Source organism: Oryza brachyantha, chromosome 1 (genome assembly GCF_000231095.2).
Source record: "Oryza brachyantha chromosome 1, ObraRS2, whole genome shotgun sequence".
Lineage (NCBI taxonomy): Eukaryota > Viridiplantae > Streptophyta > Magnoliopsida > Poales > Poaceae > Oryza > Oryza brachyantha.
Window position 1 is genome coordinate 13,160,524 of NC_023163.2, and position 72,089 is coordinate 13,232,612.

At 41.0% G+C, this 72,089-nt stretch overlaps 5 protein-coding genes across 6 annotated transcripts in view; 4 read left to right on the forward strand and 1 right to left on the reverse strand.

Moving 5' to 3' along the window:
* The window catches only part of LOC102721696 (pentatricopeptide repeat-containing protein At5g11310, mitochondrial-like), a 2,883-nt gene extending 2,107 nt beyond the window's left edge, over positions 1-776 (forward strand). Inside the window, exon 2 of one of the 2 annotated variants that reach the window (XM_040520164.1) lies at positions 28-776. The gene's annotated coding sequence lies outside the window, so the exon portion shown is untranslated. The remainder of the gene's footprint in view (positions 1-27) is intronic. The other variant, XM_015838109.2, reaches the window with a different exon arrangement.
* A 2,318-nt stretch (positions 777-3,094) lies between these two features.
* Positions 3,095-17,557, reverse strand: LOC102709527 (tetratricopeptide repeat protein 5-like). The gene is made up of 13 exons (XM_040519961.1): positions 17,294-17,557; positions 16,416-16,525; positions 16,218-16,328; positions 16,072-16,129; positions 14,803-14,892; positions 14,133-14,227; positions 13,319-13,372; positions 13,081-13,218; positions 12,004-12,061; positions 11,784-11,898; positions 5,214-5,283; positions 4,374-4,445; positions 3,095-3,588 (listed from the first exon to the last, which is right to left on the reverse strand). The coding sequence occupies exons 1-13, from the start codon at positions 17,520-17,522 to the stop codon at positions 3,472-3,474; spliced, it is 1,317 nt and encodes a 438-aa protein (XP_040375895.1). The 5' UTR covers positions 17,523-17,557; the 3' UTR covers positions 3,095-3,471.
* Positions 17,558-47,656: 30,099 nt separating this feature from the next.
* On the forward strand, positions 47,657-51,839 carry LOC102713498 (protein PGR-like). The gene is made up of 4 exons (XM_006644154.3): positions 47,657-48,085; positions 49,080-49,302; positions 49,956-50,204; positions 50,935-51,839. The coding sequence occupies exons 1-4, from the start codon at positions 47,814-47,816 to the stop codon at positions 51,064-51,066; spliced, it is 876 nt and encodes a 291-aa protein (XP_006644217.2). The 5' UTR covers positions 47,657-47,813; the 3' UTR covers positions 51,067-51,839.
* A 2,407-nt stretch (positions 51,840-54,246) lies between these two features.
* LOC102713219 (ell-associated factor Eaf) lies at positions 54,247-59,050 on the forward strand. Its single transcript, XM_006644153.3, has 4 exons — positions 54,247-54,489; positions 55,803-56,158; positions 57,649-57,691; positions 58,359-59,050. Exons 1-4 carry the CDS (start codon positions 54,369-54,371, stop codon positions 58,799-58,801), a joined length of 963 nt encoding a protein of 320 aa, XP_006644216.1. The 5' UTR covers positions 54,247-54,368; the 3' UTR covers positions 58,802-59,050.
* An 8,160-nt stretch (positions 59,051-67,210) lies between these two features.
* Positions 67,211-68,598, forward strand: LOC102722821. Its single transcript, XM_015833311.2, has 3 exons — positions 67,211-67,258; positions 67,350-67,464; positions 67,994-68,598. Exons 1-3 carry the CDS (start codon positions 67,211-67,213, stop codon positions 68,596-68,598), a joined length of 768 nt encoding a protein of 255 aa, XP_015688797.2.
* Positions 68,599-72,089: the final 3,491 nt, after the last annotated feature.

Below are 72,089 nucleotides of genomic sequence, written 5' to 3' on the forward strand. Positions count from 1 at the left end.
TTTTTGTATGAATCTTATTGATTGCAGTGCTCATCTGCAGATTTTTTGGATGGCTATTACACCTGTGTGTGCCTTATGCAGCGGTATACAGGATTGCTATTACAATAAGCAAAAAACGATGCCCCATTTGGAAGTCTAACCAGTGAACATAGAACTGGTACTCTGGTAGGATATTATTCAGCGGCAACCGTTGGGTTTGGCCATTCCTGCGGCTATCATGTACACAAAAATTTCCATTAAGAATTTTCCATCGCTTTGTTGGTTGAGGTACAGATTTCTTGCCACACCATAAATCTTCCTAAAAGAGGATTGTACTATTCTGTTTGGATACCAAGCATCAAGTCATCCCCGAAAAATATTTTTCCATCTACCTTAATTGCCCATTACAACGACCTCGTCAGCCGATTGATACAGGGATTTCCTGATGGCCAATTGTACAAAAGGAGTTATACATAGCGGACAGATGATTTCTTTTTTCCTGAAGATAGCTTTGCTGCATATGATGGGATCGGTGCAGGTTCCTAAACCCTTTTTTGTGGCTATGGAAAGCCCTTTGTCTTAGTAAGTGGAAGGTGTTCTTTGCTTATTTTGGCTGATGCTTAAGGACATGTTTAGTAGGGCTTCTGATTCTAGGATTCGGTGTTTTTGATTTTGATTCTCTATGTATCAGATTCAGGACATAATCAGAATCAGTTTGATTAGGTGTTTGGCTAGAAACAATAATCTTAATACTAATATGAGTTTTCGAGATAAATTGTCAATACTACCCTTGCATAGCAACAAAGTTGAATTTTTATATATTTCTTCATGTGTCCTAATGTAAACTCTAATAATTATTATAATTAGGCATTAATATTGTGTAATTTTTTGTACATTTAACTTGTGGAAATTAACAAGGATTTAGAGAAGGTCAAACCACATAAAAAATACATTGCATTTGCATGACATAACATATCCATTACATTGGTACACTTATAAATTGAGTTATTCCAAAAATAAATCATTATTGTATTCTTATAAAAATATGCCAACTACAGTGATATGAGAAATTTCATTTTGATTGTCATGATGCACTTGCTAAGTTATAACGAAATACATCCATGGACCTATCACTGGAGTGTGGAGTAGATGTATCAGATGCATTTTGTGAGAACATATTTTTGCATATCTTGCAGGTGGTCATAATTTGGATCACGATTACACCTATTAAAATACTTATCGAATGTATAATTCTTACGTATAAAGTTATGAAAATATATTGTTACAGCAACGATCATTTCTTGCTCGTCCATTGGATAAGTAGCTATCTTTAAAAGGATTCGTCATTTTATCTTCCACACATCAAAGGTTCGCTCAACGACACTACATGCACTTGAGTAACACTGATTGAAATATTCTTGCTAACCATTTGGGAAGGTCTTTTCTCCATTCAAGAGCATGATACCTTTGTCCCTTGTATGGTGACATGCACCCCATCCTATTTGGTTATCTAGTGTGTACGAGATAATATTTACTTGTGATAAATGAATTGAGTTATATATGTATGACTAAAAATAAAGCAAAGAGAAGTTTTCAAAATATTAGCAATTACATACCTTGTGGAGGATGTGGAAATATATCTTTAGCAACCTGTAATGCCTGATAAAGGACACTATTATCATGCATAGAAGTAGGTTGTCCAATATAAGCATATGTAAAATGCATGTCAAAGTTGACCACTGTCATCACACTCTAAGTGGGATTCTTGTCAAACCCAATGTATAGGGTCAATGTATCTAATGTATTCTTCACGTGGTAAGTTTACTGTAGTATGAGTCCCATCGATAGTACCAATATAATTTTTAAAATGTGGCCACATTCTTTTGTCTTTGTTTATTCGACTATGAGCTCTTTGGAAGTTGGGATCTTTTGGATATATGCAATCCTTGCACATACTAACCATACTAAAAAGGACCTACTTAAATTTTTTACTTATTGTTTCTCCAAGATGCTTAAACCTATTTTGAACCTTTCTGTTGGTTTCACCATCTCTAAGTATGATTAGGAAAATAGCAACCAACTATAGAATTTTCTGTTGGATTCACCATCTCTAAGTATGACTAGGAAAATAGCAACCGACTATAGAATTCATGTGATTGGTATATTTGAGTTCATATGTACTCACCAATAAGGCAACTTGTAAAATAGTTCATTACTCATATGGACATATGGTGACTCTTCCGGTGTCCTCAAAGTTTCTAGTTGTGATGTTCCTGTTTTATTTTTATCATAATAAAACATTGTCCAAGCAAGCAAAGGGTTAAAAATACGGTAGCTTGAAAAGCGATGGTGACGTATAACCTCCATGGAAAACTCATCTAGTTTTTTGAGCTGCATAGCTCCCTCCATAACAAAGATTTTATTTCTAGCCTTTTAACTTAGTCAAATAAAGATTTGTTTCTTTTTCTTTCTTACCTACCTCGAGGTCCACGACCAAGAATTTATTTCCTTCAATACACTTTATTTACCACTTCACGGTATAATTGTCCTATTAAGAGTATTTAGGTCTGCACTATCAGGCTTTATCGAGCTAAAATTTAAATTTTTAATCTTAAATTTAGAGTTAATTTTTGAGGTTTTTCACCTAAATTTATTTTTTAGCTTTTACTTTTAGATCATTAAGGCTACATACATAAAAGTTTTATTCATAATTTTTTTTACAAATATATCGTTTGCTTTTTTTATGAAAAAGCCAAAACAATCACCCCTCCCAAAAAAAACCACTCATCTTTATATGACCTATTTAAATTTTTTAGCCTTAACGTTAGAGGTTTGGAGGTTTTAGACGTATATAAAAATTTTATTAACATATTATCTTTTATTTGCAAATGTGACATTTCGTTTTTTTCCTTGAAAAGGCCTGCCTTAAAGAAGTTTTGTATCCCTTCAGTACGTGATACATACCTCTTATATACCACTTTCACAATGGAGTACTATGGTCCTTTAACCTCACTACTAAATTGTCAATTTTGTTTTACAGTTGGGAGTCTTTAGCACAAAGGGAGCTTATGGAGACCGGCAAGTAGGAATTGAGCTAAAAAAATGGTGATACGAGTCAAATTTCGTCCCAAATCAAAGATACCCTTCAGGCAATACACGAATCTGATTTTCTAAAACGCATTACAAATCCAATCCCATATGATTTACATTGTGTCCAAGTAATGAAAAATTTACATCGAATTACACACATAGTAAATCCCCCGTTAATGGATATCAAATCAAGCAAAAGGGAAATCAAATCATCCCTGGACCCCCAACCAAACCCAGCAGATAAAACTGGCTACAAGGTAGAACAAAGTAGCAAATTGTACAAAATTGCGATCGGATCATTTCCATAAAGTCTTCTCTTCCTCAGTCTCCACTCCCTTGACGGAATCTCTAAACACTAGTTTAGACACAAGTGTCCAATACACCAAATTAAAAAAATACAGGTCACGGTTTATTGTGCGCATGGATTGAAGCCTGTACAACATGATGAGGTGGTGGAGCCTTTTCATTTATAAGAATCTGTTCTGGAAAGTCCACACGGACTGATTTGAACTGATAGCGCTGTTTGACATCAAAGAAATCAACATATAAGGTAATTAATATCTGGCATCAGTTACCACAAATGAACATTCCATAGCACTCCCCCTGATCTTGAAAACGAATGGACATCAACAGTCTTCAAGACCGGAGGGAGTAATAACTAATACTCCGTAATGATTACTTGTAGCAACTCATGTAAATAATTAGACACTGATATATGGATCAAGAGTATTTGGTTATACAATAACACAAAAGGTAACTAATATCAATGTATTTGTGGTTATCTTTTTAGTTTCTTTTTTTCCTTGTAATTAGTTCTAAACTCTTTGTTGATGAAGATTAACCACAGGGGAGTCCCCTGCTGTGTTTGCATAAAAAGGGCAACACTTTAAATAAAAAAGTGTCTTTTAGCCTAAATCTCTACTAAAAAGAGGAGTTAATGATGACGATGCTGTATTTTGTAGTATTTTCAGAATAGTCATGTCATGCCATGCCATGTGATATTTGTAGATGCCAGTTAATATGATTTTATTTGGTTTTCAATTTGAAGATAATTAATTAAGCATTTTCTTTATGATTGTAGCATCTGATATACATCTATTTGAAAACTTAACAGCACGTGTGCACTGCACTAGTTAAAAAGGCAGTAGTGTGGATTTTGATAAAAGACCACACTCAAGGCAACAGGCCTGATTTTATGAACACCAGGTTTTTATAAATGAGACCATCATCCCTGCTTTCTGGCAATAGGCAAATGTTTACTTCTAGATATGAATCAAATATTTAAAAAAAATGAAATTCCGCACCTGTTCATTCCAAGATATATCCAGAATTCTGAAGTAAGGTTCCAACAATGCCACTCGATCACCTTCTTTAATCTAAGGCATACAAAGTTCACATTAGCATGGTACATTAAAAGTACTTACAGGAGGACAAATTTACAAGTTCACGAGTTGTTTCTAATACAGAAGGGAAACTTATTTTAAGGGTAAACAAAATAGACAGATGGGGAGTCAAGTGGCATTATTTTTACATAAATAATTTGGCAAGTAATTGAACCTCTTCCTACGCCAAATCAATTCAAGAATGCATGATATTTTACACTGATATGATTTGAACACTCAGATCTACTTTTTATATGGATTGTTAGTGAACAAATATTGAAATATTACATTATGAAGCTGTCATGAAAAATATAATGGTTATACAAGATTAACTTAAATTCCCTCTGGTATATTACTGTTTGGTTCTCTAAACAGCTTGCATTGTATTTCATTTCTGAACAGCAATAGTACTTCCAACAAACTACGGAAATTAGGAGTGGAAACAGGCCAATGCAAGCAAGTTGGGGAATGCTCAACTACGGTAGCAAACCAACTCAGGAGTGTGCTGGCATAACAATGAGCCAGTGATAGGTCCTAGTAGATGCATCCAATTGAAGCATATAAATAAGCCAAATGAAACTTCGCAACATTTTTTGAATGACCATAAAGAAATTGAATACTACGAAGCAATATAGCAACAGTGCAGCACAATCAGCCTACTCCACCCGGTACAACAAACCTCCCAAAACGTGCATGCAAAAATTACAAATCGCAAGTCTATTTTTAATAGCTTAAACATTCATCAGTATTACGAGATCTTACTGCTTCATTTCGTAGTCCATAGACTGAGAGTATAAAATAAGACTGATCCAAGTCGCAAGCTAAATAATACCTGAAATCATCCAATTCAAACATCAATACAAAGGTACACTAATAGGACCAATAAACCAAGATGCAAAGTGTGCCATCTGTAATGGAGCTAAGATGTATATTCAACCTGATTCATCTGAATGATAATGCAGCATATGATAACCACAAGTAACCAAACCTTGTAGCAGCAAGGCTCACAAATGTTACAAGATCTCAATTGTCCATTGGAAATTTTTCTAGATTCCGAGTTCAACAAGGAAGCTAATAGTTAACACACATTCTATTCATGAGTGGTGTATATGCTTATGTTTAACTAACAATACTATAAAACCTATTATAGTGGTTACAATCAAGGTTAAACAATCCAGTTATAACCGCCGGGACCCAAAATACTGTGCTTACACAAGGAAAATATAGGCCAATACTTCTGTAAATTCAAACTAAAATATTTAACTGAATTTTAGAGAGGCCATTCGATCATGACTAGTGTAATCTTACTGTAGACCTTCGCCGAAGGTCATAAGTTAAGTACAGCTTAAGGTTATTATTTCTGCAAGTAAAACGAATTCGATCAAATATTGATGTAGTGTAAAGCAATTTTTAGATTCAAGCTTGAGTTTGCTGTTTACCTCCAACAATTCTCAGTTACAAAACAATCCTGAAAGGAAACTAATGGAAACTGTTTCGGACAAGGCGTGGACAATTTGCTGCAATATTTCCCCTTTTTGTAACATCAATTTCAACAAGTCAATGTAATTAATAGTTTTTCTAACAAAATGTTGCAAAAGTACTCTATGTTATTTACAACAAAATCATAATGTTCCTGTTAGCAAGGTAATTAGGGATATATTTGGCAGGCCCTAGTGGGCCTCGGGTGTGCAGGCGCATGGATATGCCGCCGCCCCCTGATTAGGATAGAGCCTTCTGTATTTGGCAAGGATCCCATGATTGGTGTTGTTTCTATAAACCGATCTAGGGTTCCTTGCCTATATATACATGTAATCGTGCTATGCACCTCTATCAATCAATCCATTGTTGCCTTCTATCTCAACTTACATGGTATCAGAGCAGTTCGGCTCCTGCCTCTGCTCCTGCTTCCGCTAAACCCTAGCTGCGCCGCCGCTGCCTCCAGCCGCGCCACGCGCTACTCGGCTGTGCCGCGCGCTCCATCCAGCCGCGCTGCGCGCCACCCGGCTGCCCCGCACGCTGCCCCCAGCCGTGCCGCGCGCCGCCCCGCATCGAGCGCCCTCCCGGCTGCGCCGTGCGCCCACCCACCAGCCGCCATGACTGGAGGCACTCCTCCCCTGTCTCCTACCGCTGCTGCTGCTGCTGCCGCCGCTGCAGATGCTTCTGGCTCCACCTCGGGCAAACGGCCGGTTATCACAGATGCAAAGCTTGAGGTACGCATGCAAGCCACCAAGGCCAAGCATGCTGCCGCACTTGCCCGCGCGGAGGAAGCAGAAAAGGAGGCAGCTCTTGCTGCACAGGAGCGCGATGCCGCCGCCGACCGCGTTCGCGCCACACACGCTCAAGCGGCGCGAGAGCGCGCCGCCGCCGCCGAGGACGAACCCGACGCAGTTCCTGACGGGCAACCAGAGGACCACGACCCCTTCGACCACGACGGCAACGACCTTCACCACGCTATCCTGGCGCATGAAGCCGCCGCCATCGTCAACCTGCACGCACAAGCCATCAGCGTCCAGAACATCCGAAGCCTTGTCCACATCGTCGTCGACACCAACTCCGGCAACTACACCCGCTGGCACGATTAGATCCTTCTCGTCATCGGCAAATACTCGCTCGAGGACCATGTCCTCGCCGACCTCCCCGCGCCTGACTTCCCCGACTGGACATGCATGGACTATGTCGTCAAATCCTGGATCACCGGCACCATCTCCATTGACCTCACCGAGACCGTGATCGAGCGCGACGCCACTACCCGTGATGTTTGGCTCGCCCTGTAAACCCAGTTTCTGGGAAACAGGGAGACACGCACCCTCCACCTCGACGTCTAGTTTCGCAACTTCGTTCAAGGTGATCTCTCTATCACAGACTACTGCAGACGTCTCAAGACCATGGCGCAATAGCTCGGGGAACTCGGGGAACCTGTCACTGATCGCACGTTGGTACTCAACGTGCTCCACGGTCTCAACGAGCGCTTCCGTGACATCGGTCGCCATCTTCGCCACAGACGGCCCTTCCCCAAGTTCATGGTGCATCAAGCGTCCGCTTCCTCCACCGCCCTCCTCGCCACAGCTGGGAAGACTACCACTCCGGGGGCATCATCCTCGTCTTCCACTCAGCAGCCTTCTCGCACCCGGGGCTCGAGCGCCGGCGGTGGCAACTCGGGTGGTGGCACGTCCAAGCCGTCCAAGAGCCGGCGCGACAAGCGGGCTGGCAAGTCGTCTAACAGCACCACGCCATCATCCTCTGGTGGTCAGTCTGGCAGCAAGGGGACGTCCACAGCTCCTTGGCCCTCCTTCCTCAACCCGTGGACTGGGGCCATCCAGATGTGGCCCGGACAACGTCCACCCATGGCAGCGCCTCCCCAGCAGCACCAACAGGCTCTTATTGCCCAGCAGGCCCAGGCGCAGGCTTTGCTGGCTCAACAGGCACAGGCACACGCCATCCAAGCCGCGTAGGCGCTTGCACAGGCACAGGCGGCACAGGCGCAACAAGTCCAGGCCCAACAGGCAGCACAGCAGGCGGCGCAATTTCCTTGGGGACAAGGTGGCCTCTACAACCCAGCTGCCTCGCCCGCTGGCTGGGACCAGCAATCTCTGGTGTCGGCCTTTAGCACCGTCTCTCTGAATCAGCCGCCCACCGACTGGTACTTCGACTCAGGTGCTACCTCCCACATGACTTCCAGTCCTTCCTCTCTCACATAACTCTCTCCACTCCTCAATTGTTGTCGGTAACGAGTCCTTACTCCCCTCCCCGTCACCTCCACTAGCACGGCTTACCTTCCAGGGTCTTTTTCTCTTAATAATGTTTTAGTTTCACCCAACCTTATTAAGAATCTTATTTCCGTGCGCCAGTTTACCTCCGATAATAATTGTTCTGTTGAGTTTGACCCCGCTGGTTGTTCTGTGAAGGATCTGGAGTCTCAGAAAATTCTCATCAGGTGCAATAGTGATGGACCACTCTATCCTCTACGCCTCCCTGCTGCATCGGCTTTTGTTGCTGCCTCCACTTCACTTTGGCATCGTCGTCTCGGTCACCCCGGTCATGAAGTTATGTCTAAACTAGCGTCTGTGGTTCCCTCATGTCCTAAAGAACTTAGCACTTCCCTATGTCATGCGTGTCAACTAGGTCGTCATATTCGGTCCCCGTTTTGTTCATCCACCTCGCGTGCTTCCAATAATTTTGACCTCATTCATTGTGATCTTTGGACCTCACCCGTTGTAAGTGTCTCTAGTTACAAGTACTATTTGGTCATTCTTGACGCTGCTCGCATCATTTGTGGACGTTCCCACTTCGTCTCAAATCTGACACGTTTTCGACCCTTGCTAATTTCTTTGCTCATGTGGCCACTCAGTATGGTGCCACAATCAAGTCAGTCAAGTGCGACAACGGTCGTGAGTTCGATAACTCTAGTGCCTGCACGTTCTTCCTCACTCAAGGCACCCACCTCCGGATGTCGTGCCCATACACCTTCGCCCAGAACGGTAAAGCTGAGCATATCATTCATTCCACCAACAACATCACCCGCTCTCTTTTATTTCAGGCTAGCATGCCACCATCACACTGGGTCGAGGCTCTAGGCACTGCCACATCCTTACTCAACATCTTGCCTACCAAGACATTAGGTTTCGTGACACCACACTTCGCTCTCCACAAAAGCTTGCCGTCTTATGATCACCTTCATGTCTTTGGTTGCAAATGTTACCCTAACCTGTCGGCCACCGCTCCTCATAAGCTTGCGCCTCGCTCCGTCATGTGCGTCTTCCTTGGCTACTCTCTGATACCGTTGCCTTGATTCCTCCACAAATCGAGTCAGCATCTCTCAACACGTCTCTTTTGACGAGTCATCGTTTCCCTTCGCCGAGCAGGGTCCCACCCCTAGTCCCGCTGACTTTGAGTTCCTAGACGTTTTTACCCCTAATGTGCCAGCTCCTATGGACCGTCACTCTGCTTTTCTCCTGCAGGACCTCAAGGAGCACCCGTTGCGCTCCCATACGCAACACCCAGACCCGCACTGCCACGTGCGGCCACCGACGGTACAACACCCGGACCCGCACTGCCACGTGCGGCCACCAACTCAACGACTCCACTGTCGCAGGCCTCCCGCCGGGCGTCCCGCCCCCGCTGTCACCTCATGCGACGCCGTCTGCTGCCCTGTCACCATCGTCGGCTCCGCCTGCCACCCTATCACCATCGGCGGCTTCTCCTTCACCCTGTCGCAGTTGGTCGCAGCCGGCCACTGTTGACCGGAGACGACCACAAGCAGCCTCAGCCAGTCCGTCGCCACCGCCTGGTCTTCATCGCCCTCCGACGTTCTTTCAGCACATCTACGCGCGACGTCCGCCTACTGCCCCAGCTTGCCCTCCTCCCCTTCCGAAGAGAGTCGTGCATGTTTCCCCTGTGGTCAACCAACACACCATGACCACACGGGCTAAGGCTGGATTTCGCCTGCCGGCGCTGTTCCACAGTGCCCCGCTATCACCCATCCCGAAGACCTTCCGTAGTGCCCTCGCCGATCCAAATTGGCGAGCCGCTATGGAGGAAGAACACGGTGCCCTCCTGAAGGACAACACGTGGGATCTTGTTCCACGACCCCCGCGCACCAACGTCGTCACCTGCAAGTGGATCTTCAAGCACAAGTTTCGAGCGGATGGCACCCTAGAACGCTACAAGGCTCGCTGGGTCCTTCGCGGCTTCACTCAGCGCCCTGGTGTGGACTTCGACGAGACCTTCAGTCCGATCGTCAAGCCTGCTACTGTTCGCCTGTTCTTTCACTGGCTCTCTCTCGCAGCTGGCCGATTCACCAGTTGGACGTGAAGAACGCCTTTCTTCACGGGACACTCTCCGAGACCGTCTATTGTGCCTAGCCTGCTGGTTTTGAGGACCCCAGTCACCCCGACTACATCTGTCGCCTCAACAAGTCCCTATACGGCTTGAAACAGGCACCCCGTGCGTGGTACAGTCAATTCGCTTCCTATCTGCTCTCTCTTGGGTTTGTGGAAGCCAAGTCCGACATCTTGTTGTTTGTCTTCCGTCGTGGGACTGACATGATATATCTGCTGCTCTACATTCATGACATTGTCCTCACCGCCTCCTCAGCAGACCTCTTGCGTCGCACCATCTCTGCTCTGCAGTCCGAATTCTCCATGAAGGACCTAGGTGAGCTTCATCACTTCCTGGGGATGCATGTTCAACGTGATCGTGTGGGCCTTGTTCTCTCTTAGCGACAGTACATGTTGGAGCTTCTTGAGTGTGCTGGCATGGCCAACTGCAAGCCTTGTTCCACCCCGGTGGACACCAACCCGAAGCTACCCGAGTCTGGTCCGCCCGTTCAGGACGCCTCAGATTTCCGGAGCCTCGCCGGTGCCCTGCAATGGCTGACCTTTACTCGGCCAGACATTGCCTATGCCGTGCAACAGATTTGTCTTCACATGCACGATCCTCGGGAGCCTCATCTTGCCGCCTTGAAGCTCATACTCCGCTACATCCGCAGCACATTGGACTTAGCCTCGCCCTTCGACCGTCCTCAGGAGATGCCGACTGGGCGGGCTGCCCCGACACGCGTAGATCGACCTCCGGCTATGCCGTCTTCATGGGCGGCAACCTCATCTCCTGGTCGTCCAAGCGCCAGAATACGGTTTCTCGCTCCAGCGCCGAAGCAGAGTACCGTGCCGTGTCGAATGGCGTGGCCGAGATCTCCTGGCTGCGACAAGTGCTCACTGAGCTTCATGCTCCACCTCGCCGTGCCTCGTTGGTTTACTGTGATAACATCAATGCGGTCTACATGTCCTCCAATCTTGTTCAGCATCAGCGCACCAAACACATTGAGGTTGATCTTCATTTTGTTCGGGAGCGCGTCGCTCTTGGGTGGCATTCGGGTCATGCATGTACCGACATCTTCGCAGCATGCCGATATCTTCACCAAGGGGTTGCAATCTTCTGTTTTTGACGAATTCAGGTCCAGTCTGAACATTAGTTCTACCAACGATCCGACTGCGGGGGCGTGTTAGCAAGGTAATTAGGGATATATTTGGCAGGCCCTAGTGGGCCTCGGGTGTGTAGGCGCATGGATATGCCGCCGCCCCCTGATTAGGATAGAGCCTTCTGTATTTGGCAAGGATCCCATGATTGGTGTTGTTTCTATAAACCGATCTAGGGTTCCTTGCCTATATATACATGTAATCGTGCTATGCACCTCTATCAATCAATCCATTGTTCCCTTCTATCTACTTACAGTTCCAAAGAAGAGCACTTAGAAGTTGGAAGCATGAAAAAGGTTATAAATTTGTAATGAGTCACACATAATTAGCATTGATTTTAAGGGTTAAGGAATCTTACATTGGAGCAACATTATCATGTCTTATGAAAAGAATGACTTTACTGACAACAGCAACTGCCTTGTTCAAACCCTCTGATAGGATGCCTATGGTTGCTTTCCTGTGAGACAATTTTACTGCAACAAGAATAAAGGATGAGAGGTATAAAAACCAACAGAGTAATTTAAACAGAAGAAATTTAATAGACTCAAATATATGCCGAGTGAGAGTGAAAGTATTACTGTTGACTTCGCTCAAAGAAGATACTGATGATGCTAATCTCTTGGATCGTAATTGTCCCTGTGGAAGAAAATAACCATAAGTAGAAAAATATCAGAAAATAATTCACGAAGCACAATATATTCAGTATATATCCCATATAAGTTATTGCAAAACAAATTGCTGTCACTTCATGAAAATGAAACTTGAAGCCCTTATGCAGACAATAGCAACATAAACACTTCAGAGTGGTTTTATGATTACGCGTAGCAATCAGGTCCAGGAAATACTATTCATTCTCATGAACAATGCGTGACACTGTACCGTCTACTTGCTTTAGGAGACAGTTTGCTAGAGTTAATCGATTGATTGGAGATAAGAACGTTGAGTTGTTTATGTTAGGATATTCGGGGGAAACCCATCCCTTTACTAAATACTCCCCCAGTCCCAAAATGAAGATATTTCTACCACTCCATCATTGTCCCAAAAAGAAGCTATTTCTCCACCTACCTCCTCATCTCAACCAATCACAATCATTCTTCATTTAATTTCTTCACCAGTTCTCAACCAATCACAAACTTTTGTCAATCATTTCCACCAACTTTCTTAATACATGTGCCTAGCTCTGGAAATGCTTACATTTTGGGATGGAGGAAGTACATGTTATTAGACCTTAAACGGCTAAACCACATTAACCGAAGCTTCCACTTGAAGTTCTTCATGCCAAACTACAGTATTTTTTCTTTTGTTCAGCCAAAGCTGCATGCTTGTCCTCTTGGCAATATTTAGCCAATGAAATAGGGTTTATTACAGTGGGACAGTCTATCATAATAACATAGCCAGACATACGCGAAGATTAAAAACAATATATTTCTTAAAAGTTTAAGTCTGTCGATCACCACAGTTATGAAAAAGATTTATTCTATTTTTGCTATGTTACTTAGTTTTACCAAGTTGAATGAATATAGACAACTTAAAGTACCTATTTCTTCTTTGATTTAGAGTAAGATAAATTTGAGTTCAAAAGGTTAAGATAGAAGAGTTTGTATTTATTCATGTTGAACTCTGTTGTCTACATACCATAGATACATAGAAGTTACCTTCATTGCACTATCTAGCTTATCAAGGAGACTGGTGATCTTCTGAAGTTCTGTATCAGCACCAAGACCAGGATCTTTTAAAGCTGCAGCTTCAAATCCACGAAGCGCCCTTTCATAGTTCTCTAAGTATTTGTCAGCCTGGAAGCAAAAACAGATCATATTATAGAAAATGATAAAAGACTACTTGGTGGAAAATGTATTTGATTTAGCTAGTTGGTTTATGATCTAGGGTACTCACTGTTGCACAATTATAATACAGATCTGGATTAGTTTTCGTAGCCTCATCCTTTTCCTGAACACAAAATGAATTGAATTATATCCATATAATAAAATGAACAACCAATTCTTAAAAATTACCATCACCTAGCCACTGACTTTGAAGACTCTAATTATCAATGTGGTATTTAACGTAACGTTGCACTATTATAGTATAGGTCTAAGATGATTGCATCAGAGAGATTTAACGCAACATTGATGGTCACATCACAATGCCACCTAGTCATGAGTATTAGCAATTGGACCCTTGGAATTGCTATGGGCTAACATGTATACAAGTCATCATACAAAAATGCAGAAAAGCCCCTTAGAATAGGGTAAACACACAGCCAGCTACATAATACATCTAAAAATTAGCACTTCACTCAGCCAAATCACATTATCTTCCCACAGAGTACCCCTTCTTTCCTTTCTCTTGCATGACTAGTGGACCACATCAGGTTTATTCAGCAAACTGATCTTAGCTAACTCAGCTATCATGTCCAATTGGATGCCATATCAACTAAACATGAAAGAGTAAATGCATTTCAGTCAAAACCAAGGCGATTTTTGGCATGGATTGATTGACACTAATTTTAACTGTTGGATGGTAGAAATTCAACAGTTTGAGTTGAGAAGCGTTTTCAGGATTCACAGAAAAGTTGAAGGAGAGTATAATGGACTCCCTATTAAAAAAGGAAGCTTTACCCAAAAAAGTGGAAATCTTTCAGAAATTATATCTTGCTTTTATGAATAAAATTATCAAAGTAACATATGTATGAAATGCACAAACTTACAGCATTTTGATATGCTTTGACTGAATGATGAAGCTTCATGTGATCCCAGGATCCACCCACAAAAAAGCTTGTAAGATATGCATTACCCAGATTATCTACATAGAAATGAAAAATGAACTTTTATTAAAACATAAATATATTGGGACAAAAGGCACATCTCACAAAAACCAATTCAATGCTGATGCAGCAATGGTGATGGGACCTGGACCCGCTTATATATATTTCATAATTTGTGTGAGTGCCTCTTCATTTAAAAATATCACATTGATAATTCACACTTACTAGTCAATGTGGTATTTCAAAATGAAGTGGCACTTGAACATAAATGTTGATGGTCGATACTACATCAGTGTATTCTTCAGATGGTAAATACTTTAAAACATAGTGGTATATACTCAAGTCATGATCTTCAATGCCATGAAACCGATTTTTCTCTACCAAGAATCTTCATAAATTAGGATGTATGACCTTTCACCAATGAAAAAATACCTTGGCTAATGGTCATTTCCTTGGTAAAACGGTATATGGAGGTTTAAAGGTTTAAGAACAAAATTTGAAAAAATAACAAGGCGATTGAAGCATCATATCTAACAAATAACGAATAAGAACTAATTGTGTAGCAAAAGTTGCGAAATATAGCAATTATAATTTTAGAAGAAGAGATTCTTACACCAAGAATTTCCGTCTTTGATGTCAAGCATTACAGCTTCTTTTGCATGCTTAATGCTCTCTTCCACTAGCTGTGCTTGGTCTTCGCTGCCTGAAAACAGAACACAGCATAAATGGGGTGCAACAAGACAAGGAAAATTCTGTAGAAAAACTAGACATGCAGCATGGAATTATTTTTATGGTAGGGACTCAGACATTCGATATTACCATTTAGCACACATATTTTACTATAAATCTTTTGACAGATTTCCGTTGAAATCAGCAGAATTTTAGGACATTGGATCTGCATTGGCATATCTGTGTGATGGTATCAGGTCTGCCATATCTATGTTTTTTACACAACACTTTTGCTGACATATTTTGTTCCTGCTCCTTCGATATGCCAAGCCAAACCACTTTTACTGCCCCTTGAAAGAAAAGACTAACTTCAATCAACCACTAGGTCATTTTTTTCCAGCAAAGAGTAGCACGAGAGAGCGGGAAGAAGCGATAAGAACCAAAAGGAAATTGTCAGGGGAGATTCAGTAGTAGATGGGAAGAAGAGAAAGATCTCATAAAAGGTTATTTGTCACTTCTTGTGTATCTTTCTATGGTGAGTTGATATTCTGATTCTTTGAATCATATTTTGTTCAAATTTGTTGAGTTTGATTGCAATTTATGGAGGGTTTTATTATTAATATTGGAAGGAGATTTCAATGTGAAGGCTGCTCTTTCTACTAGGCCTGTTATATTTGGCACTTTTACAGTTTGTTTGGATTGAAGTTATAGTTAGGTGTCACTGAACCATAATTTCTTTGTTCTTAACTGCAAACTTGAGGTGTAATCTTTATTAGCAAGTTGTTTCTTTGCCTCCTTGCTGGTATTAGGTCATTTCAACTATTTAACAGCACATCATGTACTTCGATATGTTTTAGCTGAGCTGTATGCTGCTGATCACATGGCTTAAAATATGGCTATTTTTGATAAAAATCTGAACTAATATACAGACAGTCCCTTATACTGAAAACCATACCATACACCTACAAGAAGATATAATCAAATGATTGATGTTCCTGAACAGATCATGAAATCTCAAAGTTTGGCCTAGCTAAATAATATTTCATTGAAGGAGTAAAATACTTTTTTATTTCAAGAAAAGGATCAATTCAAAGCTGGTTCATCAGTGATGTTACACGGTTTCATGATTTATATAATAAAAATATATGCAGTGGGGGAATTAATTCCATAAAATAATATCAGCTGAGATGTTACTACATGGAGAGAATATCACCTTGAGCCATGCTTCTTTCAAGCATTGAGAGCTGGCATAGTATTTTCTTATCTGCCCCCTGACAAATGAAATTATGCTAGAGAATATGGAAACTTGAAAACAAAAACATAGCAAAAATGTATCCTAACTTTTAGGCAAAAATGTACCTTGCTTAATGCTAACGAAAAGCAGTTCATTGCGGAAGGCAGATCCCCCTTCTTCCATATGCAGTTACCCAAACACAGCCATGCATCTACAAGAGATGGATTCAACTTTACCTAATATATCCAGTAGAACAATGGTTGTTTAAGTTTCTAACCGACAGACATGATATACAAGGTAATGTGTAGTCTTCTGCTACATACTGCTTTGGATAAATGATCTTCGGCCTCCTTATGATAATCGGGGAAAACATCCAATATTTTTCCCCTCAAGAATTCATAAACAGCACGTTGCTGTGGTGTTCTCCTGTCCTCTGGAAGTAAAAAAAGAAACTAAAGAATTATATTGAAACGAACATGAAAATAACTTCTCAATGGATTTGAGCTATAAGAAGTGGGCATCTGATGAGGGAAATCACCACTAAGAAACAAATGATCAGCCACCAAAATAACAAGTAGTCAGCAGAAAAAGGAGCTGAATGTCCCAAAATGTTACGATCGAATTATCGAAGTTAGCAACTCAGCAAATAATCTGATGATATCTGTGGCATGTAACAGATAGAAAAGGAAAGTGCAAAAATAACATGTGGGTGTCCCAAGTGAATGGAACATATATAATCAGATGTGATACACTCAACAGAACAGGTTTGGTCATTGCTGTTGTTTAGAGATTGTGAGGCTGCTGGTCAGCAATTCCACAAAAATTCTTCCTAGGACAGACGAGTGGGGCAAAGAATTGTAGTATCATAATTCAGGGCATGTGTATAATACAATTCAACAATAGAGACGTGGACATTGCAGAAAAAATATGCAATAGTATATGTAAATCATCTCCTACACCACCGGAGCATCAGCAATCAATAAACAGCTACAACAAGCTTCACTACAAGTTACGGCTTCTACAATTTTTTAGGAAAAAATCAAGCAACGTGCTAGCGAGGAATCCAATTGGAACGAAACCATGACAAATCGAACCCATTTCAATCGCATACGGCGCTACTACCACACAGTGCTACGGATCGAATCAATGGAGACCGAAGGGTGGAAGGTAGGGGGGGAGGGGGGCGTGCGGCAACGTGTACCTGGCGGGAGGGAGTCGAGGACGGCGAGGGCGTCGTCGGCTCGGGCGCGGAGGGCGGCGGCCTTCTCGGCGGGGTCCCGGGGGAAGAAGGTGTCGCGGAGGCGGTACAGCTGCTCCGCCGCGTCCGCAGTCCTCTCCAGGGGCGTCCTCCCCGGCGGGGCCTCCTGTTGCCGCTGTGGCTCGGGCGTCGTGGCAGGGGTCGCCGCCGCGCCGCCGGCCTCGCGGCTCATCGGTTTTCCTTTCTGGGCGCCAACGGCAATGGGATTGGGATCTGAGAATCCGGCAAGGACAGTACGGAGTAGTAGTATTAGTAGATTGTACTCCGTCAATGTGGCTGTGTATAGTAGTATAAAATCTAATTCATGTTTTTAAAGCACCGTTTATTTCGCGAAAAGAAAAAATTGTTTGGTGTTATATCGGACGTTTGATTGAATGTCGGAAGAGGTTTTCGGATACGAATAAAAAAACAAATTTTATAGCACGTCTGGAAACCGCGAGTCTTTTGAGCCTAATTAATATGTCAGCACATGTGGTTTACTGTAGCACGTATGGCTAATCATACACTAATTAGACTCAAAAAATTCGTCTCACGAATTCTTCCCTAACTATGCATATAATTTTTTATTTCATCTATATTTAATTTAATGCTCTATTTAAGTGTCAAAGATACGACGTGATGTTTTTAGAAAAAAAATAGGAACTAAAAAGGGATATCTTAAAGTTCATATGGTCATCACTTGTATCCCAAAATTTAAACATTTAAATGATTCAATTTTATACTATAATATGGACATTTATGTGCTATTTATAATTTTAATCATTCTAATGATTCTATAGCTAATCATATGCTTATAAAGTGAATATAGTGAATATAGTCAATTCAAAATTTAAAGTTTAATCACTAGATGACTTAAAAAAACTATTTTAATGTTTTCTTACTCCATATTTAAACAACTTAAAAATACTTATATCAGAATGGTCGTAGTATATGTGACGTTTAGGCTTTTTTATGTAAGGAAGGAAACTCCGCAACTTAGATTTCCCTCACAATTTTATCTTGTCAACAAATTACCCAAACAATTATTTATTCAATTTAAAATATAAGAAGCCAACAATACCAGGTTACCTCTTTAAAGCATTTGTCAAACTCTAACCAATTCAAAGCCCACAAAAAATGTTTATTTTTGTTGAGTCCAAGTTACCCTCTAACTCCTCTAACTGACTGTAGCTCACTTCTCTTTCATCTTATCTATTTAAAATATGCTGTGCATTGGGCTGAGAAGCAGTTGGTTATTGCACGCCCGAAGCAACCCATTGTTTTGCAAGGGGTGAAGTCAGATGTGCAGACTTGCGGAATGATTCAGGGAATGAGCTACAGAAATTGCAGCAAAGGGAAGCTATAGCTCGGTCGTGCATCACTGTCACTTGGACTATGGAGGAGACCATAATATCGTTCCAGTAGTACTTGAACCCAGGCAAATCCGTTCTCTGCAGTATAAAAATTATAAAAATGTAGTTTTTGTTTTCATTTGTACTAAGTTTGAGCCACTAGATAGAAGCAGAGAAGTATCTTTTTTTTCTCTCACATGTGTTGTGAATAAATCACAATAGTTATCGTCGCTTGATCGACAATATAGTATTTTATTTCTTCTAACCTTTTATATTGTTTGCAATCAATATTATGACTATTTTGTTTTTGACTCGACAAGCATTTGATTTCAAAATTTGATCATGTACCAAATGGTTCAGATATTGAAGTAATTTACCACTAAATAGAGGTTGCGCATCTGTATAAATTTTCTTATTTGATACCACCGTTGCTCTTTTGAATTTATTCGAGTTTTGTTCATTCGTGATTTCTTACTTGAATTTATTCAAGTAATGCCCTGATTTAAATTAAATATAAAAATCCTAAACAAAATTTAAAATAAAGCCTAATTAATCTACACGGACTTATAACCAACACCGAATATATCTCCACACCTTGGGCCCAATTGAACTTCAATTCCTATCTGATTCGGACTCCATCGGCTATATCCATGCCGCGTCTAATCTCCAGCCTTCAGCCGATTCACCTTTCTTGTCCGATTCGGTCTGTTTCAATCTATAACGGCAATTTACCAAAATCTGGCGTTAACACACACATATATATATAATATAATATTTTCCATTATTATGTCTCGTTCTTCGCGTTAATGTTGCTAATACACTCCTGTCCTACTGCGAGTTAGTCGTGCTAATTGTAATGATGTATTTAAGTTATCCGATGTATGATTTTATATTTGAAAAATACTCTAAATGTTGTTATTTTATATCAAACATATTTTAATATTGTAGTGTTAGTGCCGACACATTAGTAACAGAGGTGAGATTCTTCCAAATCAATAGCCCTCAATTTTGTGCATGTGGAACAACATTTCCACCTCCACCGGTCGGTGAGAGCAGGTACAATAGCAGTCCACTAGTAACTATATTTTAAAGAGATAAAGAAGGGAGAGAGAAGAGATGTGAACTACTAATTTATAGTCAGCTGCAGCACCAGCACGGGTTCTAAGACACGGTGTGTGTATAACAAGTGGAAAATGGTAGTATATGTTTTGTAAATAACTATTGTATAAATTTTCTATTAGATTAACTATAGATAATTGGAGCTAGTCGTTGGCTATAAGTTAGTAGCCCACCACTCTTCTTTTGTCTCTTTAAAATAGGTTTAGAGCTGATTAAGAGCAAGTTCGATAGTATAGCCAACTACTAGCTTCAATTCTTCTATAGTCAATCTAATAGCCAATTCATACCACAGTTACCTACAAAACATTAGTACATGGTCCCACATGTCATATACATACTTTATCTAGGCCTGCTAATGGGTTGGATGAAAATGAGTTAAATGGATTGGTTTTAATTTAGAATGTGTTTGGTTGGGTGCAAATGGATTGTAACTTCGAATGGCTTGGATTGGATTGGGTGATAGAGACAAATAGATTGGTATGGAGTGGATTTGGTTAGGTTATTTTAGGTACTAAATGGATTTAACCCGTGAAAAGTAAATGGATCCTTTAATTGGATAGCTAATGGATAAGATAATAGACATACATAGGGCCCACATGTAGAAATCGACCAAAATTTGCACAAAGTTGCTTTTATACATAACAGATCATCCCACTAAATTTCAGCCAAATTTGATAAATTTTTATAATGTGAACGCGGGTTTTAAAATTTTAGGTCCGAGTTTATACATATTAAATGGTGCATCTATTTTACAAGGGTGGGTGGAATCTACCAAATGAGTTGGTATGGGTTGGGCTAAAATCAAAGTTGGATTAGTTTGGATTGGATCCCAATAAAAAATAATTGGTGCAGGTTGGTTTGGTAAACTAATTAGCAAACAAAAGGATTGAAGCGGATTTAGATTGGATTACAATACACTTGCAGGCTTAACTTTATACACTTGCAGGCTTAACTTTATCTTATCTTAAAGTCTGTGTACAGCTACACATCACTCTTCTCTCTCCTTATAACTGACTTGTCCTACCTGCTCTAACTATACTATTGAACTTGATGTGAGGTGAGGGCAGCCCGTCCAACCGGGGACGGCTCTGGCCTTTGCCCCGACAGGAGAGGATCCGGGTGATACGCGTCGGAATCGCCGCCCTCACAAAGTGACAGCGAAGTGAGACGAGACGACGATGGCGACGGCGGTCCACTCCCTCGTGAAGCCAGCCAGCCAGCGATGCCGGCAGGTGGTCAAAGCGCCACGGCCGGGCCGGGCCCCTCCTGCACGCATGCGGATGGATGCGGCCGTGTTACGAGGAGGCGCCGCATTGCATTGCATTGTTTTCTTTAAAAAAAAAAGGAGTACGACCAGTAGCACAAGCCCAAGAGATCTCGGTTCGATGAGCCTGGCCCGGGTCGTCCGTGAGTACTGGCAGGCAGCGCTCCGCTCGGCGCTGCGCGCCGCCGCCGCCCCACGTTTCGCTGCCGAGTGGCTACGACGGCCCGCGCGTTGCACCGAAGGCTGTCAAGTTTGGTCCCATTAAAAAGGAAAAGCCGAGCGAAGCACAGCATCCCAATACGCACTGCAGATAGTAGATGTGATCTGCTACTTCTTTTTCCTAATATAAGATTTTCTAGTATTACCTCGATTCACATATATATATACTGATGAATCGAGATACATATATAAATTATATATATTCATCGATAAATGAATTTAAACAAGACTAGAAAGTCTTACTGAACAGAGGTAATAGGTTACTATTTTGAATTTTTTATTTATATAATGTATAAGATAGTAATGGATATAAACTCAATAACAAATAAATCACATCTAATAATCATAACTCTCTCTAGTGAGAAAAAAGACGAGAGATGATTATTTTAAATCATATGGGCAGAGAAAAAAAGAGGAGAGAGATAACTATTTTAATCTATATGGATAGTCTGTATATATATAGAGGTATGGTATCTTATCATATTTCTTTTCTTAATATCTCTTTTATAATAGTAAAAGTAGTCATTATAAAGTTATATAGACCATTTTTAACTCACATTGTGGTTGCCCTGAAGGTCGTTGCGGGCTTGTGGCTGCGGCACGCTGGCGGAGGCAGGCGAGCGGATGAAACAGCATCCCAATATGGATGCATCATGTTGGATGTTTGACAGTAGAGTCAAGTTATTAGCTATAAAATCATGTTGAAGTCAACACATGATAAATTATCTATAAACTTAGCTCTATTTTGTATCCTCTATCTCTTTCTCTTATTTATATATGTTAAATGTATTTTTTGAGTACGTACAGAGCTAACTCTTCTATTAGAGCGAGTTTTATTATAGAGATAGATATCACCTCTAATTTATTCAGGTAAACGATTCATTAATTATGATGTATGTGTTAAAAGTATAAGCACATAATGATTTAATCTATCACGTAAATAAATTATGACATTGTAAATCGAAAGCATGGCAACACATAGATCAACTAACATGTACAGATCTAATCTAAACATGTATACGAAATAGCTACACATAAATAGATTAAATAGATACAAAACTAGATTAAACATAATTGACCTGTACCGAAGGTTATTTTGAAGAGGATTGGAAGCAGCACGAATGACTCGCGGTGTAGGATGTTGATGACGGCGAGCCATGACCGATCGATGGGGAAGACGAGCCGTCATTGACGAACAACAAGCAGTCGCGCGCAGAGCGCTTCCCAAAAACCTTATTCGCCCTCTCCCGGTGCAGGACTTCATGAGGACGATAGTTCTGGAGACCTGCTTTCCTGATCGCTGGTACACGTCGGCGAAGGGGACGGAGTAGATGACAGTGGCGGCGCAACACAGAGGAGAGGCAAACCCTATATTGTTTTTCACGTACGTTGCAACGAGGAAGCGGTCCAGTATTTATAGGACGTGTGATCAGCATGTCTACCACGTCGTAACCGAACCGGATAGGCCGCGCGTAACCTATTCGGACTTTACGCTATCTCGCGCAAGAAAGAATCCGATACGATAAGTTTCCAAAACTGATCACTGGAATTTCCATTTCACGTAGCAAAACAAAACTGCAAAAGGAAGTCGCATCTACGCAAGCACGAGGAGTCAATTTTGACGGACCATTCACGCGCATGTTGTGCGCGCACCACCCGGCCCGTGCCTGAGCCAGGCCAGGCGAGGCGAGCGAGCGCACGCATGTGTTGCTCTATTTCCTTCTTACTCAAGAGCCTAGAGAGTACTCTCCTATTTAAGGAGGTCTCACTCTCATAGAATTAGCAAGGCGGTACTAAATGTTCTCATGCATGCTTTCATGAGGTGGGCTTTTGTGATTTTACTAGGAATTATTCTACACATGGGCCTTAGCCCAATTAATAATTCCAATAATTCCCCACCAAATCTCAAAAGACTTAGAGATTTGTCTGTCCCAATGTACTGTTTATATACCAGTATTGCGATGCAGACCGATTAAGGTTGAACATCCACCTAGAACCCTAAGCTACACTTACTCACAACTTGAACAATGGACTATGCCTTGAATTGCAAGTTTGGTGCAAGTAACTTTCACTCAGAGCCTTGACTGATACTAGGCTACCAGTAGCCTACCCCGCGGGTAGAGCCTATAAGTCATACTCCATGGTCTATTCATGAGTTTTCTAGAAGATTCACCCAAAATCTCCATAGACTACGACTACTAGTCAAGCTCATATAGGTGTGTTCTTTCAAGATTTCTCTATAGGATAGTATCTTTGCTAATTAAAGCCAACATAATACATTAAGGCATTGCCAACCTGCCTTGTAGCAAGAGAGTACATGCATCTTCACTTAGAGAGGGTTTATTAATTAAGAATACTCTCCTCCAGTTAACTAATGGCTTGTTCTTCCTAGGTCCTAATTCACGGGATCTCCGATCATATAGGTTGGGTTGCTACCATAGATAACTCATATGGGTCTCATACCCATCTCCTTCGATGCAGTGCCTATCACATTCCATCAGGTTTCTAGCTGTTTGGATGTAATCCAATATTATAACTCCGAAGTTTCTCAATTTCCTGACAGACTTCAATTGTCTCTTCACATGCCTGGACGATTTCATATTATCCTTAGAACTGTTCACCTTAACAATCACAATTTGATTGTCACAGTTCATTAGGATAGCTGACACAGGTTTTTCAACAATTGGTTGATCCATTAGTAGATCTCTCAACCATTCTGCCTCAACAGTAGCCGTATCTAGTGTCGTAAGCTCTGTTTCCATGGTTGACCTCATCAAGATGATTTATTTGCAAGACCTCTATGAAACAACACCACCACCTAGTGTGAAGACATATCCACTAGTGGCTTTGATCTCATCAGCATCTGAGATCCAATTTGAATCACTATATCCCTCTAGCACCGCGGGATAACCAGAATAGCAAAGTCCCAAGTCCATAGTACCTTTTAGATAGCGCATAACTCGCTCGAGCGCTTGCCAGTGATCATCTCCTAGATTAGAGGTAAACCGGCTCAACTTGCTCACAGCAAAAGAGATGTCAGGCCTAGTTGCACTAGCTAGGTACATGAGTGAACCAATGATTTGAGAATACTCAAGTTGATTCCTAGTTTGTTTCTTGTTCTTGCGAAGCAACAGACTAAGGTCATAAGGCGTTGGAGAAGGTTTGCTATCAATATAGCCAAAGCAATTTAAGATCTTCTCCACATAATGAGACTGCGACAGTGTAATCCCATTGTCGCCCTTAATTAGCTTAATGTTTAGAATAACATCAGCTACTCCCAAATCCTTCATGTCAAAGTTTTGAGACAAAAATGATTTAACCTCTTTAATCACCTCAATGTTTGTCCCAAAGATCAGTATGTCATCAACATACAGACATAAAATAACTCCATCGTCCTCACCATGGTGATAGTATACACACTTATCTGCCTCATTGACTGCGAACAGATGTTAGTGTTTTATCAAATTTCTCATGCCACTGCTTAGGAGCTTGTTTCAAACCATACAAAGATTTTAGCAACTTGCACACTTTGCCTTCTTGACCTTTTACTACAAATCCATCAGGCTGATCCATGTAAATTTCCTCATCCAACTCTCCATTGAGGAAAGCGGTCTTAACGTCCATTTGATGAACGAGAAGACCATGTGAGGCAGCCAGAGATAGTAGTACTCGAATTATGGTCAATCGTGCAACAAGTGAGTAAGTGTCAAAGAAATCTTCGCCTTCTTTCTGAGTATAGCCCTTAGCCACAAGCCGAGCCTTATACTTTTCAATAGTACCATCAGGCCTAAGCTTCTTTTTGAATACCCACTTGCATCTTACGGGTTTGCATCCATAGGGTCGCTCTGTCACCTCCCAAGTCCCGTTAGCAATAATAGAGTCCATTTCACTACGGACAGCCTCCTTCCAGTAGTTTGCATCTAGGGATGCATAAGCTTCTGAAATTGACTTGGGAGTATCATCCACGAGATATACGGTGAAGTCATCTCCAAAGGACTTAGCCGTCCTTTGTCTCTTGCTCCTCCTAGGAGCTTCACTGGCATCCTCCTCAATAACAATTTCATGTGTAGGTTCTGAACGTTTAGTTGGAGTGACTGAACTCGGCACCATCTCAGAAGATTGGCTAAAAGTGTTATGTCCATCTTTCATTGGAAAAATGTTCTTAAAGAAAGTGGCATCTCGAGACTCCATAATTGTACCAACATGCATGTCCGGTACCTTAGATTTAACTATTAAAAACCTATAAGCAATGCTATGATGAGCATATCCCAGAAAGACACAGTCCACAGTCTTGGGGTCCTAACTTACGTTTCTTAGGAATTGGTACATTGACTTTTGCCAAGCACCCCCACGTACGCAAGTAAGAAAGTGATGGTTTTCTCCCAATCCATACCTCGTATGGTGTTTTGTCCTTATTTCTGTTAGGAATTCTGTTAAGTACATGATTCGAGATCAACAATGCCTACCCCCACCAAGCTTGAGGTAGCCCCGCGATATCTAACATGGCATTCACCAAGTCAGTGAGCGTGCGGTTCTTTCTTTTGGCAACTATGTTGGGTTCGAGAGAATAGGGAGGCGTCCTCTCATGTATTATGCCATGTTCCTCACAGAATAAGTCAAATTCGTTTGAGAAAAACTCTCCACCACGATCTGACCTAAGTCTTTTTATCTTTCTGTCAAGTTGGTTCTAAACTTCTGCCTTATAGATTTTAAAATAGTCTGGAGCCTCATCTTTCGTTTTTAGCAAACACACATAGCAAAATCTAGTAGCATCATCAATCAATGTCATGAAGTATCGTTTTTCACCTTTAGTCAACACCCCATTCATCTCGCACAGATCAGAATGAAGGAGTTCTAATGGCGCCAAGTTTCTCTCCTTGGCAGCCTTGTGGGGCTTACGAGGTTTCTTTGATTGCACACAACTATGGCACTTAGAACCTTTGACAATGGAAAATTTAGGAATCAGACTCATACTAGAAAGCTAAGACATCAGACCAAAATTAATATGACATAAACGTGAGTGCCAAACATTAGCCTCATCATCCACACTGCCACAAATATAGTTCATAGGCTTATTGCAAAAATCAGAAAGGGAAAAGGGAAACAGGCCTCCGCACTCATAGCCTTTACCAATATAATATCCATGTTTAGACACGACTACTTTATTAGACTCAAACACTAACTTAAATCCGTCTCTACATAGACGGGAACCACTAACGAGATTCTTGTCGATAGTAGGGATATGCTGCACGTTCTTCAACTGCACGATCTTTTCCAAAGTAAACTTCAGATCCACCTACCAACACTATGAACAGAAGCATGGGACCCATTCCCCATTAGGACGGATGAATCTCGAATGGCCTGATACGAGGTAAACAATGAGATATCAGCACAAACATGTACATTGGCTCCTGTATCAACCCACCAATTAGTAGATTGACTGACTGAAAGAACAGTAGGAAAATTACCATACCATGTCACATCTTCAGTCTTGCCAATGGTCACATTGATAGAGTTAGAAGTCTGTCCAGCAGGTGCCTTCATGCCCTTGCGTCGTGGACACTTCCTAGCCAGATGGCCAGGCATGCCACACACGAAGCAAGTCCTCTCTTCTTTGTTGTCATTGTTACCCTTCTTCTTGAAGTTAGTGTTCTGCTTGGCTTTGAATTTCCCGTTGTTCTTGTGAGAGGGCTTGTGCACCACATTAGCACTTGACTGTCCCCCATCGCCTTTAGATGCAGCATCCTTAGCCCGAGCCTTCTCTTCAACATCAAGAGACGAAATCAAACCCTCAATGGAATATTCCTGTCTCTTGTATTTTAGTGTAGTACCGAAATTTCTCCAAGTAGGAGGAAGCTTCGCAATAATGCACGCGGCCACAAACTTGTCGGGTAAGACGCACTTTAGGAGTTTGAGTTCCTTAGCGATGGTTTGTATATCATGAGCCTGTTCGACCATAGAATGGTTTTCAACCATCCTAATATCATGAAATTGCTCCACGATATACAACTCATTGCTAGCATCAGTGGCACTAAATTTGGTATTCAGCGCATCCCACAACTCCTTAGCGTCAGTCATATGCATATATGACTCTACAAGACGATCACCAAGAACGCTAAGAATGCCTCCTACAAACATAGTAGTGGCTTCCTCGAATTCTTTCTGTTGTTCAGCAGTCAGAACCCCTTCAGGTTTACCAGTACTAACCCAGAAGCACTTCATAGCCGTCAATCACAGAGTGACCCCGATCTGCCATCTCTTAAAGTGCACACCGGTAAATTATTCGGCCTCAGTGCATCGACAAAACCAGCCATCGAAAAATCAGAGTGCCTATAATAAGGTTTTTGATTGTTGAAAGTATAAGCACGTAATGATTTAATCTATCGCGTAAATAAATCATGACATTGTAAAGCGAAAGCATGGTAACACATAGATCAACAACCATGTACAGATCTAATCTAAACATGTATGCAAAATAGCTACACACGAATAGATTAAATAAATGCAGAACTAGATTAAACATAATTGACTTGTACCGAAGATTGTTTTGAAGAGGATTGGAAACAGCACGAATGACTCGTGGCGTAGGATGTTGACGACGGCGAGCCGCGACCGATCGACGGGGACGACGAGTCGTCGTTGACGAACAACAAGCAGTCACGCGGAGTGCTTCCCAAAAACCTTATTCGCCCTCTCCCGGTGCAGGACTTCATGAGGCCGACAGTTCCGGAGACCTGGTTTCCCGATCGCTGGTGTGCACGCCGGCGAAGGGGACGGAGTAGACAATAGTGTCAGCGCAGCACAGAGGAGAGGCAAACCATAGATTGGTTTTCACGTACGTTGCAACGAGGTAGCGGTCTGGTATTTATAGGACGTGTGATCAGCACGACTACCACGTCGTAACCGAACCAGATAGGCCGCGCGTAACCTATCCGGACTCTACACTACCTCGCGCAAGAAAGAATTCGATACGATAAGTTTCCAAAACTGATCACCGGAATTTTCGTTTCACGCAGCCAAACAAAACTGCAAAAGGAAGCCGCATCTACGTAAGCACGAAGAGCTAATTTTGGCGGACCATTCACGCGCATGTCGTGCGCGCGCGCCACCCGGCCCGGCCCGTGCCAGGCCAGGCGAGGCAAGCGAGCGCACACATGTGTTGCTCTATTTTCTTCTTGCTCAAGAGCCTAGAGAACACTCTCCTATTTGAGGAGGTCTCACTCTCATAGAACTAGCAAGTTGGTACTAAATCTTCTCATGCATGCTTCCATGAGATGGGCTTTTGTGATTTTCCTAGAAATTATTCTACACATGGGCCTTAGCCCAATTAATAATTCCAACAGTATGCACTACATCACTTCTATACTAACTCTAGTACACTAATTTCAACCATTGATTAATTAATCTACTATTTCTTTTTCTTCTTTCTTAAAGATTGTGTGAGAGCGGCTCATTCCGTGTCTCTCCTCCCTTCTCTACCGTCACATCCCGAGTTATATAGAAAGTGCACAGAAAGTGCACGTATTGTTTATTATATAAAGTCTCCAATATATATACAAAGTAATTATATTGTTTCTAATTGGAAATAAAATTTCTGACACATGAAAACTCTACTACCGGTAGGATAATTTCTAGTATATATAAAGTCTTGAGTATATATAAAGTCTCTAATTTGAATTATTTTTATTTTTTATAGAAACTATCTATCGTCTCTAGATAGAAAACAATATGTGTCCTAGGATTAACGCGGATGATTATTGTCATGCCATGAGTTTTTGCCGTAGCTAAAATGAATTAAGTAATACATTAACTATAAATTGCTTCATTAAATTCAAGAGAAAACCTAGAGCAATTAATTAAATTGATTGGAAGCTCTTTGGAATATTCTAAAATGTCTCGAAAACGTTTTAAATAATTAACATGATTTAAATTTGAATTTTAGAAAATAAAATTTTGTTTAAATAAATTTAATAAAAATTGGTAAAATTGAAGGCAAAACCTTTTGTTCTTTTCCTTTTCCCATCTCTTTTTCCATTTTTCCTTTCTCTTTCTTTCTTTCTTTCTTTCTTTCTTCTTTTTCTTCCGTTTTTCCCTCCTCCTTTGTCTCTTTCTTCTTTCCCAGCCGAGTGGGCCGACAGCCTTCCTCGGGCCACCACCTTTTCCCTCCCCTCGCCACCGGCCTGTGGCCTGCCATCTCCCCTCCCCTATTCTCACCTTCCCGCTCCCGCGCTGGCCCCAAGCCGAGGCCCAGCCGGTCTCCTCCCCACGCCCGGAGTCCACCACGCCTCCGTCCTCCTCTCGAGAACGCTGATAGGTGGGGCCCGCCTGTCGGAAATCGCCCCTAACCTCCGCCCGCATCCTCCAGCCTCGCCCATCGCTCTGCCTCGCTCGCCGTGCCGTCACGCGCTCGTCCTCCGTGCCCCACGCCGCTCCATGCCACGTACGCCGCCGCCTTTGCCCGCGCTGAGCCACCACCTCACCATTCCTCACCGCCCCGTCGCGCTCACGCTGGCGCCGCGACGCCGCCGTCGTCATGTGCCGCACCACGCCACCTCGCCTTCGCACGTGCCTCCTCACGCCATCGCCGAGCCGAGCCACGCACGGCGCACCGTGCCCGCGTGCAAGCCGCGTCACCGCCGTGTCCCGGCCGCGCCCCGCATGCATGCCGCAACAACCGCCGCCACCAATCAAGAGCGCACGCAATCACAGCCGCCCATCCCGCACACTATCGCCGCAAACCACTGCGCCAGCGTACCCCGTGCGCGCCGCTGCCTCTTGATCCCCTATTTAATCCCCCCGACCGCCGCTCGCTCCCTCTTTGCCCGCTCGAGCCGCCACCGCATCTCTCCGCCGCCTCCGCCGTGCACCTCTCTCACCGTTGGACGCCATCATCATCGTCGCCTCGGTGTGCATCATCGCTATCTTTGGTAAGTGCCACCGGCTCTCGCTCTCCTTCCTCATCCTTTCTCTCTCCTATCGCCTCGTCGCTGTCAGCCGCGCGACGCCTCTCCTTGTCGCCGTGTAGTAGCTTTCCGCCGCCGCTCGCGCGCACTGCTGTCATCGAGCGTCGACGCGTCGTTGCTTCCTAGCGCCGTCGCCGCTAACACCACCGTCGCGGTAGATGCGTCGCCGTTGCCGCCACGTGTGCGCCGCCACCAGTGCCTTGCCGCCGGTCACCGCTAGCCGACCCCGCCGCTCTACGTTGCCGCCTCTCGTCGATCGTACGCCGACCGAAGCCTTCGTCGGTCGTCCTTCGCCGCTCGCCACGCACCTTCCCCAATGTCGCGTCCACGTCAACCCGTTGACGTCGCCACCCCGGTGAGCCCGCTCCGATCCTTCTCTCTCCCTTCCTCTGTTGCCTCGCCTCACCGCGAGCGCCCCCGCCGCTCGCCATCGGCCGTCAATCATCATCCGCCGTCGCTTCCCGGCGGTCGCCGCCGTCCCACTCGTCCGGCGCGTCGATCTCTCGTTCCTCTTCCTCCTCCCCTGCCTCTCCCGCATCACCGCGCCACCCCCCTCTGCTGCCATCACAAGTGCTCCGCACCACTCGGTGTCACCGTCGTCGCCTCGCCTGTGCCGTGTCGAGCCAGTGCTTGTCGCATCGTCGTCGCCCGTCGCTCAGCGCCTTCGCTCGTCGGCCGTCGCCGGTCGTCCGCCATCGCCACCTCACGTCGCCGCCGGGCACATTACCTCCTCTCCTCTGCTCTGCCGGCGCCAATCCCCCTCTCTGTTTTCTCTCTCTAACTGTGTTAACTCCAAAATTTGGTAAAATTCCATATTGGATTCAGATAAGGAAAGGTGCAATCGCCGATAGATATTTTATCCGGAAGAGTTCAAATTCAATAGGGAATCGTGAAGACCAAGGCTTGGCGACATAATTTTATCTACTAGTTGGAGATAGTTAGGATTTTATCTCTTGATATTAGAGTCCGATTGGGACTTGTTTGTTTTTTTAATCTATTAGAAACTATGTCGTGTTAGAGATAAAGTTTGTTATTTCTTTTTATATATTAGGAGTCGTGTCCGACACGAACTAGCATTCACCCGAGGCTATAAATATGTATGTCCATGGTCATCGTAAATCATCTATACATTAATTAGATCAAATATTTTCGGTGCATCGCCACCCTCTTTCGAGGATTTCAACTCCGGCGGAACTTCGCACCTGACGCGGGACTGCATCGTCTCGATCTCTGGCGGAGGGGTAAGTCCATCGTTCCGCCAGGCCACGGTAATCGTTCAGTTAGATTAGAACTGTCTCGGTTCGGTCTGATCTTCTAATCTAGTTGCGCGATTGCTAGTTATCGTATCAGTTTGAACTTAGATCACTTTCGTGTTTTGAGTTGATCTGGTCAACCACTTTGGGCGATCTATGTTGGTTTGATATTCCCTATTTGACATATTCAATCTAGTACTGTCTTGGTTAGGTCCGATCTAGTAGATTGCGTTTGTCAGATGGTTTATATCAGATCGATGTATTTGGTTTGTTTTATCGGAGTACTAGCCGATAAATTACCATTCATCGGCTCATTGGCTTGATTGCAATCTAGATCTGTTTAGTATCTATCCTGATATTGCTAGGTTTAATCTTGAACTGTCTCGGTTTGGTCCGATCTTCTATGATTATTCTTAGCAATCTGGGCTAGGTATTTTATTGATCTCGGTTGTTTGTCCGTCGTCTATAGCCGATGATTTTTGCCGATCTACATGCTTATCATATTTACTAGAGTAGCCAATTGCTTTACTACATTATTTCTATACCAATTAGCTTGATTTAGTTAGATCGGCAGTTATTTCTGTTGCATCGGCTTACGAGAGTTACATGCCAGTTGGGTTTAGCCGATCGTAACACACGATTCATTGTTTATTCCAAGTAATTCGTTGGTTTATTTATTAGCCTTATCGATCTTTATGTTTCCTATAATCATATCGTGCTCGACTGCATACTGTCTTGGTTAAGTCCAATCTCTGTACGTCTAGTTCGATCTGGTTATACGGGATTGTCCGATCGACTAAGATTAATAGGTAACTTGGCGGGTTACGTTGGTCTAATATTTATATCAAGTTTATTTCTGTTAAGTTTCTAGCCGATCCAAGCTTTTTACAGCCGATCGTTTATCCTATCGGCTAACCGTTGAAGCATCAACATCTGATCGGCTCGATATTTATTCACCTATTGGCTCGATAGCCGATCGGCCTTTTTCACTGCTTATCTTGTCAGTTGCAGAATCAAACTGACTGGCACGCTCGCGCATTCTAAGATTTAGGTCTTGCACTGGAGCTATCTAAGATTGACTACCAAGCCTTCGTGTGTGACACGTCAATGTTCACATTTTGACGTCAACAAACTGATGGGTCCTGCCCTTCAGCCCTCTCTCTATCCGTTGTCCCTGTCGCCAGCTCTCTCCCTCTCCCTCTGTCTCTTTCTCTCACCTCGCGTGTCCCGCACGTCAGTCTCCTCTCTCTCACACCCGAACCATGGGGCCTGCTTGTCAGTCTCCCCGATAGGTGGCCCTCACCTGTCCGCTCTCCCTCTCCCTCTGTTTTCTCTCTCCCCGTGGGCCCCATGTGTCAACCGATGTCCCCTCTCTCAGCTGTGCCACTGCCAAGTGGGCCCTAGCTGTCAGCTCGGTCTCTCCCTCCCCATTGACGTCATTGCCTCTGATTCCTACGCAACAAATCAATTAATGTTTTCTATTTAGTTTAAAAAACAATCAAACTTTAAAATTCATAAGTAATTCATCCGGTGTCCGTTGTAGTCCATTCAAATTTCATTAAATCCAAAAAATGCCAAGAATCCATTAAAAATAGTTTCTTTCTCTGTTTCGGTAGTTTTATAGACTGTTTTTGCTTGTTTTGCTTTGTTTGACGTAGGTTTTGATCCCATCGCAGCGCCGATCATTCTCGAAGTCGTCACCAAAGTTACTCGTGGGTCAGAGCAAGGAAAGTGACACCATTCTTTGATCATATTGATCCGATGCTTATAAAATTCCTGTTTTAAATTCAAACATGCATTATTTTGTACAAATTTACTTTACTTTATTTATTTATCTATTGGGCAATTACTTTATGTACCCGTTGATTTCCACTTATTATTATTGTCATCCCAGGGTTAATCTGACTAGAATTAGGGTTAGGCAATGCTTAGCCTATCTTAGTTCAACTAGTTCACATGTTATTAATTAATTATTGTTTGATAACCACTCAACTTTTGTCTTCGGTTCATAAAAGAACACGGCCTATATGTTTGACGTTTTTTCGTTTTTATAAGGACTTGTATAATAATGTAGATGATTGTTGTCTATTTAACATATACATATAACTAAACAGATAATTTGTATAATATGTTGTCTATTTGGTTGTCTATAACATATTTAATACTTTATTTTTCATATTTATTGCATGCAACCAATGCATGAAATACTTCTCTAGAAAAGGTTGCATGCAGCTTGGGAGCATATGCTTTAGTAGGAGATGAACAAAGACACGATGATCAAGTCTTGTTACCTGGCGCGGAAACGTAGCAATAAATTAGTACATGATTAATTATTAAAAAATATAAAATAGACTAATATGATTTTTTAAAGCAACTTTCCTATAGAAAATTTTTATAAAAAATACATCGTAGAACAGTTCGGGAAGTATACGTGCGGAAAACGAGAACTTCTCTGGCCTTCCGAACGCGGCCTATATATGTATAATGATTAATCTAATATGGATGTATATAGACGAATGTTGTGTCACGGTTATAAAATAGACATCTGTTATCTATTATATACGTATAGACAACTAAATAAACAAGTTATACAACATGTAATTTACTTATTCAATATTTAATACATTATTTAGTATATTAATATAACGCGATGTATACAGACGATCATTATATATAGGTATACGTAGAGGCCATCCATATTGAGATACGTACTACATACACAGAAGACCCAAGCAGTTGTTTTTCGTTCCCACAGTTAGGCAGAGGCTGTCATGAGATACCTGCATACAGAGAAAGAGGAACGCAAGGTGACAACAACCTCCATCAGGGGGATGAGATCGATCGAGGACGAAACTGTAGAGCCAAACATGCGCTATTACCCGGTAAACAAAAGAAACGTCTCCCCGGTGCGGAGGCTAAACACGCTTCCCCGTTCCCAGCCGCGCGCTCCTCCTCCTCCTCCTGCTCCCGAGTCCAAGTCCACACGACACGCTTTATGGCCACCTGCTGCGCGCTGCGATTAATGGATAGACAAACCATGGTGGGGAGGGGAGCTGATCCGTCGACGGAGCAGCTGGGCCGGCTCGCTCGCTCTCATGGTCGTGGTGGTCGCCTCGCCCCGCCCGAGCCAAAGGCATGTGAAGCGCTCAGAGATCCACCAGAGCTGGCCTGCCTGCCATCAATTGCGCTCTGCGACTCCCGAGAGAACCCCTGCTCTCCCTTGTGAAGATTCGAGCCACCCCCTCTCCCTCCCCCTAGCTTCTCCTCTCCTCTTTAAAGCATGGACCAGCGCCTAGCATCTCCCTACATCCATCCATGGCCATCGCCCTCATGCCTTTTTGTTAGGGTTTGCTGGCTGAGCTGTGAGCTCAGCTTCAGCTGCCCCTTCAACTTCTTTTTTGCGTGGTTTCTTGCTCCTATTCGTCGTTTTGGGCACTATGTTGAGCTGTTGTGTTCTTGTCGGTTGCTGGAAGGTGCTTGCTGTGGAACGTTAGAGCTCCCTTCGGTCCAAAAAGGGGTTTTGCCGTGGGTCGATCGAGCTGCTGGGTCATGGATCCCGTTAGCCTATTCCATGCTCGCTTGCTCAGCTCGAGATCTGAGAAGAAGCCGCTGAGATGGGAGCACCCGCCGTTGGGATAGGCTTACGGCTTGCATGCCCCAGGAGCTGCATCAGCCCTCCATGGACCCTCTTTGGATTGAAGGGAGCTCTGCATCTTTTGCTCACTCCTCTGGCATCTTTTTGCTAGCTCTTCTGGATTTCTTCCGTTTTTCACGCGACTTTGGAATTTTTCTGCAAGGGATTGTGCTCCATCCATGCGTATGAGCATGGTCCTGCTGATGTATGTACGCCGGCCAGTTGATTGGTATTAATATTCTTTTGCAGGTGCTGTGGTGGTGGAGGGTACTAGGAATTTCTGGGGTGTGGCAGTACATACATGGCCACCAGCATCTAGCGCCCTTTTCCTTGTTGGGAAAAGTTGCTTCTTTCGCCATGCTTATCCTTCCTCTTTTGGCTGTTCTTCGCACAGCAGCTCTAGATCTCTTGGATCCCTGCTCTACTGGAATCTGAATGCCGGTTGCTTCACATGAACTCATGTAGAACCTGGGAGGCTTTAAGGGTGATAGGTCCATCCAGTTCTCTATTATTTCATCATTTCCGAGTAGTATTTGTGTTATTATTTCTATGGAGTAGCCTTTGCACATTTAAAGCAATTTATTACTAATCATGTTTATATTACTTGTTACTACGTATATCTGTTAGTAGCATTTCTTGTTTGCGTATATATATATTTTTGTTCTTGATAGTTTGATTTATGATTCAGCTGGTATAATCCTTCTGCAATGAGCAGAGCCATCTGATTCTTAGGGGTTGTTTAGTTTGAAATTTTTTTTTGCAAAAACATCACGTAAGTTTTTAAACATATATTTAAAGTATTAAACGTAGTCTAACTGTAAGATAAATTTTATATTTCGCTTGGAAACCGTGAGACGAATCTTTTGAGTCTAATTAATCTGTTATTAGCATATGTTGGTTACCGGAGCACTTATAACTAATCATGTACTAATTAGTATTAAAAAATTTGCTTCAGCGATTTTTTATATAACTGTGTAATTAGTTTTTTTATTAGTTTTTTTGGTTTATTTATGTTTAATGTTTTATTTAGATGTCTAAAGAGATTCGATATCATGTTTATGGAGAAACTTTTTGGAAACTAAACAACTCCTTATATGAGTTGGATTCAAAACACTACAGCTGATGAAGAACTACAGTACTACAACATGTCTCCTTTAAAAACTCTTAAACACTATAGCTTTTTTGACTATTGACCGTTGAGGCCTGAGGCTTGTTTAGTTTTTAAAAAGATATTATAAAAACATCACATTAAAATTTTAAACACATATTTAAAGTATTAAACGTAGACTAATTAAAAAACAAATTTTAAATTTCTGCAAGACGAATCTTTTGAGCTTAATTAATTCGTCATTAGCGCATGGTGGTTGCTTAAAAGATTCGTCTCACGATTTCTCACGTGACTGTAATTAGTTTTTTGTTTTCGTTTTATACTCTATTTAGGTGTTAAAGATTCGATGTAATATTTTTGGACCAAAATTTTAGGGAACTAAATAACCCCTGAGTGTCTTGTTTTCTCCCTCGTTTGAGAGCAGTTTTCCACTGTCCAACGATGCCACTTGTCTAATGAATCCTTCTGTAAATCTGTATTGTATTATGTAGTTTCTACACGGAATATGGACCAAATGCCATTGGCTTATTTTCTTCGTTATCGTGCTGTTTGATTGCGCTGATTGATCTTGATGGGTTGGCAATTGGCATACAGACATTGCTCTTAGCCTGACTTTTGGACTATTTGCTGTGAACTGTAGTAGTACGAAACAGCTTGACGGGCTTACTTCCACGTGACTTTTCTTGTGGTTGATTTTATGTTTGTTTTCGGTTGATGGAAGACAGAAGATTAATTGGATTCTGATATTTATTAAATAGCATAAACAAACTAAGTTTTATTTTTGGTTGATGTAAGTCGAAAGATTATTTGAATTTTTGATAGGTATTAAATACTATAAAAGATGGTGATTAACTAAATTAATGGGTTGAATTCAAGTTAATGATATGATGTATATTAGAAACATTGAGAAAAATATCTGTCAAATGTTTGGAAATCTGCAATGCAGTTCGGTAGTTCCATGTGTAAAAAGAGTAGAGGAATAATATATGTTAAAAATAACTATGCTAGTTCATCGCAATATCGTTTCGATTCCACGGTAGCTCGCTAACTATAGGGTTTTCATCTGAACGGATAGGGCCCTGTTTAGCCACAGACAACTAGTAGTACATGTCAGTCAGAGGTATGATCCGAATTATTAACTGTAATGTAGATATGATTTAAATTATTGACTAATATATTTGATTATATTACTTGTTTTCTATTAGATTTCTGCTAACCGTTTTATACTTGAGTGGGAGTTGATTAGTTTTTTTACTTGGAGTCGGAGTGGGAGTAGATTAGTTTCCTAATATGATTTTGTCAGATTTTTCCTATTAGGACTTCTTAATTTCTCTTTCTATATTCTTGTAAGCTGCACGGGATTGGGCGCGATGCCTCGGTGTATTATTGCCGGTTGACGTTCATGTTTTTTTTTCTCATAAGGGTTCTTCACGTTAAATCCGCTTCTCGGTTATACGTCGATTTTCCTAACAAGTGGTATTAGAGCAAAGATCCAATCTACTTGGTTATGCGTTTGTTGTCGTGTGTTTTGGCTTGCTGCATTATCGACGTGTATCTCATGCCACGGCGCGGCGTTGTCCGCGTCTCCTCAAGCACGGCGCAGCAGCAACAGCCACCATCGTCTCTCCCCGTGCACACGTAGCAGCACAACAAGAAGGAAGCAAGCAAGGTGATTCTGGTGGATGTGTTTTGGCTTGCTGCATCATCGACGTGTATCTCCTGCCACGTTGTGGCGTTGTCCGCGTCTCCTCAAGCACCTGCCACGTTGTGGCGTTGTCCGCGTCTCCTCAAGCACGGCGCAGCAGCAACAGCCACCATCGTCCTCCCCGTGCACGCGTAGCAGTACAACAAGAAGGAAGCAAGCAAGGTGATTCTGGCTTGCTGCATCATCGACGTGTATCTCCTGCCACGTTGTGGCGTTGTCTGTGTCTCCTCAAGCATGTCGCAGCAGCAACAGCCACCATCGTCTCTCCCCGCGCACGCGTAGCAGTACAACAAGAAGGAAGCAAGCAAGGTGATTCTGGCTTGCTGCATCACGCGTAGCAGTACAACAAGAAGGAAGCAAGCAAGGTGATTCTGGCTTGCTGCATCATCGACGTGTATCTCCTGCCACGGCGCGGCGTTGTCCGTGTCTCCTCAAGCACGACTCAGCAGCAACGGCCATCATCGTCTCTCCCCGTGCACGCGTAGCAGTACAACAAGAAAGAAGCAAGCAAGGTGATTCTAGTGGATGTGTCCTTTTTTGGTTTTCCTTCCTGTAAATAGCAAATCGGAAATCAAGATCTATCAGTGCCACTGTGATCACCCTATGTATTCTCCTTAGGATCATGATTTTTCCACATGCTCTTCCCACATGTAGGACAAAAATTCATCTCCTCAGTCTCCACGAAATAACACACAATCATTCACGCAAAGCATGAATCTTCACGTAGTCTAAGCCAAGTTCCTGAACAACCTTTCGAACTTTATCCAAAGTATTTGGAACACAATGTCCTTCAGGGAGCAATAGACCGAACAAGTGAAGTATATGCTCCATGGCATTGGTGCTAATTCTGAACATGCATTTAATCTGAAATAGCCGGACAATGAAAGATACTTTGGTTACCTCCTTGCAACCTGTTTCTTTCGCGCTTTATCCAATAATTTGAAAAAACTCTTTGCTGATTCATTCGGCTCCTCGGTATTGCCTTTTGTAATTTCTCCATGTATAGCACCTCTAATTAGCGAGGAAATCAAATTATTGACAGAGCCACCATCAGTAGTATCACCTTCAGCAAAATTCTGATCATCATTCATAATTGTAGGGTCGACGTGATGATGACGTTTCTGTTTGATGAAATCCTGATTGAACCCTCGATCAAGCAAGTGTTTTTACCTCAACCTTTGTTCTGTACATCATGCAACAACATCTAGTACATGGACATGGTACAGTCTGTCCTAGATAGCGGCCTTTAAAGGAATGGCAAGCCTTATCAGACTTTGGCTATATTATCCAACTCCGATCATTTTATGCCATTGCAAACGAATCCCATCGATACAAAATTTACACAAACTCTAACAAAGAGGAAATTATTAATCCTATTACTTAATTAATTGACATATAAAAAGGAGATGCCAATTCAACAAACAAAAACAATTCATAAAATAAATTAATGCATAAATAACATGAGTTAAACATCAGGATTGATTAATTAATTAATGTGAATTAAAATGCACACGCTGAGCTCCTAATTAAATATTATATATGTACCTTTCTCGTTGGTTGATTGACGTGCTCGCCGGTCTGGACTAGCTTGCTGTAGGTGGCTCCTGCTTGTTGTGTGCAGCGTCGCTGCGCCGTACGTCGTGCAGACAATGTCGGCCCTTGCGTCTTCAACGTCGTCACAATATTGCAAGCCGGATCGATCGATCGCTTGCCGGCGACGTCCAATGAGCCGATGCACGCGGCGACGTGGAGCGATCACGCCAGCTACGTACCAACAACGACACGCTTGATCAGAGCGCAAGCACACGCTGCATCGTCCGCGCCTGCAGGGACGATAGCTGCTGCTGCATCGTCCGCGCCTGTAGGGACGTCAGCCGCCATGCGCTCTGTCGTGTATACGCACGCGTTGAGGAGAGGAGGCCCGACGCGACCAAGCTAGCACACGCACGACGCGCACGTCGACGATCGATTGGGACCCCAGGAGGCTATAGCTAGCACGCGTGTGGTCGATCGGCCAATGACGTCGTCTGATCTACGAACGAGGATCAATGATCGATTGATCAGTGCAACTATATATGGGCGTGGCATGGTGTTGTCCGATCCGGCTATGATCAAATTAAGGAATTAATCTCGTGATCGGCAATCCAAGAAAGAAAAACGAATTAATTTAGGAAACCGATTGTGTACGTCCGGCCGGCGCTAGCTAGTTCCACCAGTCCGGCAGCCCAATAAGCAAATACACCCAAAGAAAATTAAGGCCCATAAATAAGTTATAATACAATAAACTTTGATTAATTGCTCCAGCACAAATTCGATTCAGATCTAGTGGTTCACAACACAAATTAAGACCCATAAATAAGTTATAATTCGTACACAAGTATTGCCGCTAAATAGTCATAGTGTTACAATAAATTCTTCTTTTTTTAGCAATTACTAAATGATCGTTGATATAGGAATGACTCTTTGCAACGTTTAAGTATTGCCTTGCAATATCCATGTCTTAATTGCAACAAAACCGTTTTGTGTTGCCATATCCAAAACTCCTTTCACAATAATTTCGTCTTGTGTTACATTAACATTACATCTATTGCCACATGACATAGTATGAATACCAACGGTTTCTAAGCGATGCGATAAAGATCAATATTGCGACAAATATGCGCAATTGTTGCAAAAACTATAGTTCAATTACAACACATATTCATGCGTTGTGATATATAACATATATTGCAACAAATGCAGTATAAATAGCAACCCAACAAATTTGGTGGCAACATGTGTGTCTATTGCAACCGAAATAGACAACTGCTGCCATTACCCCTATATATTGCAACGAAAAACCCTCTATTGTGACAAATTGCGTGATTAGCTGGGAAACCCTGTAGTGAATTTTTCTCGAAGTCTTTCACTAAATTAGACATTGAGAAGTTCACTGGCAAGATCAGTTTCAGCATATGGCAGATTCTTATGAGAGTTTTCTTGTACAAGCTAGTGTTCACGAGACCAAAAATAACCGAGTTCCAATTTGCAATCCGCCACCGCCGGCTGATTCGTTAGACCAGATCGATTTCTGACGTCAACATTGGCGTCCTTCGACCTACTGACTTTTCTTCTACAAGCTGGTGTTTGGAAGGGAAAAACAATTCATCGAGAAGATTTTCGTTCCCGTTTATCACTTTGATCAAATTTACCAGGAGATTTCAATACTTTGTTTTGCTATTTATTGGGTTCCCCCAATTTATACCAACGGCGAGTTTTGAAGTATTATTCAATGCTCTTGTTTTGATCGCGTGATTTCAGAGTAATTGCTATGAGCACATAACCAATTTTTCATGAGATTTATCAAGAGATTCAAGTACTTTATTTTGGTTCGTATCTCTGTTGGTTTCATCCATTTATACCAACAGGTTTAGGGTTTTATTCCCATTGTGAATTTGAAGTATGATATTCTGCTCCTATTCAAAACAAGCAAGGTTCTCGTTGTCCTCAAGCTTGGTTCGTGCTTCTTATAGTCCAAAAGACTATTTGTCGCAAGGTGATTTTATCTACATGAGGTTTCTGGTGATTTATGATTTTTACACTACAAGGAAATTCGTCTCAAGGTGGAGATTGTTAAAGGTATGATCCGAATTATTAAATAATGTATTTGGATTATATTACTAGTTTTCTACTAGATTTTTTCTAACCGTTTTCTACTTGGAGTGGGAGTAGGATTAGTTTCCTAATATGATTCTGTCAGTCTTTTCCTATTAAGACTCCTTGATTTCTCCTTATATATATCTCTTGTAAGCTGCACGGGAAGGGCCTGACGGCCCGGTGTATTCCCGTGCTATTGTAATCATCACCTCATAGTGATTATTACCGGTTGGCGTCCGTGGTTTTTTCCCGTAAAGATTTTTCACGTTAAATCTGCTTCTCGGTTATACGTCGATTTTCCTAGCAGTACACATTTTTGTGTTCACCCATCACAAAAAATAGTTAATTGCACACGTTGGAAGGTATTTGCCAGCTGAAACTTTTGAATCTAATTATTTCACAATTATAGCGATATCTGCTACATGCTACAATATATGAATTAGGCTTACAAAATTTGTCTTTGGTTACCTGACGCCCCTTGCAATTTGTTTTTCCTAATAAATCACCAAAATAGTCAAACCTAATAATTTTTACGAACTAAACCACCCCTCAGCTTGGCACTGTCGCGGTACTTCGTTTTTAAATTCGTTTCTAATGGAAAACTTCCTAGCCTTCTTCGTTTCACTATGTTCAAGCCTGATCAATTTCTTATATATGACAATTAGGCACGCAAAACCGTATTAATGGATCAATAATAATGGAAGACTTTCTAACCAATCTATTTATATGTTCATGTTCAAGCTTTTCGGTAATTGATTTGCTTTTTCATAAAAAAACCAAACAATATATTTACAAATGAAAAATAATCTGTGAATAAAAATTTATATATATATATATATATATATATATATATATCCAAAGCAAAATTGAAAAATAAACTTCAAAAAACTTGAAAATCAACTTAAGTTCAAATTTTGGTTTATAAGGCAATCAAAATCAAAAGAATGGGGTTAATAAATTTAGACCAGATGCAGGCCGTCTTAATTAATGAATTTAGAAAGTCCCGGTATAGAAAGTTAAACGGTCACTCCTACACAATAATGATATTGTATGGAACTCCTACACAATAATGATATTGTATGGAACGAGAGGGAGTAAATTGTAGCCTAGACATACTAAAATTGCAAGTTACCCACTGCAAACTTGAGTTACGCTTGGTAAATAAATTTAAGCTAATGGGCAAAACTATATCCATACGCACTGCGCTACGAAAGCACTTACTGCTTACACACAGAATGTTAAATGAAAATATAATCAATTACAAAGTTATAGGTCTGACTGAGCTTAATAACTTTCATATAGATAATATGTTCATTTGATGACAACAAAAATGTTGATCTAAAATTTTGTATATATGAGATATTATAGAGATATTTAGGCATGTAAAAAAATTCTCTAATAAAAAAGTTGTCAATTAGAATGTTGTAGATCTCGTCAAGACCAACAATTTTCATTTAAAGTTCATTTTTATCTAACTTCATATAAAAAATTAAATGCAAATATGTATTATAGAGATTTGGATTATTGCAGGCGAGGACGATAATAAGTTTTCATGCACGGATTTCTTTGTGGCCTGCCTACAATAATGTTCTTATTTTTTCAAGCGGTCCTCTTGTTGGTCCGTTTGCGATAATAAGTTTTTACAGGCAGGCTATATCCTTCCTTTGTGATTGACCCCATCATAAATGTGTTATCTAACGGTCCATCTAGAAGCTGATGAGGGGTCCTCCATGAAAATTGTTTTTTAGTAGTGAGCAAGGCTGAAAAATAAACTACGATGAAAACCATAAAATCTACTCCAAATTTAAGTATAAGCAGAAGCGAAAAATAATGGTGAAACTTATTTGATAGTTTTAAGTCAATTGCAATTTTTCTCCTGTTCTTTTTATGTGTGTTAGAATAAAAAAACAACTTTGCATATTTAGGACAATCTAGAACTTCAACCGGTAATGCAAATTCTCTGATAGATTGGAACGTTAGCGATATAAAATTACGGCTCGTTCAGAAGTAATTTTACATGATTTTTATGGTAAAATCATATCAGTTCCTTTAATATTGCAGAAAAATTTGTTCGAACGTCCTCACAAGGATAGGAGGTAGCAAGCAGACCAGTTTAAATTGTTTGGCATAGATTAATGTCGAAGTTATCGGATGGATGAAGTTTGTCAAAGTTTGACAAATGGCGGCCCGTCTTTTTGAGTTTGGCTAGGGGACTGGGTGAGATAGAGCAAGAGTTTCACACAGGCGGAAGAGAGACAAATAGTTTATACAGGGTTTGGCCACAAGGATGCCACCAATGCTAAATGTGCCTTCTACGCCGGAGCTACCTAAGCCCTCACCTGCATCCAGTGGCGAACCTATGTGTAGTTACCCGGGATTCTCGAACCTGAGTAAATTATCTAATTCTTACTAAATTATATCATATTAATTAATGTACAAGTAAAAAGTTAGATAATTAATACGTATTTGATTCCCGATAATTTTTATTCTGGGTTTGACGTCTTACACTGACATACAGATTTGGATGTTGGGAAGTAAGTGAGCGAGAGCGTCCTCGAAGAGGAGTGGGAGAAGCTGCTGGTGCAACCGAAGGATGTCGGCTAGGCAGTGGTTGGCTTCTTCTTGCTCCACGAATACAAGTTTATTCTTGATTTTTTTTTTCTATTTTACCAGTATGCTCAGAACAATGGTCGCACTCAGCGATGACTTATTCTTTATGCCGATTGTCGTCCTTTGCATATAGAGGTGAAGCTGCGGTTGTTGAAGTCGGCCAATAACACGGTTAATCTTCGTCGCCCACCCGAGTACTGGACACGCCTGTTTCTACAAGGATGAACATCACAGTAAGATTGCAACTTCCCCTTATCATTTGTACATGAAATAAAGCACACGATCTTAAGGTTTTGTTCTTTCATTCATGTCGTCTGTCAGGAAGTATGCAAGTCCTTGTCGGAATAAGTACGTCTGATATGCTAAGTTTATCGAATAAGTTAATAGATTAAGCTGGATTAATAGCTAGTTGTCAGTATTATACAATGTTATGCCGATTTCATGTTTGAGCATGTTTAACCTAAACTGTCTCGGTTTAGTCCAATCTTTTAGGTTTAATATGGGCATCCGTGTTATTGCTCAATATTGTTGCATACTGAAGATTAACCTAGTAATATAGTTTTATTGTACTTAATTCATACTGAACCCTATCGGCTTCTGACTGCACGTGCGATAATCGCCAAATCAAGCCTATCAATTGGTTAATCTTGAAACTGTCTCGGTTAAATTCGATCTTTCAGGAGTGACTAACTAATTAGCCTGTCTAATAGTTATCATACTCATAATTCAGCTGATAAGGTATTTTAAGCTTATATACCATGAAATTCATGCAAGGCCGACTGACATAGTCCATCGGCTAGAGTCCTGAAGCGATATCGGCTATTTGGCCAATAAACTCTTTGGGTTTAACAATTTATTCATGTTTTTTCATATCTTATGAGTTACTGTATCAAACTAACTGGCAGATCCACATTTTCTAAGAATTTAGGTCTGCACAGAAACGGTCCTAGAGTGACTTCTTGGTCTTCGTGTGTGACATGTCATCCGGTCCACTTTTGATGTCAACAGTACCTCATAATTCCATCCTGCAAACTGAAATGAGGATAAGCCTTGGTTTTGAGAAATAAGGCTCCCAACAACTGTGTAGCCTGGGAATCTGCACAATACCCTTCAACCACTTCTTATAACCAATCAGGAGTACAAACTGACAAAGCCTAAAACTCCACATAAGGACTGTGATCACGCGAGATAAAGCATCTGCTGCCTTATAAATGATGCCCTTTTATAGCAAATTCAGAACTGTACCCCCAAAAACTTAGTATAGGCTTGTTGCCAAGGAGTATGTATCCGTTGGTCAGTGAAATTCATTAAGCTTTTGCGACCACTTACAACAAAAAAACCCTTATATTGCAGGGTATGACCTCCACTGTTGTATTGCTAGCAATATAGCTAAGCACTCCTTTTCATATGTAGAAAGTCCTCGAGTTCTAGGGCCCAATGATCAACTGACATAAGGGCATGCACAGTATATGGACGCTCAATGAGGATTCCTATCTTCCACGTAGGATAAAGATACTAGTAGACCACGCGACTCACAGTGCACAGGTTTGGAGTGGGACCCACAATTTCTATCTCACTAAACCGACGCCCACCCCCTCTTTTTCTCTCCGGACGATGCCCTCTCCACGTCTCTCTCTCTCCCGTTCTCCGTACGACACCCCCCTCTCTCTCCCAGACGACACGGCGGAGATCGACGTCGGTGGCCGGTCTGGGCGGCGGATTTGGACGGCCGGGCTGGCCGGCGGAGCTCAGCGACAGAGCGGCTCAGCGACGGCGGATCAAGGCGGGTGACGGCGACGGTTGTGGACCGGGCGGCAACGGGCGACTTCGGTGGGTGACGGCGACGACCACGGACTAGGCAGCGACGGGCGACCTTGGCAGCAGCAGATCTGGGCGGGCAACGGTGGCGGCCACGGACTGGCGCGGCGACGGCAATGACAACGGCCGCGGCGCGACGTCGGCAGGCGACGACGACGACCACGGACTTGGCGGTGACGGGCGACCGCGACGAATGCGACCTCTCTCTCGGCGCCTCTCTCTCTTCCCTCCCACTTTCTGACCCAAGTCTGACAAAGCAACTGTGCCCTCTGCTGGCCACGCGCGGCTCTGCGAGGAGACGGTCCATGGCCAGCTGTGAAGCCTGCGCTGACGTGGTGGGCTGTGACCACTCGCCATTTCGGCGCACTGTGCATACCCTAAGCAACTTGGTGCTTGTCATGGAGTAATACTGCTCCAGTGCCGAATTCACTCGCATCAGTCTCAATGCAAAATCTCTTGGAAAAATCCGACATGGAGCAGAAAATCAGAGCCTTTTTAAGTTGATTAAAGGCCTGATCAGAGTCATGTGCCCACCTGAACACTTCTCCCTTGCTGCAACATGTTAGTCAGGGGCTTGCTCAAAATTCCAAAATGTCGCACAAACTTTCTGTAATTGCCAGCCAAACCCAAAAAATCCCCTCAATTGTTTCAAGTTTTTGGGTACAGGCACTCTGTAATAGCCTGAACCTTAGCTGGCTCAGTTGATACCCCCTTGTTAGTAATTGTGTAACCCAAGTAGGACAACTCAGACTAAGCAAATGAGCATTTGGATCTTTTAACCTTCCATTGATATTGTGCCAGCTGATGAAGTACTTCCCTCAAACGGTTCACATAGGATGGCAAGTTAGGGCTGTAAATTAAAATATCATCAAAAAACACCGGTGCACATTTTTGAAGGACAAAGGATAGTGTATCATTCATGCATGGCTTCCTGGAAAGTAGCCGGAGCACCCGTTAAACTGAAGGACATTACCTTGAATTCAAAATGACCAAAATGTGTCTGGAATGCTGTTTTGGGCTCTTCACCAGCTACCAATATAATTTGATGATACCCTGCCCTTAAGTCCAACTTGGAGATATGTAGAACCATCAAGTTTATCTCTCAACTCATCAATCACAGGGAAACTTTCTCTTAACTGTAAGAGCATTCAGTTGCCTATAATCAATGCAAAGTCTCCAAGTTCTATCATTCTTTTTAACCAATAAAATAGGGGATGAAAAAGTACTGGTACTGGATTGAATTACTTCGTTCTTTAACATTTCTGATACCTGCTTCTTTATCTCATCTTTTTGCAAGGATTGTATCTATAGGGTTGATTGTTTGGTTGTATGTGTTCTTATCAGTCAAAAAGTTAAGACTGAAAAATAAAGTAGGACGAAAAACTTTCAAAATCTACTCTAAATTTAAAGTTATAAATTCAAATTCTGGCTTATAAGCTAAAATGTGATTATTAGCTTCATAGCGGCCAACAAAGGTCTTTTTGGAATTAGTTTTTTTCACAGATCAATTTATAAAAAATGTGAAATATTCATCTCCTTTGTCCACGCCACGCGGAAGCGAGCGGACAGAACAGGGAAGAAGATGTCAACGTGGCTTAATCCCATCGGCTGAAGAGACAAAAACCAACGGTTCAGATTTCCCGAGCTGTGTATCAGCCATCCCTTGGACTTCTGGTAGAGTCGCATCCCAGATTCCGTTGCCCCTACCACGAATTCCGATTCCTCCCGCTCGCCGTCGCTGGCGCCATTGACTCCAGCCCCGCGGCCGGCGGCGGAGCAGCAGCAGCCAGCAGCCTGCACCCGATGGGGATCCCGCCCGCCTCCCTCGCTGCCCGGTCGGCCGTCGGCGCGGCGCTGGCCGGCGTCATCGCCGCGCGCGCCGTCCGCCGCCGCTCGCTGGACGCCACCGGCGGGGCCGCCGGGTTCGTCGTCATGGCGGTACACCTCGCCTGCGGCTACCGGTACGGCGCGGTGATGCTGGCCTTCTTCTTCACCTCGTCCAAGGCGACCCGGGTCGGCGCGGACCGGAAGCGCCGGGTCGAGGAGGGGTTCAAGGAGGGCGGCCAGCGGAACTGGTAAGCTAGGAGATCTGACATCTCTTATCTCTAAATTAGCAGAGAATGATGCTGACTGCTGAGTGAATAATGGTAATGTATTCAATACTGTAGATAAAGATATGAATCTACTGCCGCAAATGGTATTAGTGTTTACCATTATTCTGTGTCGTGGTTTCAATAAACCCACTGCCCACGCTCCCCACAGATTATCAAGCTATCAGCACAGTAGGAAAATGTTGTTATAATTTATGAAATATCTAAAATAAGGTCTCTTGTCAGTGTCACAACGAAAGCATGTATAGTGGCAAAATCATACACGGTAACACGGTGGCATATTAACGTCCAAGTCTATGCATGTTTGGAAGATTTTTCTATATCTGTCACCCACCACCAACCTCCCAAATTTTAACCTGTGGCACCGCTCTCCATTCTCTCTCAAAATCAAACTTTATTTTATTTATTTTGAATTTTATTAAATCTAAATTATGCTCTAAAACTTAAAATGGATTTTCTCTTTGCAACGTGTCGATTTTTCTAGTAGTTTGTAAGATTCAGAACTCATCACAATGGAGTTCCATTAAGATTTGATCATTTAGATGTTTGTGTTTAAAATTACACCTTAATACTGTGGGCACAGCATGTATATATTGGAAACACAATACCTATCCATACCATAGTACAAGTGTGAAGCTATTGTAAACTAAGGGATAATCCCCTTGGTCAATTGCAACTAACTGTTTAGCTGAAAATACATTATGACTAGCTATTCTCTTTCCTCCGAACTTTTCTTGAACTGGTTATAATCTTTCTTGGAGGCATTGTCTTATTTAAGCAAAATTTGGTTTATTGCATTATAGTGAGAATGTTAATGCATCTTGTGAAAATTATCAAATCTTTAATTAGGTGTTTATTCTATGGATGGCATAACAGTTATATTAGGATATAATACATAGCTGCTGATTTTTCAACTTGATTTTGCTTTTGTATCTTACCTTTGCATTTTATATTAAAGGATCCAAGTCCTAGCAAATAGCTCAATAGCTACTATATTGGTCATCATATTGGCAACAATGACTGGGGGACAAGATAAATGCCTGGACTCAAATGAGTCAAAGGTTATAACTGGTATTATAGGTGGCATCATTGGCCACTATTGCTGCTGCAATGGGGATACTTGGTCATCCGAACTTGGTGTACTTAGTGATGAACAACCATGGCTTATTACTACTCTGAAGGTATGGTTTCCTTTTTGGGCCAGATGCTCCTTAGTAGACTCGACAATCGTCATGCTGATGTAGTAAGGGTATGCTTGGCCAGCACCAGTCTACAATATTTGGTTACTTTCAGGTTTCAGCTGCAATATTTGGTTACTTTCAGGTTTCAGCTGCTTTCTAAACTTTTTCTAAGCCAATGATAAATTGTACAGATACATCATCACCTGTGAGTACCAATCAGGTTTTCTGAAGTGGTGAAAAATTCTACTCACATGGCATAATGGATTGCTTTGCCAATTTCTTGGATCACACAAACTGATACAAGAAAGAAAGGTTTAGTACACTAAGAAACCAATACACATATTGGTCTAGAAATGCTTTTATGTTGTTCGTGCAACTTCTGTGTCACACAGTGATCATATCAGGCAAGCAAGTATGGAAAATTAACAACATACTCAATGGGTCGACATTAATGTCCAATTCCCCTGAATCCGTAGGTATATGGAAACTAGAACCGAGGTAGTCTGCTACAAGGGAAATGCTCCTTTTGTAGGCACACTGTTATTTACTAGTGCGAATTTTGAGATGTGCATGGTAATAGCATTGCTAAGTTGCTAACATATTTACTCCTAGAATTTATATCTGTGATCTGATAATTCAACATCACTTTTAAGCCTGTCAGGAAAGGTACAAATGGTGGAGTCACCTTACAAGGCCTTCTTGCAGCCACAGCAGGTGGCCTAATCATTGGTCTGACTTTCGTTTTTGTTGGACTGTTGACTGCGGAGTGCTCATTTGATGTGGCTCTTCGACAGCTCCTAGTAATACCCATTTCTGCTGCTGGTGGTTTGCTTGGCAGTCTGATTGATTCAGTGCTGGGTGCCACACTGCAGTTCAGTGGATACTGCAATGTTCGGAAGAAGGTAATATTTCCTGTGACATTTAGGTTGGAATCATGCTTCAGTCAGATGCACGTGAAAACTAGGCCCTGTTCATTCCTCATGAGATTTGGGATTTTATGGATTAACTGATTTTGGGATAGCTATTTGAGGTATATATAAAGGAATAAATTAACTACCACAAAGTTGAGAAAATGCTTTCGAAAAGTATTCCAAGAAAATGTTAGATATAATTTTTTTGCATGAAATATATCGTTTAGGAGCTTGGGAAGCATGCCAATGAAAATCCAAAATTTGCTATAGAAAAGAACCATGCTTTTTCATTGAATATTACATCGTGTGATCATGATATCATTTTAGAGATACTTCCATCAATACCACAAATATTTGACTTAAATCTTTGTTACCATGTTTGTGGTATAAAATTGTGCACGACTTCTAAAAGTCCTATAAAGTTTTTCTTATAGTCTTAATGTATTATCTATTCGCTTAGAAAATAAGTTTTTGTATGCTACCGTTCCAGCTCTCATGCTTGTAAGCTGTCCAAATGAAATTATTTTATTTGAAAGTTCAATAACAATATAAACAACATTTAGCACACCCTTTATGCCAGTTAACATTTCTTCAGTTTGAAATCTGTTTGTGAAGCTTTTATGATCATGTGCAAGTTTGATCCATTCTGGTATTTCATGATTGTTTGGGTACAAACCGTCTGGTGATTTTAGACATGTAATTGTTTCTTGATTCTTTGCAGGTGGTCAGTAAACGGGGTCCTACCGTTACAAAGATTTCTGGAATGACTATCCTGGATAACGATGCTGTTAACGCTGTATCAGTGCTGCTAACAACTGTGCTTACTGCTTATGCGTGCATTCTCATCTTTTGAAGATATGTTTACTCAGGTTCTTCCAATACACTCGGTTCCATTCGAAGGGTGGAAAGGCATGACTCCAAGATGGTGAAACGATGGATCTGGCTGCTGGACGAGCGAGATTCAATCTCCTCTATGATCTTTATTACTTCAAGAAAAAAAAATGTATGGTTGGATGCTACACCAAGCTGGAAAGTATCAATTTTCCAAAGCATATACAGCTAGCTGCTCTACTAAAGCTGGATGGTCTTGAACCCTGTTGTCTACTGAACTAAGAAGGACTGTCGACTCTGGATGATGGCTGTTCTTGTCTCTCTACTTTGTCAAGGATCATCGAGTCTCAATGATGGCTGTTCCTGTGGACTCGTAGTTTAATGATAAACCTTCATCTAGCTCTTCTTTGCCCTCGTCGAAGTCGCCGCCTCCCCACCCGTCAGCCTTCTCTTGCTTCCACTATCATGTTCCTTGTAACACGGTGCTTAATAAACTCAACACTTGCATCGATCTTTTCAATAGTATACTATTTAATTACAAAAAATAAGGGTTAGATGTCAGAAATTGCAAAAGTAGTACCTATCGAATTGGGCCTGCTTGAGATGGGTCATGTTGTCATTTACTTGTTTGAATAGGGGGCTTGTCAACGTAACCTAGTTTGGCGGGGCTATGTCGATATAGAGCTTGAGCTAGCTGGCTGGGGAGAGCAATTTAAAGGCCATTGTCTAGTCGACATGAGTTGCATTTGAGCATCTCCAATAGTCTCCTTGAAATAGACTCTTCAAACATCTATAGAGCCAGCTATCCATTTGATTTAGCATGTCAAAGTTATTGCTTTCTCTAACAATCTCTCTATCTGCTCTCTCCATGACAAGTCTATGACAAATGAGATTGACATGTTAGTATCTATTAACCTTCTTCCTCCTCTTCATTATCTATTTTCCTCCTCAATGAGAGACGGGCGACAACGAGCGGCAAGGAGGGCGGCGGCGGCAAGGCGCATGGCGGGGAAGGCGGCGGTCGCGAGCAGCGGGGTAGGGTGGGCGGCGAGCGGCTCTAGATCATGGTTATGCACTTTAGGATAGGCTATGTTATAATATTTGATAAATAAATTATCAAAATTGCATCACCATTCACAAAAGAGTTTGCATTAAAGGAAACAACACAACACTAAGGTGTACAAGAAATACTCTAGTGCTACTAAAGGAAGATATCTTCAACATTTGCATCTACTGAACGCCCGATAAATTACGGATTGCGAACTTATCTTTTAGAGATGCTACAAATAAAAAAACCTACTATATGGCATCCCAACAGCCTTATTTTCTTTTTGACATGTAACAACCTTATTTTTCTTGTTTTCACCTCAACATCCACCAGCTAGTGTCGATTCTTGGTTGCACATGTGCCTTGGTAGCTAATACTACCTGTGTCCTAATTTAAGTGCTGTTGTGGATTACTGTGTCCAACATTTGATGGCCCGTCTTATTTGAACATCGTTTAAACATATAAAATACTATTCATATTTTATTATCTAATAACAAAAAAACACTAATCATAATTTTTTTAATAAGACATACGGTCAGATGTTAAACATACACAATGCAAAACTACGCTCTTTGTAGAACGAGACAGTAGATTATACTCTAGCACCACAAAATACTCTTTTGTGTGGAAGACCTTGAAAACATTCTAGCAATTGGTTTCCTTATCTTCCCACATGGATATTGCTGCGTGGATCCGTTGTCACTGACATGCTTGTAAGCGCCACTTAGTTATTCAACATTTTTCCTAAAATTTACCTTTGTCCGCGAGGTTGCCATGGCCACATCCATGTATTCTTCCTCATCAACATCACTTGTTAAGTTGTAGTGACTATGCGATGCTGCATTCTCCCTTCTCATCCTCGCATTTGTATGTTATTTATCTTTTTTGTTTAACCCTATCCAACTCATGCCAAAAAAAATCTCTTATATTTAGCACACTGAGTTGAAGTATGTCATCACACTCCCATGTCTAACTAATTGGATCTTCAACTCTGTTACCGTAGCACCGTCTCGCTTAGTCTAAGGGATGAGAAATGTGTCTAATTTTTTTTAATCTTTAGGCCACTTAATCTAGACACTCATATATATATATATATATATATATGAAAATTAGATCCTACTACCAGGTGTAGCTACTCCCTGCACGTCCATGATGAAAAACATTTTCATAACTGTTTCTGCTCCCACCCAACAGAAAATATAGACACTATTAAATCTCATGTAAATGATACAACTACATGTATAGAGTTTATACTTTCTGTAGTTTGTACTTTTTATTGGAAGAGAGAAGAAATATATATAGAGGTGTTTCTGCACTTTAAACGTGAAGGGAGTAGCTACACCTGGTAGTAGGATAGTGTCCATACTTTCTGTTGGGTGGGAGCAGAAACAGTTATAAAAATATTTTTTATCATGAACATGCAGGGAGTAGCTATACCTAGTAGTAGGATATAATTATATATATATATATATATATATATATATATGAACATTTTTTATAAATTTTATTGGTTTCTATATAAAATTTTCCTACATAAAGATTTTTGGTTTTACACGAAAGTTAGATAAGTTATTGATATAGATTTATGTGGTGTTTATTAGTACTTTGAAAAACATTGAAGGTATATAAATTTTTTAATCTCAATTTACATGTATATTTATACCTAATCGTAATTTGCAAAAATATAAATATGTTACGGGACAGGATGCGGTACCGTTGGGGTGTCGAAACCTAATATACAACGCTGCATGACACCACGTGACACCGCATCGCCGATCTAGTCGCACGGCCAGTACCATAGGGTGTTGCGCAGCACGGAACGATGGCAGTGATAGGGCAAGGCGGTGTAGTGCTACCATGTACTCAGAAAGCCAATGAAAACATGTATATTTTAAGTTTTTTTCTCAATGCTTTCAACTATAACTTAAATTCAAGATTTATTCAGAAACCAAAACGATGAATTTGTCTACCGTTTGCTACCTTTTTTCCTTTAACCTCATCATTTATGTTGTTTTTTCTCATTTTTAGTATCAATAGAAAATAAGCTCAAACTTCAAATTAACCGTAGTAATGACTAACACAAAGTTCTGTGTTGGAGAACGTCTCTTTGTGGCTTACAGTAATTACGCGTGAGTGGAGGGGGTTACCTGCAAATAAACCACCACCGAACAGAATTACTAGAGTTGCGATTGCGAGGACCTAGGGTCGGGGTCGGGGATCCATCGTGGGGACCACCACCTCTCCGCATCGATCGCCGGTGCCGGCCGGCGGCGCGGATGGCAAGCGGCGAGAGCGACGAGCCGAGCACGGTGCCGCAGCCGAATCGCTGGTACGAGCTCCGGCTGGGCTCCTCCTGCCGCGACTCCTCCCCGTCGTCCAAGTTCTGCACGCTCCGCTGTACGCTTCCCGAATCCACTCCTCCCCCCCCCCCCTCCTCCCCTCCCCCGCTGCTACGCGCGTCGCGAGGCGCATCGGCGGCTCGTCAGGATTGCACGCCGTAGGGCACGGCGATGATTAGCGCAGGTTCATGCTTCGGCGGTAATTCGGTCCGCCCTTTGTTTTGATGTGAGGCGGCGGATTTTGTTGGAAGGAGCGGTGCTGGTATGCTTAGCGATGCGTGCGTGTTCCGATTGGGGAGGCCTAGAGCTCATCGAGCTGGTGGTGAAGCGATCCATGTTACTGGCGTTGGGGTTGCGAACACGGCAGGATCCTCTTAAACATGCTGACTCATCATCAGCCACAGTTACGGTTGTGGGATTACCAAATGTTAGTTGTTTATGTTCTTCTGATTGTGTTTCCTTCGGTTGATCATGTAAAACTATAAAAATTTGGTTAACAAAATGATTTAGGAAGGGTTGAACTCATATGCATTTTTCGGGGTATGTAGCATTGGTTCCTTGGTTTGATGAATCAGTGCTCCTGGTATTGTAATGCATAGTCTCTGTACCCTATTGTAATGCATAGTCTCTGTACCCTCTTGCTCTCTTTATATTGCTATAAGTGTAATAGTATTTGGCCAACTAATCGCCATCTTGTAATCTTTTCCCTCTTGATGACTATGTGACATTTTTCAGTTTTTAACATTGGGCCATGTGATAAATCATTGGTTAAAAGAGAATCAAAATTGATACTCCTGAAACTGGTTAGAATAGTTCATTTTGTTTCCCCTCCTCGTTATGGCTTGAAAGGTTACCAACTTACCATGACTGTGTACTGCTGGCCGGCCTGTCCTGGGTACTCTTCAAGAATGAATTTGGCATAACAATCTACTGATGGTTCAACACAAGCACCACTTTGTTGGCTGTTCTCTAGCTTTCCCTCCCATGCTATGTCCATTTTTTTGGATTATGGAGTTCAAGATAAGAACTTATTTTGCCGCAAAGCAATCTCTACAACTAGGGCCGCGTTCGGCAAAGGCTATTAGTTTTCCGCGCGCACGCTTCCCAAACTGCTAAACGGTGTATTTTTTGCAAAAATTTTCTATAGGAAAGTTGTTTAAAAAAAATCATATTAATCTATTTTATATTTTAATAATTAATAATTAATTAATCGTATACTAATCTATTACTACGTTTTTCGTGCCGGGTAAATTAACTTATCTCCATCTCCACCGAACGCAGCCTAGATCTAATGTTTTGATCCGCATTCTTTTATATTGTAAATGCATATCAGGTTGTGTGTTGAAACTTTTCTTATTTTTGAGTTGACAGATGAATTTAAGCCAGCATCAATTGATAAGAGTCAAGTTGGGTCTTTGCAGAAGACCAAAGATAACAGGGTTACCGTGGAGTTCCACAATAATCAGCCTGGCAAGCCAAAGGTGTCATTTGAAGGAAGCCAAGAAGAGCACAAGGATAATGATGGTGTCTTGTTTTTTGATGGTGAGACCTTTCGTCTGGAGCGGTTGCATCGGGCTGTCAAGAGATTAAGGCATGTCCGAATTCCAGGAGAGTCTTCAGCAGCCACTTCAGCAACTACCACTGGAATGGGTGAATCTCATTCCCCTCCATTACCGAAACTTGGGAAGTCACCAGCCATGAGTAAACCTGCTGTACACTCGGTTCCTGTAAGTTCTGTCAGCATTTTAGATGGCCTAGATACGTGTTTGTACATTGTTCTATAATTTGCTATGTGTTCGCTATCAGGTTGAGGGATAGGAGAAAAAAAAGATAACTCTGAATAACAGGCATGAGACAATATATGATGCATCCTGTTTAGACTGATAGACGCTAAAACACATAACACGTTTGCCAAGAGATTTTTGTTATTAGGGATCACTCATACATAGGCTCTTCAGTAATATTCATCGGTAGCTTATTAAACATGTGGCTTTGTTGTAATGTTGACTACCATATTTCCTGATTATCTTCATGTGGAAAAGTATAACGCATTATGTGCCAGTGCCACAATAAAATTTGATATCTGTCTAAATCCAAACCTAGCCAGTTCAAAAGCTCTTTTGAATCTAATAGCTACCAGATCCCTGAACATCCACAAGATTATGTTATTTTTTTTGATGTTGTAAAGTGATTAATATATGAATTTCTTTGTGCTTTTTAGGGTATTAATATTTAGTGGTTTATGAATAATAGTAGACCGCATAATTGAAAATTTAATACTGTTGATTTTATCACTCATCAATTTATATTTCAGAAGGCCAAATATTGGATAAAGTAGAAAGTTCATTTGCACAATTTTATGATGGAAATAGTATAGTTAGCTCTGACTACTGATTAAAGTTTCATTTGCTAAAATATAGTGTTCTTTTTCTTTAATTTTGGAATGTGGTGACTTGATAAAAAAGGAACATGTTCAACTAACCTGGTTAACTTTGTATGAGATGACAATTGGACTGAGCATGGGATTGTTTTCTATCATCTTAATGCTTTTCCTTTTATCAAAGAAAGCTTTATAGCCCCTGCTAAGTTCCTCGCATTCCAGTACCTGGATCCATCGACCTGGGAACTTTCATGACTTAAGTCCCTGTCCCAGATGGGGAGTTTGTCAGGACAATTACATGAATGCAAGTGTTTGGATGGGGAAATTTGTTGATGTACTATAGGGTCGCTCTTCATAAGTTTGGTAATCAGCACTGAGTTTGCTATCATGCAACTGTACCATTGCTACTGAATGGGCTGCTATATTTTCAGTATCAACTGTTAGTTCAGCTTTTTAGTGATCTCAAAGTAGGGAAACGATCATGGATAATTGATTTGATTTGGATGAGAGATGCATCGATGTCCCAATCTACATGCAGTTGACAATCTTTCTGAAACTTTGGATCTATGCTAAAAAATTTGTTATATTTCTCATACTGTTTCTAATTTACTCCAGGGTATATATAAGCTGATACTAGATTCCTGAACAAAACATCCTAAAATTTTGCAAAGTCACAAATAGATTTGAAAGCTGACAATGTTATTCATATGCATCCTGGGGATCTTGGTCTCTTGGCCAACCTTTGTGATATCATGTTATGCAGTTTTAGTGTAATGCTTAATGTTTAAGAAACTCTTCTATTTAATCATGTTCTGACATTTGATGATCATTCAACAGGTTGAGGTTGAGCGCATTGACATAGGTGAACCTGAAAACCCAGGTAACATCAACGTTCTTTTGTTGCTTTTATGTTATTCATGAGGATGTTTTAGTTTCTTGCTTTGATACTAGAGATGATGAACACAATTTGCATAATTGTTGTTAAAACAAAGGCAAGGCATGTGCCGTATCGTATACATCAAAAGTAAAAAAAGAAAATTCTAAGTTTGGTAGTTTATGTTGGTGTTGTGCTTTGCAGTTGTTGAATGGTCATTGTACCATGACACTATCTTGTCACATTTGTTGGTGTTGGAGGAAAGATATGGCACAATGCAAAAACAGTTTAACCTTGTTCTACTTGCTGTTCTGACCTGTGCCACAAAACATCATTAGTTCATCAAACACATGCCATTCTACATCTCAGAGGCATGAATGTAGCAATTTCCCCCTCCATACCACTACACCAATACTAAAATTTCTAGTTTATTTCTGGTATAAAAAGGTTCGCTTACAGATCAAAGCATACTTAATATTGTTCTCTTCCATGCCTATTGCCCATTCAGGAAGCATGATTAATACCTAAAATATCTAAAAATGGAGGCAGTGATAAGACGTGTTTATTTTTTCTAAAAGGGTTATTGAAGATTGCCAATGTTGCTGACATAGATGAAATATTTTATTGGATAAGATTTATCATTTGTGCTAACTTTCTATCTTGCCGGTTGCAGGTCTAAGAAATAATAACAGAAGCACTACGTACCAACCTGTTACCACAAACCCATTTTCCTTTTCACCTGATCCAAATGACCAAGAGGAGAACCTAGACATACTTGGTGATGATGACAATGGCTCACCAAATAACATGACTTCAGGACAAGGAGCTTCTGTTCGTGGTTTTGACATCAACATACCAAATCAGCTTGACATTGATGATGAAATTGCTGATGTAGATGTCAATGATGAGGCCGATGAGGGACTCAATGCAGCTGAGGCCCTACGAGCTCAAGTTAATGCCGAAGGGCAGCAAGATGAGCAGGACACCTCTAGCTCTAGTGGGAGCAGCAGCAGCAGCAGTAGCAGTGGAAGTGGGAGCGGTAGTGGGAGCAGCAGCAGTGATAGTGATGGTAGTGATGGTGATTCAGCTAGCTCCGGGGGCGACGTCGATATATAAGAGGTGCAAGCTTTGAATGCTTAACTCATAGAGTCATAGTTCACAGATAAACACATTTGAGTTTCTGTTGTTGTGATCTTATTCCACTGTAATTTGTTTGTGCCCCTCTTGGTTAGTCTGTTTTTATGTTACTTAGGTCTAGCCTGGAGCATAGCATTTGTATGAAATATTTGCATGATGGATTTTCTTTCCCAAATACGGGATATATTTTTTCTTGTTTTGAAGTACAGAACTGCATGTATGCTGATAGTCATTACATACAAAGTATGCACCATATTGTGGCCTAGTTTTGATGGAAATATCTGCCTACTTTACGAATCGTACTTGCTTTGTTTTGCAAATTAACTTACGGAGCTATTAATGTTGACTACTAATTTATCATGGTTGACCGCCTGATAACACTATGGCTCCTATTCATGCTTCTTTGCATATTTTAGAGCCTGTAAGTAGTACTCCCTTCCCTCCGTTTTACATGATAAGACGTTTATATATATATCTAGATTCATTAGTATCGAATCTAGATAATACTAAAAACTCTTAAAACACAGGTAGTAGGATTATAGCCTTGTCAATGTGTGTGGCATGCACATATTGTAGGCTGTACCAACGTTTTCAAAATCGACGGTTAACTACTTGATTATCACGGTTGTTGATCTTACATTAGGGTGTGCACCATCAAGATTTGGAAGAATTTAAAGGAGTACGATAAAATTTTGCAAAATTTGAGGCAGTTATCGTGACAATGAGTTAGCTCAGCTTTAAGATTTTCGTTCCAAGCCCTACTGGTTACGGAGGATTGATAATGGCTTGATGCTAGAAATAAAATTTTATTTGTTCTGTTCTCGTACATGGATGCACGTATTAATTTGTCGTGGCAGACCTAGGATTTTGCTGCATAAATTAGAGACGTGCTTTGAGATAAACTAATTTTCCAAGCATTTTCAGGGCCCTTTTGAATCGCAGTAATCGAAAAAAACGGAGGAATAGGAAAAATATAGGATTCTGACAGGAATGCAAGCGTAAAACAGAGGATTACAAAACACATGAAAAACGTAGAAATAACCGTTTGATTGGACCACAGAAAAAACACAAAAATTTAAGGAGATAAAAGACTCGTAGGATTTTTTTCAAGAGGTTCTAGAACCTCTTGTTATAATTCCTCTAAAATTTGCATAGGAAGAGACAATCCATAGGAATTTCATAGTATTTCATAAGATTCATTCCTTTGATTCAAAGGATTTTGTAGAAAAAATTCCTACAGAAAGAAAATGCTCTAAAATTTCTATAAATTTTCTTTGAATCAAAGGGGACTCAGTGGTGGACGGTGGTTTGGCAAGTATTGGAGAATATGCTTAAGTATGATTTTTGGTCAAACAATTTTTGACAAGTTATTTTGATGACTTTGCAGATTTCTTTTTTTGGATGAGAAATACTAGAAACATGGTTGATCATAAATTGATAATTATGTTTGGATTGCATATGTAGTGCTGCTACATGCATTTGAGTAGCAATCAACAATTAATTTTCTCTCGTGAGATAAACAACATTACGACGTTCGGCAGTGGATGAATCTACAGGGTCCTACTTATCCAAAACAGTTGTAGCACTTAATGTCTTAAAAAGAACCAACAATGACATCCACCGCCGTTTAGATAAGTAGGTAACACTGCATAGTTAGGACGTCGACTAAGGTGGGGTTTGAGATAGCTAAGAATGAAGCATAGAAGGACTATGTTTTTAGATAGATATGAAATAAATACTACTATAAAATGAGAATTTAATTTAGAAATATCAAGTAAAGAATTTTATATAGAAAACTTTTGTGTGAAATAGATTGTTTAGGATTTTAGGAATCATGTCCACAACTGGATTTCAACGTAGCCAGGGTGGCCTATGGCTTAGGATTTAGTAGGATGTTCACTAGGATGGGGTTTGAGATAGCTAAGAATGTATAATCGAAAGATCAAAGATTGTATATATTTATAGATATTTGTGACATAAATGATTGAATTAATCGGTATGTGATGAAAATTTTAATATAAAAATTTTTAGAAACTTTATATAGAATATTTTTATATGAAACATGCTGTATAGGAGTTTGAGATTGGATTCCAACGCAGCATACGTGCTGTTTGGTTGGATGCCCCAACTGTCGTACCACACTTTATGCTGCCACACCTAGTTAGCCATGTGTTTGTATATTCTTTTTTATATATATTTGAGAGTATGAATGACTGTAACCACTATAAGATAAAATTTTCAATTTCTAAAATTTAAGGAACTTTTATATAGAAGATTTTTATATGAAACACATTGTTTAATAGTTGGGGATTAGATTCTAACGTAGCATATGTAACATAAGGGCTGTTTGATTGGATGCCACAATGTGAATTTCGTATCTCTCACTGACACATGATTTCTAATGGAGGGGGATTCATTCAAGTAAGGGAGGGCAGCAATAAACACACATACGCGTGTGCACATGCACATATTTAGATCGCGCACGTATGTGCACGGTAAATAGTCCGTGTGCATATATGCATGGGCACATGACACATGCGTGCGCGTGCATGCACACGGCGAAGCAACACATTTCTATGGTCATAGAAATGCACGAGAACATAATTTTCATCATGTTCAATATTAAAGTACCTAAAGCTACCTAAAAGTGCTTTACGGCATCGAAAAAGACCTTTCCTGGCCTTTTTCTCCCGGCACAAATCCCCTACCGAGGTGTAAACTCTTCTTACCTTTTTTTTAAAGATCAATGAATCAAATGATATTTCTATTCTAATTTCTACCGCTTCTTCTCTTTGAATTAAAACTTTTGTTTTACCATAATGTGTCGTTCATGCTATCTACCACGTATACAGTTCTAATCCTAGCTGAAAATATCATATGATCAAAATAGAAGCAGTGGATCGTACTTTAAACTCGCCTAGGATTAAATCTTGAATCTACTGGTATGAATTGGTGAAGCCTAACATCAACGTAAAATAAATATACGTAGATTTCTTGGTACGTCTGTTTGGGTGGGTGTAGCTAATTCACCCAAAACAAATTGGAACAATCAAAACCGTCTTTCGATGAATTATTTTTGGCCCTGTGAATACCAACTTATATAAGAACAACTATCATCTAAACCTGCCATATGTTAAAATTGATCTTGTCATCAAATTTGTCAATGTCAAATTTAGTAAATGACATGTTAGAGGAAAATTGTAGATAAAAAAATATAATAGGTTTAATAGAGAAAATAAGCTATCTGGTACGTTGGTGTTTGGATGCAACAATTTCAAGATAAAATTAAATTCACTTGCACAAGGATGATGGATGGTTTGTGTTCGATGTGTGGATCATGCAGCAATTCGGGGGAAAAGTAGTACTCCTTTTATATTTTTTTATATTGACGTTGTTGACTTTTAAATCTACGTTTGAATATTCATCTTATTTAAAATTTATATCTAAATATATAAAATTATAAAGCATACTTAAAGTTTCTATAATAATAAATCATATTATAAAAAAATAATCATATAATTTTTTGAATAAGATGAAAGATCAAACGTGGAGAGTACTTTGTACAGGATGATCACCTTTGTTGGCACAGGGCAGCGTGGTGAACAGAGAACAGAGGTTGCTTGCTGCTGCCCCTCGGCGACTTGCGCGACAGAAGAGTAACTGTTTCCTTTTCCTTTCTCTCGGCAACTGAATTACAGAAGAAAATTGATCTCGCCGAAAAATAAAAAACTTTGGCCACGGGAGGAAACACACCGACCGTCGAATAGCAGATCGATCTCGCTCTAATCAGGGCTGGTCCTAACGTTTAGGAAGCCCAAGGGCAAACTAAAGATGGAGACCCTCACAAACAAAAAAAAAATCTTTTCTTTTTACTAGTGGATCCAATATGTCAAATCCGAAAATACTTATAAGTCATAACTTATCTTCCAAATGCCTAATTATGTTTCTGTAAGTCGAGTCTGTCGAGAACATGTCAATACAATACAGTCTTGTATCATAAATATCAATAGTTAAGTTGATGTTTATCAACACCCACCTAACTCGTATCATTAGAATCGTTTAAGTTTTTATGCTCACTTAACTTAATGGTATCCTCTAAATTCTCATTAGCATGCATATCAACAACAACAATATCCAATTCATCAGAATTTCTAGAACTAGTATTAGTCATAAAAAAATTATCAATTGCTTCGTTTATGATTTTACTCATCTACATGTTTCTTTTTTTTTCTTTGTTCACTTCCAGACAAATACCTCCTAGTTCCAGATGACATAGTAGAAGCAACAACTGTACCTTTCATGTGCAAATTGGTCAAAACCTAATTATCTGAGAACTTTGATATCTAAAAAGCACCTAAAAATATATTATAGAGTATTTAGATCCTTTACAAAATAACAACAACAACTTAGTTCTACATATATAATATATTGTAGCCAAGAAAATCTACCAGTGGAGTTTACTATCTTACTATCTAAAGATTGTAGACTGTAGCTGATTTGAACCCCTTCTCTCCAATTCTTTGCTAGCTCTGAATCAAAATCTTTAGAAGAGAGGAAAACAAATTGCAAGCAATTAGCAAGTGAGCAAGTCAGGGGCTTAGAGCATCTCTAAGAGCGAAAATTTGGCTCTCCAAATCTCAATTTAACCATTCACATTAAAATATTTCATCTTTGAATTGATGTGCACTCCAATAGACTTCCTCACTCTTTAAATCCTAATAGCTAGTTACCACAATCCAACTTTTAGAAACTCCAACACCTCTAACAGGCTCTTCATATCTACTCTCCAAATTCACTCCCTATATTACTCTAGAAAGTGTAAGTCATTCTTGTGAGACCTATAAATAGCCATCGAATTTGGTGGGATGAGGACTCGCTAGATTTGGACATTGAGAGAAAATGTTTAGCAATTCAATTGGCATGACAAGTCATATGAGTCACTGCATAGAGAGGGGGCAGGGGTAGAGAGTCATTTGGACACTTAGAGATTATTTTTACAATATAATTGCTAGAATTTGGTATAGAGAGTCATTTAATCATTCTCTTAGAGATGCTCTTAGGCGATCCATGGAGTGGTGTTTAGCAGCAAATCAAAGAAAGAAATCAAAGAGAAGAGCATATTGCATGGATGCAACGGGAGGTGATTTCGAGTAGAGCCACTGCAAACTAAAGACAAGATTGCTGCAGATCAATGAAATTAGATGATTTCCATGGCACTTGAAGTAAAGAGGGGGCAGGGGTAGCATATGGTAAAGTAGACACAGATTTAACGCCGAAAGCACCTCCAAAGAGAGGAGAACAAGCCATGAGAGTCGAAATCAAGTAATAATAGCCATAAAATGGTTGCTTATATTTATAGACACAAAGTAGAATAGTACTGGTATTGGACTAGAAGTCATAATCCAACCCAATATATACAGCTTTAATCAACAATTGTTGGTTATATTGACATTACCAAGATTTTGGTGGAAAATGAGCCACTAACATGATTTTGGTAGAAAATGAAACTTCCACTCAAGATAATAAATTTCATGGGTACTTGTTCATAGGAGTGGTTCAACCAAAGATACTTTAACTGTACAAAATTCGAATGGCGTTAAACAATGTCTTATGTAACATAACGAAACTGATGTGCATTTATTGCTTTTGGCTTAAATCCATGAAATAATATTTTTATACGTTTGGGAACGGTTAGCTGGTTGGACAAAACTTAAAAAGCAACTGTTAGTTAAATAATGAGATGGTTTTTTTTATAACTATCCTATAAAATAGTATTTCATGTAATCTACATAGTACCATATTGTGAGCTCTGCTGCAAAAGTGACAGATAAATGAAGCAAAGGCATGCCGTTATCTAAAGTCGATGGTCATGTAGCCTTTTATCAACCGTGAACAGAGATTTAGAAAGAATTTGCTGTTAATAATGCCGTCCATCTAAATTATGTGGGTGTTATTATTTAATTTGTTCTACCGATAAATGTTCCAAACTTTGTAATAATTTGGGTTTAGCTTCTACCAAAGTAAAGACCAGGAACAATTTCCTTTTTCCTTTAGAAAAGCGATGAACACACAATGCTTAACCCATGAAACTATTCACTACTACAGAAGTCGTTTTTGCAAACGGGCTGGAGCGATTTTCGCATGCGCCAAATCATTTGCGAAAACGCAAATCTTTGCATGCAGACGCTTAAGCCGACCGCATGCAAAGAGAAAAAATCACGAAAAAAAATAAAATTCCAAAAATAAAAAAGAAAAAAAACTAGCGCCGCCGCCCGCCCGAGCTTGTCGCAGCCGCCGCTTCCGCTCCTGTCGTCATCGTCATCGTCGCTATCGCCACTGCCCGAGAACGCCGCCGCCGCTGCCACCTCCCGTGGATGGCGCTGCAAGATACGTCGTCCCCAGATCTGCTGCCGCCGTCGTCCGTCGCCGTGGCCGCCGCCGAGCGCCGAGCTCCACCGTAGTGCGTGCGGCAGATTCAGGCCTCTCGAGGATGGCGTTGCCCGATCCGCCATCGCCGCGTGCCCGCCGCCGAGCTCCTCCCTAGTACCACTCCGCCAGTCCCTCCCACGGTGGCCACTTCATTTCCAACGCCACTGCCGCCGCTGCCACTTCGCCCTCCCCATCCACCACCTTCGCTCCCTTGTTCTTCCTCCTCCCCTAGTGCCCCTATAACCGGACGCTTCTCCACGGCGCCCGTGAGACCACCACCACCACCTCCGCCTTCCCCGTTGTTTCCGGGAGATACCCTGATGGCCAGGAAAAATCGGCGTAGTCACCGGTGTGGGAGAAGGAGCAGCGGTGGGGGCATGCGCAGGGGTGGAGCCACAGTTGTGGGCATGGTGTCAGCTGACACCAATAGATTTTAATTAGTCTAAGTACCCCCTAATTCTACCATGGGTGACCCCAGTGGCCCAATTGCTTTGACACCAGTGCTGGCCCAACGTTTGTTCATTTCTCAGACATTGTTCAGCCTATAAATAACAAATAGCAGGTAGTAGCGTATTTGTAATATGCAGCCCATTAGCCCAAGAAATTAGCATCTAAGCATCTTTGCTTTATGAAGCACATGAAAGAAAACTAGTTGCTTCATGTCTACCTTACTGCCTACAGCCTGCTGCCTGTCCGTTTGTATTCTTCCATGGGTGGAGAACGAGGAGCTGAGGGCTAGTAAATTATGCAGCAGGCAGCATACTGCATATGCAGCAAGCCGCCAGCCAGCAACCATTGTCCCGTCCGGTGCCGTCTTGAGTTTCGACGAGACGACGACAAGAAGCGGCAAGGCAGCTAGCAACTAGGTGAGTTTTCTCCTGCCCTGGATCACCAAATCCCCTAATTTGCCATCTAATTTTCTTATTTGGACACTAGGCGTTGAGCACTACTGCTAGGGCTGCTGTCTGCTGATTTGGATTTCTGAATTTTGCTCTTCAATCTTCTCTGATGTCAAGTTCAGGTAAAAACTGAAAAACAACAGTGTTGATCCAAGTACTAGTTTTTTTTTACTTTGCACATGTGGGATGACAGGATGTGGCCACATGCCATGGGTATCTAGCAATGTTAAGTTTAGCACTTTATAATTTAATCTCTGCACTTTGAACAGGCAACAAGAATACTTTGGAACGATTTTTGAAAAGAAAATTACCTAATGCTAGTGATGAAGGGACTAGTGCAGATCAAGGCAGATCAAACATCAGTATTACTACCTGGCCTTCTGTAATTCTTTCACCGAAAGATGTTAATTTGGATGAGCTTCCATATGATCCGGCTGAGAGAAAGAGAATCACAGAATATCCAGGCCTTAAGCTACAAGATTAGATAGGAAGAAAATATTTGATGAATGGTCCGGATCGACCACAGCCATGTTTCAAGGATCCACAAACACTCATAGCAGGCACACCATGACGGTTTAATCCGGAATGGTTTAAAGAATATGATTGGCTAGAGTATAGTGAGAAGGTGGATAAAGTTTTTTGCTTGTACTGCTACTTGTTTAGAGATTGTATTGAAGGACAAGCTGGAAATGATGCATTTGTAGTAAAAGGTTTCTCTTCATGGAACAAGAAAAATAGATTAGACATTCATGTAGGTAGTATAAGTGGTTTTCATAATAGTGCTGTCAAAAGATGTAATAATCTATTGAGGCCAAGCCAATCAATTGTTGCAGGTTTCAACAAGCAGAGTGATCTTGAAAAAGAAAAATATTTTACTCGACTAAGTACTTCCATAGTTGCTACTAGGTACTTATTGCATCAAGGATTGGCTTTTAGGGATCATGATGAGTCAAAAGAATCAAAGAATAGGGGAAATTTTCTAGAGTTAGTCAAGGTTTTGGCGGAGCAAAATGAAAAAATCAAGAAGGTTGTGCTAAGTAATGCTCCTGAAAATCACCAAATGGTGTCTCCAGAAATTCAAAAGGACATTGCTCATTGCTTTGCAGAGGTAATTTTGATTAATTTGTTACTTTGTTTTGCATTATATCAACTGTTAAGAAATAAAGAATGACATGTAATGTATAATATGTTATATGCAGGTCATAGTAAATTCTATTATTGAAGAGATCGGTGGTGATGTGTTTTGCTTGATGGTTGATGAATCCGCTGATGTCTCAGACAAGGAACAAATGGCTAAATGGCTGTTGTTTTACGGTATGTCGACCAACATGGAGTTCTAAAAGAAAGACTTATTGCCATCATACATGTCAATGAGACAACAGCTCTGTGCCTTCTAATATTGATAAATTATTTACCAAGTATAAATTAAGCTAGAAACAAGTTAGAGGTGAAGGCTATGATGGAGCGAACAACATGAGAGGTGAGTTTAATGGTTTGAGAGCTTTGATCGAGAGAGAGAATAGTTCAGCTTATTATATTTATTCTTTTGCTCACCAACTACAATTAGTCATAGTAGCAGTAGCTAAAAAGAATGATGATGTGAGTGATTTCTTTGACATGATATCCCTTCTTCTTAATATGGCTGGTGCTTCTTGCAAACGTAAAGACATGATACGGGAAAGTCAACAAGAGAGACTAAAGAAAGCAATAGGCAATGGACAAATTTGTATTGGGACAGGATTAAACCAAGAGAAATCACTTCAAAGACCGGGGGACACTAGGTGGTGTTCCCATTACAAGACTCTATAGAGTTTGAGCAGCTTGTACCCATGTGTAATTGAAGTGCTCGAATATGTGGAGAAGTATGGCCTAAATGACAGTAAGAGGAGTCAAGCCCGTGGGCTCATAGATTATCTTCAAGACTTTGATTTTGTGTTTCATTTGCATTTGATGTTGATAATCTTGGGGCATGCAAATGCTCTATCACTTTGTTTACAAAGGAAAAATCGAGACATATTGGAGGCCATGCTAGAGGTGAAGTCAACCAAAGAAAAATTCCAGGAGATTAGAGATGATGGTTGGGAATCTTTATGGGAGAAAACATATTCATTTTGTGATGAGCATGGCACTGCTAGGTTGGACATGGAAGAGGAGTACATTGAACGTCATAAACCAAGGAAAAAGACAAACCGCACTAATTACCAACACTATAGATGGGATTGTGTGAACCCTGTTTTAGACTTGCTACTTATTGAGTTTAATGATCGTTTCAGTGAAACAAATTCAAATTTGCTTACTTGCATGGCTGCTTTCAATCCTAAGGATTCTTTTGCTGACTTCAAATTGGATAGCCTCATGGAACTTGCTAAGCTATATCCTAATGATTTTAGTTCATTTCAAATGAAGGACCTTGCTCATGAACTTGACATATACATTGACAATGTATGAGCCGATGAAAGGTTTTTGAACTTGAACAACATTACCGGGCTTGGAAAATTGATGGTAGATATAAAGAAGCATCTTGCTTTTCCCTTGGTATATCGCCTTTTAAAGTTGGTACTTGTTTTGCCTGTTGCCACAGTATCAGTTGAGAGGTGCTTTTCAGCAATGAAAATTGTGAAGACGATACTACGTAATCGTATTGGCAATGAGTTTATGAATGATTGCATCATTTGCTTTGTTGAGCTGGCTTTTCTAGCTACAATCTCAATTGATATTGTCATCCACCGCTTTCAGAATATGAAAGATCGTAAATGTAAAATGCTTCAATGAGGGGTAAGCAATGGTGCAAAGAATATTTTTACTTATACAGTTACACTTAGTACTACTATTAACTTTAGATTATCATAACATGTTGTATCACTTTAGATTATCATAACATGTTGTATTTGTCTATTTTCAGGTTACACCATGTTCTTCAACCTTGTTTGTCAATTTTAGAGCTTTTGAACTATAGTTCCATGATTATCTGTATTATGCTTAATGATGGGATGTTTCAATTAACACACAATTAATCGGTTGGTCTTCTTAACTTCATTGTTTATCTTTCTTTTTCATGTTCTGCATATATATTATTAGTTCAGTAAAAGTTGGCTATGAGTCTATGACACCATCCATCCAGAATCCTAGCTCCGCCCCTGGGCATGCGGAGGAGGCAGTGGCGCCGGGAGCCGCCCGCACCAGCCCCAACGAGGAGGAGGCAGCGCTGCTCGGCCTACAACACAGACGCCGCCATGGCTGCTCGCACTGCTTGGCGAGAGAGAGCAAGCTAGTCGAGAGGGAGAGCTAGGCGAGGAGTTGGGATTTTTCCTGTGCGGTGTTGCGGCGTTTCATGAGGAGGTGAGGGAGAGAGAGAAATAAATGGGTGGTTGAAAAATTTTGAAATGGTGACGATTGAAAGAGAGAGTAGGACTAAAAAAACTATGGGTATTTTTACATACGGACCACCTAACCGTCCGCATGCGAAAATAAATTTTTGCACGTGACAATTTAAGAGAACCGCATGCAAAAACAATTATTAAAAATATTAATTTGGTATGAAATGAACTTCGAGTCGAATTTTAAGATGCTAAATGAACTCATGTGAAAAGGTTGTCAAAAGCAAAGTTGTAGAACTCATTGAGCTCTACCATTTTTCTTTTGGTCATTTCGCTATCCGAGCTTGATTTAACTATATAAAATTTGAATTCTAAAATATAAGAAATTCAAATAATTTTTCGGGTAGTAAATGATTTGAAATGAAAAAACTGTCAAAAGTAAAGTTCTATAACCTATCAAGATCTACAACTTTTACATTGGTTATTTTTCTATATGACTTTGTTTGAACGGTTTGAATATGAATTTTAAATTATGACAACTTCAAACAACATTTTCAAATACCAAATGATTTCAACTGAAAAGTCATCAATAACAAAATTTTATAACTCATCGAGATCTATAACTTCTATTTTGGTCATATCTTCATCCGACAAAATGATTTGCAAAATTGTTACCAAAATATTTACAAAGATTCTTCATTGAGATATACATTTTGTGAATAATCTTGTAAATCACTCTGTCGGATGAAGAAATAATCAAAACAGAAGTTATAGATCTTGATGAGTTATACAACATTGTTATTCATGACTTTTTCAGTTGAAATCATTTACTAATTTAAAATATTATTTAATGTTTTGAAATTTAAATTTTTAATTGATAAAACAAAGTCACAAGAAAAATAGCTGAAAAAATACCATAAAGAACACAATAACACCATAGAGCATGATTTTAGAAATATTTAGGAAAAAATCATCCAATTTTGAGTTCATATGAGTGAGATATACTAGTTTCAAATTTTTCAAAATTTTTAAATTTTATTTTCGCATACGGCTTCTTAGGTGGCCCGTATATAAAAATCGATTTTCTAGCCGCATGCAAGAATGAACTCGTTTTGCGTGCGGCCCTCTTAAGAGACTGGTATGGGAAAATCAATTTTTCCGTACGAGCCATTTAAGCAGCCGTTAGCCGTATGAGAAAATAATCCTCGATTTTTATAGATGTCACGTCCGCATGAAGAAATAAATAGACCTCGTATAGAAAAATTATTTTTGTAGCAGGTGATTTCTTCACTAAACGAACTCCAATCGCGAACTCCACACGGTATCAAGGCAAGGCGAGGCGAGGGCAATCGCGAACTCAACACGGCCTCGATCGCACCCGATCGAGTCTCCCTGATCACCATCCAGCCTTAACCACTGAAAGCGACCGACGTGATTTGACGTGCCGAAATGGGCCAAACGTCTCTGTATTCCATCAACGCCCGGCGCTCTTGTCTGTGATCCGGTTCCTCGATCGTCGTGGTCGTCAGCCGCGCCCGCTGGCCCGGCCTGCAACCAAATCGCCGTTTGGTAAGTTTCAGCTTTTAACTTCAATTAGAATTGGAGTTACGTAAACGGTACAGATTCTATTTTTTAGTGAAGTTAGCGGAGCTGCTTCTAAAAATGAACTATAGGGGTGAAGCTAGCAAAAGTTTTTGTTGCTCCATAGCTCCACTCCATACCAAAAACCCACTGCCTTTTGTTATTTTATTATAATTACTCGAATTTGTCACTCATGTAGTATTGTATATTATTACTAAACATTTATATTATATGTTAACTGTCATGTAGAATTTTGTAACCATATAAATGTATTGTTCAAATTAAAATTTTAATTATATACAAAAGAAACATAATTAAATTATGGCTTAATTATGACTCCATATGATCCACGAGGGTATTATTTTTAATATACTCCGTATCTTTTTTTAGGAGTTCTGGAGCAGACCAAGTTAGCCAAACAGTTTTAATCTGTTCTTCAGCTCTCACAGAAACAACTCTCATTAGAGTTGAAGTTTGAAGCTAGAATCTAAAGCCTAGAGCTCCACCAAACAGCCCCTACGTATATGTTTCCGAAGCTTCTGCGCTCGAATTCCGTTCGTTAGCAGCCCGCGCAGTCGGTGGTCGCGGGCGGGCGACCGACCGATGGACGTGTCGCGTCGCGTGGCGCTGGGAACGGGCCCGCGGCCGTGCGGTGCCGTTGGTGTTTCAGGGACTCTTCACCGATCGCGTATTCGTGATTTCGCTGGGCGGTGGGCGCTGTCCACCATATGGACAGGGTGCGCTGTCGTGGTCCTGCATCAGTTTGTGGCGAGACCGTTTTAGTATTTTTCATTCACTCGTTTTAGGTTAAGTTCCAAAAATTTTCGGGTTAATTTGTTACCTTCAATTTTTAAATATATATATACTATTAAATATAGTTAAAATATAATTAATAGCATAATTTGAAAGGAATTTGCAATACAAAACTTTTGAGCCTAATTGATCTAATTGATCCATGATTAGTCATAACTACTACGATAACTCACATGTGATGAATTAATTAGGCTTAAAAAATTCATCTGTCAGTTTCCTGACACCATA

Bases quoted from the DNA above. Each gene is read 5' to 3' on its own strand.
- LOC102709527 (XM_040519961.1), bottom strand. From the start codon at position 17,522: ATGAGCCGCGAGGCCGGCGGCGCGGCGGCGACCCCTGCCACGACGCCC. The intron at 13,219-13,318 runs GTGAGTACCCTA...TTTTGCTTCCAG, and splicing joins TGTATTATAATTGTGCAACA to GCTGACAAATACTTAGAGAA. The intron at 11,899-12,003 runs GTAATACTTTCA...TTCTTGTTGCAG, and splicing joins TTCTTTGAGCGAAGTCAACA to TAAAATTGTCTCACAGGAAA.
- LOC102713498 (XM_006644154.3), top strand. From the start codon at position 47,814: ATGGGGATCCCGCCCGCCTCCCTCGCTGCCCGGTCGGCCGTCGGCGCG. The intron at 49,303-49,955 runs GTATGGTTTCCT...ATCACTTTTAAG, and splicing joins GGCTTATTACTACTCTGAAG to CCTGTCAGGAAAGGTACAAA. The intron at 50,205-50,934 runs GTAATATTTCCT...GATTCTTTGCAG, and splicing joins ACTGCAATGTTCGGAAGAAG to GTGGTCAGTAAACGGGGTCC.
- LOC102713219 (XM_006644153.3), top strand. From the start codon at position 54,369: ATGGCAAGCGGCGAGAGCGACGAGCCGAGCACGGTGCCGCAGCCGAAT. The intron at 54,490-55,802 runs GTACGCTTCCCG...TTGAGTTGACAG, and splicing joins CAAGTTCTGCACGCTCCGCT to ATGAATTTAAGCCAGCATCA. The intron at 57,692-58,358 runs GTAACATCAACG...TGCCGGTTGCAG, and splicing joins AGGTGAACCTGAAAACCCAG to GTCTAAGAAATAATAACAGA.
- LOC102722821 (XM_015833311.2), top strand. From the start codon at position 67,211: ATGGTGTCTCCAGAAATTCAAAAGGACATTGCTCATTGCTTTGCAGAG. The intron at 67,259-67,349 runs GTAATTTTGATT...TGTTATATGCAG, and splicing joins TTGCTCATTGCTTTGCAGAG to GTCATAGTAAATTCTATTAT. The intron at 67,465-67,993 runs GTATGTCGACCA...GTGTAATTGAAG, and splicing joins TAAATGGCTGTTGTTTTACG to TGCTCGAATATGTGGAGAAG.